Source organism: Rhinatrema bivittatum, chromosome 8 (genome assembly GCF_901001135.1).
Source record: "Rhinatrema bivittatum chromosome 8, aRhiBiv1.1, whole genome shotgun sequence".
Lineage (NCBI taxonomy): Eukaryota > Metazoa > Chordata > Amphibia > Gymnophiona > Rhinatrematidae > Rhinatrema > Rhinatrema bivittatum.
The window spans coordinates 8,797,749-8,869,543 of NC_042622.1; the positions used below are offsets into that span (position 1 = coordinate 8,797,749).

The 71,795-nt window shown below is 48.0% G+C and overlaps 1 protein-coding gene across 2 annotated transcripts; it reads left to right on the forward strand.

Annotated features, from left to right (window-relative positions):
- Positions 1–4,969: 4,969 nt before the first annotated feature.
- On the forward strand, positions 4,970–50,183 carry OPRL1 (opioid related nociceptin receptor 1). 2 transcript variants are annotated; one of them, XM_029613186.1, is made up of 3 exons: positions 4,970–5,154; positions 46,215–46,570; positions 49,660–50,183. In XM_029613186.1, the coding sequence occupies exons 1-3, from the start codon at positions 5,069–5,071 to the stop codon at positions 50,181–50,183; spliced, it is 966 nt and encodes a 321-aa protein (XP_029469046.1). In that variant the 5' UTR covers positions 4,970–5,068. The 2 variants fall into 2 exon arrangements, with proteins under 2 accessions (XP_029469046.1, XP_029469047.1); XM_029613187.1 differs by having other exon boundaries at positions 5,042–5,139.
- Positions 50,184–71,795: the final 21,612 nt, after the last annotated feature.

Sequence of the window (71,795 nt, forward strand, 5' to 3'; positions counted from 1 at the left end):
GGAGGTGGTCCTTCCTGCCATCGGTGGATGTAGCAGTGGGACAAATGAGAATAAAATATTGAGCTTACACACACAGTGGGACACACACAGTGGGACCAGTCAGATTTAGATGTGGAGTTGGCACAGTGTAGGACTGGGTGTTGAGTTGGTACAGAGAGGGAGAGTTCAGGCTTGGGGGTGCAGTTGACATACAGTAGAACAGGTTAGGGATTGGGTGCTGACCTGGTATAGAGTGGGAGAGTTCAGGGTGTGTGTTGGCACAGAAGGGGATAAGTAAGAGGTGGGTATTGGATTGGCACAGAACGGAATGAGTAAGGAGTACATGTTGGGTTGATACAGAATGGGATTGATCAGGGGTGGGTGTTGGATTGGCATAGAGTGGAATGAGTAAGGGGTCAGCACAAGCTAAGATGAGTCAGGTTGGGTGCTTGGTTGGCACACAGTGGACTAGGTTGGGATTGAGTGTTTGTTGTGATGCTGCTCATCCGCGAGCAGATTCTCACCTCCAGCCCGATGCCGCCGGCCCCATGCGTCCTTCATGGCATGGAATGCTGCTGCTGCTACTGCCCCCACTGCTGTCTTCTTGGTGGGCCCAATGATACCACAGGCCTCTCTCCATCTTTGCGGCCGAGGGTTGCCATTGCTGCTCCTGTGCGGCCTGACTGCCGCCCAGCTGATGTTGTCATTCTCATGGTTGGGGAGCCGCCATTACTGCCGCTCTTCACGGCATGGAGTTCCGCTGCTGATTCCATCTTTGGTGCGGCTGGGATGCCAATGGTGCTGCCTCCCCTGTCTGGTGCTGGGCTCCTGCATAGGTGTGCACTCTCCTTCAGATTTAAAGGGCCCATGGTGAGAAAAGTCCCACTGCCTCAGCAATGATGTCACCACCTTGTCCTGCTTTCAGCCCTATAAAAGAGCTTTCCATCAGTTCCTTGGGGCCTTCGCAAGGGAGTTCATGGACATCCATGGTGTGTCTTCCTTCATGCCCTTCTCCTGTTTAGATGGTCTCCATGTTCTTTGTTGGATGTTCCTGTTCCTCTTGTTCCTGTTCCAGCTCTGGTTCCTGGTTTCCTTGTTCCTCGCCGGAGCTCAGTCATGTCACTTGTTCTGTGTTTCTAGTCTCCTGCTGGTTCCTCGTCTAGTCTTCTGAATCTTCATCTCATCGGAGTCTTCAATCAAGTTCCTGATGTTCCTGTCTTTGTTCCAAGGTCAGCCTTCTGGATTCTCCCTCATCTTTCCTCCAGGCGTGCCAGTGTCGTGGTCCATGATCAGCCAGAGGTGGTTGTATAGGGTGCTTCCTAGCACAGGGCCTGTTTCCAAGTCCATCTTCACTGGATCAAGTCCTCAGAGACCATCCTTGTTTGTAGAGTTCCAAGTTCCAAGTCAAGTCTTGAGTTCCTGTTTGTGTTCCAAGTTCTGGGCTCATGGAGCTTGCCCAGCCAGTGGATCTTCATGTTCCTCCTTCCAAGCCTCGTTCCTCATTCCAAGCCTCATTCCTCATTCCAGTTGATTCCTGACTCCTGTCCTCCTCTGAGTCTCAGTTCTGAGCCTGTCTCATTCCCCATGTGGTCCTCAACCAACCTGTGGCAGGTTGTGTAGGATGAGCAGTGGGACAGCATGGTCCATGACCAGCCCATGAGGGGCTGTGTAGGGTGCACTGAGGTGCAGTACACCGGGAAGCTGGACCCTTCCTGTACCTGACTCCCGTCTCAAGTTCCAAGTCTCCTGAGTCTCCGTCTCAAGTTCCAAGTCTTCGAGTCTCCATCTCAAGTTCTAAGTCTTCGTCCGAGTTCCATGTCATGTCGAATACTGTCCTCAGCCTTCAACTGTCCTGACACACAAGCTGTTCCCAAGTGGCAGGTCTGAAAGGGCTATCGAGTAGCCAGAGAGCTACCCCAGAGACCAGCATTGCATTGTTGGGTCTCACTCTGTGCTTACAGGCTCAGTGGAAGTCTGAGTGTACTATGTTCCAAGTTCCATGTTCCAAGCTAAGTGCCTGAATTGCTTGCCTCCCATGGTGCCTTCCTTGGAGTCTTGCCCTGAAGTTGTGCCGTGGTTCAAGGGCTCACTCTTCTTGATGAAATGAACGCATTCCCCGCACTCACAACAGTGTTAAATTGGTACAGCATAGGATGGGTGCTGAGTTGCCATGGAAAGAGATGAGTAAGGAGTGGGTGTTGGGTTGGCATAATGTAGGGGAGTTCAAGGTAGTGTTTTGGATTGGCACACAGTGGAAATGGTTAGGATTAGGTGCTGAGTTGGTATAGATTGACAGAGTAAGGTGGGTTTTGGATTGGTACAGAGTGGAGGGGGTTCAGGGTTGGGTGCTGGGTTGGTGCAGTGGGATAGGTTAAGACTGGGTGCTGAGTTAGTACAGAATGGAGGGGGTTCAGGGTTGGGTGCTGGGTTGGTGCAGTGGGATAGGTTAAGACTGGGTGCTGAGTTAGTACAGAATGGAGGGGGTTCAGGGTTGGGTGCTGGGTTGGTGCAGTGGGATAGGTTAAGACTGGGTGCTGAGTTGGTACAGAATGGAGGAGTTCAGGGTTGGGTGCTGGGTTGGCGCAGTGGAACAGGGTGGGATTTGTTGTGGAACTGGTACAGAGTGGAGGAGTTCATGGTTGGATGCTGGGTTGGTGCAGTGGGATAGGTTAAGACTGGGTGCTGAGTTGGTACAGAGTGGAGGAGTTCAGGGTTGGGTGCTGGGTTGGCGCAGTGGAACAGGGTGGGATTTGGTGTGGAACTGGTACAGAGTGGAGGAGTTCATGGTTGGATGCTGGGTTGGTGCAGTGGGATAGGTTAAGACTGGGTGCTGAGTTGGTTCAGAGTGGAGGAGTTCAGGGTTGGGTGCTGGGTTGGCACAGTGGAACAGGGTGGGATTTGGTGCAGAACTGGTACAGAGTGGAGTTTAGGGTTGGGTGCTGGGTTGGTACAGTGGAATAGATTAGGATTGGGTGCTGAGTTGGTGCAGATTGGCAGAATAGGATGGGACTTGAATTGACACAGCATGGAGGTGTTCAGGGTTGAGTGCTGGCATGGTGAAACAAGCTGGGATCTGGTGCTGAGTTGGTACAGTGTAGGGGAGATTTGGGTTGGGTGCTGGGTTTGCATACAGTGGTACAGGTTGGGATTTGGTGCTGAGCTGATTCAGAAGGGAAGATTTCAGGGTTAGGTGCTGGGTTGGCACAGTGGAACAGGGTGGGATTTGGTGCAGAACTGGTAAGAGTGGAGTTCAAGGTTGGGTGCTGGGTTGGTGCAGTGGGATAGGTTAAGACTGGGTGCTGAGTTGATACAGAGTGGAGGAGTTTAGGGTTGGGTGCTGGGTTGGTGCAGTGGGATAGGTTAAGACTGGGTGCTGAGTTGATACAGAGTGGAGGAGTTCAGGGTTGGGTGCTAGGTTGGCACAGTGGAACAGGGTGGGATTTGGTGCAGAACTGGTACAGAGTGGAGTTTAGGGTTGGATGCTGGGTTGGTGCAGTGGGATAGGTTAAGACTGGGTGCTGAGTTGGTTCAGAGTGGAGGAGTTCAGGGTTGGGTGCTGGGTTGGCACAGTGGAACAGGGTGGGATTTGGTGCAGAACTGGTACAGAGTGGAGTTTAGGGTTGGGTGCTGGGTTGGTACAGTGGAATAGGTTAGGATTGGGTGCTGAGTTGGTGCAGATTGGCAGAATAGGGTGGGACTTGAATTGACGCAACATGGAGGCGTTCAGGGTCGAGTGCTGTCATGGTGAAACAAGCTGGGATTTGGTGCTGAGTTGGTACAGTGTAGGGGAGTTCTGGGTTGGGCGCTGGGTTGACACACAGTGGTACAGGTTGGAATTTGGTACTGAACTGATTCAGAATGAGACGGTTCATGGTTGGGTATTGGGTTCACCCAGAGTGGGAGAGTTCATGATTGCATGTTGGGTTGGCACAGAAAGGAATGAGTTATGAATCAGGGTTGGCTGTTGGGTTGCATAGGTCAATGAATATGGGGTGGGCACAAGCTAAAACAAGTCAGGAGCTGGGTGCTGGATTGGTCCAAAAATGTGACAAAACAGAACATTCTAGTAATGTAAATGAAGCAACAGGCAGACCAAACTTGGGGCTATTTGATGTGCTAATTGTGATCAGGTGAGAGCATCAATAATGCACAATAAAAGCACAGGTAGATTGCCAAAGTTTTTTTGTAAGCATTTTGGCAGTCCTGTTTCTGTAAGTTTGGGATCTGGGTGCTGGTGGCACTTCCTTCCTTCCCAGGTCTGTGGAGCTGTGGCTGCTGTGTGCGTGGAGCAGCAGCGGGCTCTGCAGGAGGTTCGCGAGGGAGCTGCCAGCGGCCCCTCCCTCCCACGGACGTGTGTCTGGCAAGGGGGGGTTTCCTTGCACTTGCACTAGCCCTGGCTCTCCACTCGCTCCGGCAGCTCAGTGCTGGGGGGAAGCCGCTGCCTGCCTGAGGTGAGTTCCACCTTCCTCCTTTTTAACTTTCCGCAGCCGGAGCTGAAGGATGTTAGGGAGGAGGAGAAACCCTGCCTCCGTTTCAGTGCTGCAGGACTGCTGCCCGGGTTTACAGACCGACTGCATGCACGCTGCAGGCTCGTTTGTCTGCTGATAGCTGAAGGTGCACTAGAAAGACAGCATCCGTGCAGTTATTCCGGGTCCTGCATGCTGGATAGATGCAGGCTGTGTGGATGGATAGATGCATAGGGTGCAGATCTCCATGCCAGATCAGATGCAGAGGGCTGTATAGAAGGCACCTGAAATGCAGCAGGCACTGGGCTCTATAGCAGTCACAGACACGGAGTAAGAGATACCATATTTGCTTTGCTCTCCCTAGCCATCTCTCTGCCCTTGCTGGATTGCAGTGCTCAGGATTTCTTGCTGACCTCGACTGCAGCAGAGCCTCTCACTCTTGCTTTGGTTACCTGTCTGCTGCAGATTGCTGCTTCGGGATGGAGCCCGCGCTGCGTGCGTCCCCCGGTGTCGGAGGCTCCTACTGGAGCAGGTGGCTGAATGACTCCTCGCTGCTGAATCTGAGTGTCCTGCCCAGTGGCTGGTTCTATAATGCCACCGCGGACAGCTTCCTGCCCCTGGGCATGAAGGTGACCATCGTGCTGGTGTACCTCGTCGTGTGCGTGCTGGGACTGGTGGGCAACTGTGCCGTCATGTACGTCATTGTCAGGTAAGTTTGCAATGAAATCAATGCAGGGTCCTGGTGACTTATGCACTATGAAGCTAGACTGATAGAGAACCCCCTCAATGTGGCTGAAGCCCCCCTTTAACACCCTTCACCCCTGATAAAAGTGCTGCTCTGTAATATGCAGCACCCAATCCTTGCCCCTCAACACTGCTCTGGTCTAGCTTTGTAGTGAGCCATCACTAGGGGGGGGGGGGGGGAGGGAAGCATTGGGAGGGGGCTTCATCCCTATTTCCTGTCACAGAAGCCTGGGACATCACAGCAGATAAGGGTCCTGCAGTCTCAGTGCAATGCCACGGGCACCAGCTGATCTCTGGCTTCCCCTTTCCTTATTCATAACTAGGGACCCTCTGCTCTTATCCCAGGACTCCAGGACTTTCCTTCCTGACTGTGTCTGTCTCTGGAGGCCACGCTATGCAGATTTTCTGAGTCTCCCCTCCTGCAGCCCTCCAGTGATTGCATAGAGAGATCACTCCTCACCAGTATCCCTGGAAACAGGATCCGTCCCTGCTGCACAGTAATCTGTCGGCAGGCTCCAGGTGAGGAGCAGCCTCGGCTGTCCTGCCTGCTTCCCTCAGCTCCTCAGCGTGCATCTGTCTCTTAGGACCGGGAGCCAGGGGCTCTCCTCCTCAGCACAGAGTGACTGAGTGGGGCCAATGTGGTACAGGCAAAGTATGTCCCAGTGCTAGTGCTTATTAATGCCTCCTGAAGGAAGAGCCTGGGAACAGGAGCCTGCAGTGCCTTGGGTACTGAAGAGGATGGGCACGTGGCTGTAACATTAGCTGGCTTTTCACTCTAGAATGGTTTTAGATTTTGAATCCGGACCTCTGGTAAAAGATGCATTGCCAAGACTGCCAGCCCAACTCTGCAGAGCGTGATCCAGCCCTGATGGGCCATCTCCTGAATCAATGATGGCACGGAGTGAATAAAGACATTAGGGGGCCTTCTGAAGCGGGCAGTGACGACGCCTCTCTTTGGGCCTTGCTAGCAGGAATCCATAAGAAGAAACAGCTCTGCTGGGCCCAGAGCTTGGGGATATGCACTCGGTGATCAGAGACAGGCAGTGAATGACCCGGCTGCTTGCTTTAATCTTGTCAGAGTTGCTTTTAACCGGAATTGAGTAAAGCTGAAGTATTTTTGGAGCACTGGAGAATATTGTTCCTTATAATTTGCCTTTTCACAGACAGCACCGTGGCCACGGCAGGAAAACAAGGGGCTGAATTTCTCATGAGGTAGGCGAAGTGCCTGCCCCGCTTGGCTGGCAGAGGGGCTGATCCTCGGGTGCACAGGCTGCAGGGATTCCCGCACATGCCCAGTCCCGTTCCTTCTGCTTAGCAGTGGAAAACTCGGTGCACAGCTCTCCAGCCCAGCTCAGAGAGATGGGCCCCTCCGCCTTCCCACTGCTGAATGCAGAGTCCGCCAGCCTCTCCCATTCCTAAGGGTTCCCGGGCTGGCAGCCTGCGCACATCAATCTCTTTTCCACTGAAGAGGCAGTAGCCTCTGGGGCATTCTTTATGCCCTGGCAGCGGTATGTAGCACTCTTCTCCCCCGGCGTGCACACACACTTCCAGGATGAAGGTTGCAGACCCTGTGCAGTTTGGATCCGTTTCCTCTGGAGCCTGTTTGCTTGGCTCCCTCCTCTGCCTTGTCACGCTGCTTGGCTATGATCGCCCCTGGCTCCTTCTCCTGTGCCTCGCCCGCGCCTTGCACCGCTCCTCTTGCTTTCTCTTCCCCAGATTAACATTTTGGCATAAAAGTTTAGCTGCCACATTCTGTTTGAGCAGCCCCAATGCCTTTATGAAGACACTGGATGGACCCCACTCCAGAAAACCATCCCACTGCTCCCTGCCTTGCAATAAACTACACTGCCCCCAGGTTATGCTTTATTTAATGCCTCCTTATCTAGGGGTGTGCACTCCGTTCCATGGTTTCACACACTCCAGCACACTCACACACTCCAACACACTCACACACTCCAGCACACTCCAGCACACTCACACACTCCAGCACACTCACACACTCCAACACACTCCAACACACTCACACACACTCCAGCACACTCACACACTCCAACACACTCGCACACTCCAACACACTCACACACTCCAGCACACTCCAACACACTCACACACACTCCAGCACACTCGCACACTCCAGCACACTCACACACTCCAGCACACTCCAACACACTCACACACACTCCAGCACACTCGCACACTCCAGCACACTCACACACTCCAGCACACTCCAACACACTCACACACTCCAGCACACTCCAACACACTCCAGCACACTCGCACACTCCAGCACACTCACACACTCCAGCACACTCGCACACACCAGCACACTCACACACTCCAGCACACTCCAACACACTCACACACACTCCAGCACACTCGCACACTCCAGCACACTCACACACTCCAGCACACTCCAACACACTCCAACACACTCACACACACTCCAGCACACTCGCACACTCCAGCACACTCACACACTCCAGCACACTCGCACACTCCAGCACACTCCAGCACACTCGCACACTCCAGCACACTCACACACTCCAGCACACTCGCACACTCCAGCACACTCACACACTTCAACACACTCACACACTCCAGCACACTCCAACACACTCACACACACACTCCAGCACACTCCAACACACTCACACACTCCAGCACACTCGCACACTCACACACTCCAGCACACTCACACACTCCAACACACTCCAGCACACTCCAGCACACTCACACACTCCAACACACTCACACACTCCAACATACTCACACACTCCAGCACACTCCAGCACACTCACACACTCCAGCTCACTCACACTCACACACTCCAGCACACTCGCACACTCCAACACACTCGCACACTCCAGCACACTCACACACTCCAACATACTCACACACTCCAGCACCCTCCAGCACACTCACACACTCCAGCACACTCACACTCACACACTCCAGCACACTATAACCACGCAAACTCTTAAAGTCATTCATAACATTTCCTCTTTTTCTCCCCAACATTTAAAACACCCTCCATCCCAATATACTATAAAAAACATTCTCTCCTCCCAAAGAAGGAACAGAAAAATAAATCCAAACAAAAGCACCCACTACGCATTTCTGAATTGATATCAGAAACACAAGTGACCTTAATACCACTTACACGTGGTCTTGTTTTGCGTATCAACAGGCAATGGAAAAATATATGGCTCTTGGAGGAAACTATTTTCGATCTGAGTGATTTTGTGACTAAAAGAGTAGGTGTATCATGCCAGCTTTCCACATAGCAAGATCAGGTCTATCCTTCTCCAATAATTTCAACAAGATGCATTGCTTAGCTGCAAGACACCCCAGAATCAACAGCAGCTTATGATATTTACCAAGAAGAGTTGTCCGGCCCTCCCTCATCATTGATGCTGGTTTTTCTGATTTCCAGGAGCCTTTGATTTTATATGGAGTCACACCATCAGATGACCACTGGGCTCCAGGTCATCACCCACCATGACATCAGCAACACTTTTTCTGTTTCCCACTGCCTCGCAGGAGGACTCTGCTACTGATTGCCTGGGGAGTGATCTTCCTACTCCTTGCCGCAGATGGGATTCTCCAGGCAACATCTGGCAGATGAAAGTCTCTGGCCACCAGCAGCAGCTTCCCCTGTACCATCACCTAATTGATAGCACCCACTGAAGCTCTTGTCTAGCTTGTCTTCTCCTGCTGCGATTGGTGGTTCATTTCCCATTTCTAGTGTAAGACCTCTTCCCTTCTCCCTGGTCCCTGCATTTCTGTTGCTTGTAGGATCTTAAACTTCCTGTGTGAAGGCACAGCTTCCCCTTCCTATCACACCTTTCTCATCAGGCCATGGTTATATCCTAATCACGTATGTCAAGGCGCACAAGCACCATGTGCACAATGTGATAGGAAAGTGGTCAGAACACCATATCATTTAGCACTGAATGCAGGACAGCAGCGTTTAGGCAGATAATCACGAGCCAATTAAAAACATTACATCTCTATGCTGATGGACAAGCTTCCACGATCTGCATCTTCCAGTCAGCAGTCGCCTCTGATTATACATCTACTTATTGATTATCTTATTAACCAAGATCATTCTGAACTTTTGAACGCATTTTAATATTTGTTTATGAAGCTATCAGTGTAGCAAACCTTGACAAATCCCCAGAGTATATATATACAAGCCGTTAAGCCCGTTAAAACGGGCTACATTAACATTTTTTTTGGATCATTTCCTTCCCCCTCATTCTCCCTCCCACCTTCCCCCACTCTCTCCTCTCTCCCCTCAGTCCACTCCTCTCTCTCCACCCCTCCCTCCTCCCCTCAGTCACTCCTCCCTCCCCCCTCCCCTCAGTCACTCCCCCCTCCTCCCTCCCTCAGTCACTCCTATCTCCCCCTCCCCCAGTCACTCCCCTCCGTCACTCCCCCCTCCTCCCCTCAGTCACTCCTCCCTCCCCCCTCCCCTCAGTTACTCCTCTCTCCCCCTCCCCTCAGTTACTCTCCTCCTCCCCTCAGTTACTCCTCTCTCCCCCCTCCCCTCAGTTACTCCTCTCTCCCCCCTCCCTCCTCCCCTGAGTCACTCCTCTCTCCCCCCTCCCTCCTCCCCTGAGTCACTCCTCCCTCCTCCCCTGAGTCACTCCTCCCTCCCCCTCCCCTCAGTCACTCCTCCCTCCCCCCTCCCCTCAGTTACTCCTCTCTCCCCCCTCCCCTCAGTCACTCCTCCCCTCAGTAGATCTCCGGGGTGTTCCTTCCGTCCGTCCCTCCCTCGCGCACATGCCGCTGCCGCTCCTGCTCTTCGGGCCGGTGCCACCGCCGCCGCCACCGCTCTTTGGGCCGCCGCCGCCGCTCCTGCCGCTCCTGGTCTTCGGGCCGCCGCTGCCGCCACTCCGGGTCTTCGGGCCGCCGCTCCTGCCGCTCCGGGTCTTCGGGCCGCCGCTCCTGCCGCTCCTGGTCTTCGGGCCGCCGCTCCTGGTCTGCCGCCGCTCCAGCTCTTCGGGCCGGTGCCACCGCCGCTCCTACAGCGCCATTTTTATTTTTAAGAGGCACACTGTGACCGACGTGCTCGCATGTGCGGTAGAGCTGCTCTCTACTGCGCATTTGCGGCACGTCGGTCAACCTTCATTTATTAGGTTGATATATATATATATCTATAGACCTAGTAAGCTTTGTGACGACAGGTAACTGGGCTTCGGAAGGTGCTGCTCTGTCCAGATGTCTTTGATTTCTTTGGTGTAACTTTCTGTCCTCAGCCCACCTTAGCTTGAAGAGCAGTTGACTTTGTGATCTGGGATTCCCTGGCGCACTCTCCTCCTGTGGGTTTTTATGTACCTCGCTTTTTGTGCTTTATGTGTAAGCGGGTTATACATGAATAAATGAAATGAAACGATCTGCTGTGAGGTGGGAATGCTGCTGGTGTAGAAGTGCTTCTCCCATGCACCTCAGCATGCACATTGCTGGGTACCGTTCGGATCTGAATAAAAGATCAGCATCATCCACTCACACCTCATGGCTCTTAGCAAGCAAGAAGCCCCCTTGCCTCCTTCACATCAGAAGATGCAGACTCTGGGCCCTTGGGGCTTCGTACTTTTGTACTCCACATAGAAGTTATCAAACATAAATAAGGCGGTAGCTTTTACTTGGACTAAGCATACATTTTTCGCATCACTTACATTTCCATATTTTTTCTTTTTTTAATTACTAATTTTTATTTCTCTGCCTTCAAGTGGAGTAAGACGGCAGGCGCACTCCTTTAATTAATGCTCCTGTTTACATCACTTCTGTACTTTTCGATATTCCATGCCAATTAGAGGAGAAGATGAAATGGCCGTGCTGTAGTGACTGCACTTGAGTCTTTATAAAGAATCCTAACCCTGGCTCAATAGACCCTCTGACTCTCAGCTACTCTGCTTCTTGTTTGACCCTCAGGGCCTCTTGTCCCGTGGCAGCTCACACGGGGCTTTATTTAATTAGATCAATGCTTCCCTCCCCCCTGTCTTCAGATGATGACTTTGCTTGGTTTTATTTCCATCCTCATTTAAGTGTTCGTGATGCCTTGAGGCTGGATATGCAGTCCTCGGTGGCAGGATGGGCAGACCAATAAGAACGGGCCTTTAACGTGCATTGCTGAGCCCAGCGGGTGCTATGTACTAACAGCGCGCGTCAACATGCGTTATCCGGCGAAGAGGCCTCGCCCACACCCACCCTAGGACCATTCCTGCGCTGATTGGGGGAGATCATTTCCTATTTCAAACCCAGGCCGGGGGTGGGCAACAAAAGAGAAGACCCCCACTTTTCTGGTGTCCCCTGAAGGGGGCAGCAGAGAGTAAAAAAAAGCACCACCTAGGGCCCTTTGTGGGCCACTGATCCTAGGATGAAGCCAGGGCCATGCACCCAGCACGCAGGCCTGTGAAATGGGAAATAACAAGAAGAAGATGGAAGCCGCTCCGTTTCCCTGCAGGGGGCATCGTGGGAGCTGTGGCTGGGAAGAGCGCGTGCCTGAATGTGGAGAAGAAGATTTAATAAGTGGGTGAAAGAGTCCAGGGCGCTAGGGGAGGGGGGGGGGGTACCCCCGAGACTTTGGGGGGGGGGGGGGGGGAGGGACCCCCCTTATGACCGGGGGGGGGGGGGGGGATCTTCGGGGCCACCCTCCCTTGCTCAAGGCGACCCCATTAGGAGGGGACTCAGTCTTTGGATAATTGTGAATGAAGGCTCCTGGTCCCACATCCCAGCTCTGGGGAGCCCGGAGAAATCAGGGGGGAGGACCTGCTGAGTCAAAAAATGAAAACTAAGCAGGAAAACAAAACCCTGCCGCCCCCACTCCTATGCAATAACCACAAAACTATAGGGAAACAGCAAACCCCGCCTCCCTCTGGCCCCGCCGCGCCCCTGCGGAAGGAAAGGCGCGCGACTGAGTTGGCTTTGACTTGGATGGTAAATGTGCGCAGCGGCGCGCGCGGGAAGCTGCGTCAGTGCCGCGCTTCCAGAGGGACCCGCTGGTCGCCTCTGCCTTTCCCGGGCTCCCAGCTCCGCACAGCGTGCAGGAAGGCCGGGACTGGGCTGCCCGAAATGCTTTCAGGTAAAAATACTTAGCAGTTGCAGAGCAGCACGGCAGGGAAATGATCCACGTGAAATCGCGTGACCCTCTCAGGAGGGCAGGCGCACACGAGGGTCCTAGAGCCAATCCTCTTTCTCCCACTCTGACACAGCCCAGGGGCCCCAGAACGAGGGGTCACTAAATCCTCCAGGACCCAAGATGGCTGGGATAAATCTTGATTTGTTGCCAGGGGTGTGTGTGTGTGTATGTGTGTCTGTATGTATGTGTCTGTGTATATGTGTGTATATGTGTGTGTATGTATGTCTCTGTGTATATGTGTGTATATGTGTCTGTATGTATGTGTCTGTGTATATGTGCCTGTGTATATGTGTGTGTATGTGTGTCTGTATGTATGTGTCTCTGTGTATATGTGTGTATATGTGTCTCTATGTATGTCTCTGTGTATATGTGTGTATATGTGTCTGTATGTATGTGTCTGTGTATATGTGCCTGTGTATATGTGTGTGTATGTGTGTCTGTATGTATGTGTCTCTGTATATGTGTGTATATTTGTGTGTATGTATGTGTCTGTGTATATGTGTGTGTATGTGTATGTGTGTCTGTATGTATGTGTCTGTGTATATATGTGTGTGTATGTATGTGTCTGTGTATATGTGTGTATGTGTGTCTGTATGTATGTGTCTGTGTATATATGTGTGTGTATGTATGTGTCTGTGTATATGTGTGTGTATGTGTGTGTATGTATGTGTGTCTGTGTGTATATGTGTGTATATGTGTGTCTGTATGTGTGTGTGTGTATGTGTGTATATGTGTGTGTATGTATGTCTCTGTGTATATGTGTGTATATGTGTCTGTATGTATGTGTCTGTGTATATGTGTGTGTATGTGTGTCTGTATGCATGTGTCTGTGTATATGTGTGTGTATGTATGTGTCTGTGTATATGTGTGTATGTGTGTCTGTGTATATGTGTGTGTATGTGTGTGTATGTATGTGTCTGTGTATATGTGTGTGTATGTGTGTGTGTATGTAAGTGTCTGTGTATATGTGTGTATATGTGTGTGTATGTATGTGTCTGTGTGTATATGTGTGTGTATGTGTGTCTGTATGTATGTGTCTGGGTATATGTGTGTGTATGTATGTGTCTGTGTGTATATGTGTGTGTATGTGTGTCTGTATGTATGTGTCTGTGTGTATGTGTGTGTGTATATGTGTCTGTATGTATGTGTGTCTGTGTGTATATGTGTGTCTGTATGTGTGTGTGTGTGTATGTGTGTGTGAGTGTGTGTGTCTGTGTGTATATGTGTGTGTGTGTGTGTGTATGTGTGTCTGTATGTATGTGTGTGTGTGTGTGTAACAGGTCTATCTTCACTTGAAAGGATATGAATGCCATAAAAGACTGTGGAGGCTCAGACTGAGTGTCCCAAATTATATATTTACTGTCAGTGTTCTTAAACGTTAGCAATGGCACGTTCACAACAGTCCTGGCTCAATACAGTTCTCCAATTTATCTGTGCAAGTGCTTCTCAGTATTAGGCAGGGAAACTCTCACTCTCTAAGGTTCCCAGTTGGTCATAACGCCTCTGTATCGCTCCATGGTGAGACCGCACCTTGAATACTGTGTACAATTCTGGTCGCCGCATCTCAAAAAAGATATAATTGCGATGGAGAAGGTACAGAGAAGGGCAACCAAAATGATAAGGGGAATGGAACAACTCCCCTATGAGGAAAGACTGAAGAGGTTAGGGCTTTTCAGCTTGGAGAAGAGATGGCTGAGGGGGGATATGATAGAGGTGTTTAAGATCATGAGAGGTCTAGAACGAGTAGATGTGAATCGGTTATTTACTCTTTCGGATAATAGAAAGACTAGGAGGCACTCCATGAAGTTAGCATGGGGCACATTTAAGACTAATCAGAGAAAATTATTTTTCACTCAACGCACAATTAAACTCTGGAATTTGTTGCCAGAGGATGTGGTTAGTGCAGTTAGTGTAGCTGGGTTCAAAAAAGGTTGGATAAGTTCTTGGAGGAGAAGTCCATTAACGGCTATTAATCAATTTTACTTAGGGAATAGCCACTTCTATTAATTGCTTCAGTAGCATGGGATCTTCTTAGTGTTTGGGTACTTGCCAGGTTCTTATGGCCTGGATTGGCCTCTGTTGGAAACAGGATGCTGGGCTTGATGGACCCTTGGTCTGACCCAATATGGCATGTTCTTATGTTCTTATGTTCTTATGGTCAGGGAATCCATATCTGTGACGAAAAACTCTTTCCAAAAATACTGATTTCAAAAAGGATTTCAGTCTATGCACAGACTCCCACAGTGTCTCTCCCAGGCTGGGTGCCCTCAGAATAACATTTTAGATCTTATTCACAGTTCTCCTCTTCAGTGCTCTGAACAGGATTTTTCTTAGGCAAAGGCCGGTAGCAGGGAAGAAAGCTGTCGCCTCTTCAAGCAGAAAGGCTGGCCACAAGCTTCCTCCTGGGAACTTAGGGAAACATCTTCACGCAGAGGTAGAAATATCTGGAATCCTCCTGCAGCAGGGCAGCATTTGGGATCTTCCCCACCTCCTGATCTAACCTAACAGCTGGGTACCCCGAGTGCCCCCCAGCCAGGGCCACAAGGGCTCTCACAGGAGAAAACCCCAAAAGTAGATCCGGCACTGATCCCCTTCCCACTGAGGTATCGGCCCAGGCTGTGAAACCCAGTACCCAAGCAGGGGAACAACTCCCGAAAAACACTCCTCTCTCTTACCCAAAATGCCCTCCTAGCAATGCTGCAGCCTGCTTGTATAAGGGGGAGGGGGGGGGGCTGTTCAGAATTGGAGCCCCCATCCTAGCTCACAGGGTTCAATGCTAGGGCCCCGTTGTGGTGATCCTGAAGAGTCGTCTCATTAATGCAGTTAGACCCGCGCTGATTGTTCTGCATGGGGTTTTTTGGCAAACACAGCAAACACCAGTGGCAGTGCGGGATGTAATAACAGCCACATATGCTAATTAGATACATGCATAAAATCTGCATATAGTAAACACAATGCAGGCAGTAATGCGCCCGGAAGGCCCTCTATAATATATCGCACAGACCCACACGGCCATCCATCGGCGTGTGAACACCTGCGATTACGTCTCGGGGCGAAAGCCTTTCCTTTTTGGAAAAAAATGAATAAATTAGTGGTCTGCAATTCAACGTGAAGGCGGGCAGAGCAATATCTAAACCCTTCATAATCAGACTGAGTGTGAAATGCAGATCGGCAATTCTGCCTTCGCTCTACCAGTTCCGCCCGCCTGACCCGCAAAAGCATCAAAAAACCGATCCCCACACCGGCATTTTCACTTAACTCCTGCCCTGTCCCAGGCGCTAAAAACCCGCACTAACCCAATCTCCCTGTATTGCCCATGATTAGATAATGGCCTCCTTTGCATGCCATTAACATGCATTCACGCAGAACAAGCCACGGGTTGGTAAATGGCTTTACATGCACGTTTTGTCCCAGGTAGAAACCTTCATCACATACGCATCTAGGGTTTGCGCAAGCGCGCACGTTACACGTTGAAACCCGCGGCAGCATTACCACCGCTTATTACATCGGCCCCTTAAGTGAGGAACAGTGCATAAGTTGCGTTGGTAAGAGCAAGATGGAAAGAGTGACTACCCACACACCGCATTCAAAAGCAAATACCGAAATAATTCCTCTTCTGGTGTACGAGAGGGTTCAGCCGGCTGCAGGGCAGGACTGAGGCATTGGTGAGCCGCTCTGGATCATGAAGCATGCGAGCACCTAGCTGAGCTGGAGACCTTCGAGTAATCGTGGCCCCCAGGGAGGATCGGGAGGCAAAGATCCTCTCTCCTTCTGCTGAAATCAGCCTCCGACAAGCAAGGCAGCTCCCAGTGGAGAAAGGGAGAGGCGAGTGCGGGATAAAGCCCAGCTGCCTTGGTCTTCACTTCCCCGGCCCATGCCAGTGTCCCCCGCTCTCTGCTTGTCTGGAACAAAGAGGACCTTCTAGCACCCCTAGAACCTCAATCAGATACCAAGGGAATAGATCCGTAGACGTAGATGTTGCGATTTTAGGAAAATTAGCTAAATCTTAAATCCTCACGGTTTCAGTACAACCACACGGATTTATTTATTATTTGAACCCTTTGCCTGCCTTTACCAGACTGGGCTCGAGGTAGATTACAATCAAATTTGCGGTTAAATTCTTGCGACATTTGTTGCTCAGTTCACAATAAATATAGAGAAACATGAAAGGGAGGCACAAAAAATGTGATTAGTCAAGTGGTGGAAGGGGGGGTCTCTGTTGCTGTCTTTGCCCCAGGTTTTGAATGGAATTTAGGGAAAGGCCTGGCTGAATAACTAAGCCTTAACTCTTTCACGGAAGGTAAGGTAGGACAGCTCAAGGCATAGGGATGGAGCGATCTTAGTTCCATACGTTTGGGATATTGCAGCCGAATGTGCGAAGTCTGATACAAATTGATCTGACGTACGCTGGGGGAGGAGGGGGGAGCGTGGTTGTGTGTGTGGGGGAGGGAGGGAGGGAGGGGTGTAATGGGATTGCTTGGCCTAAGTCTGTATTCAGAAGGCAGGCCACACTGAACTCAGCGTTCTCCCAGTCACCCGCGCATCTCGTTTCTGCACAACAAGTGTGGGAAAAGAAGAGGTAAACAGCAAATGCACAGGCTCAGTGCTGAGGGAGTAGTCGCAAGAGAAAGTTGTTTTCTCACCTTGAACCATGTTTAGGGAAATTGCATGTGCCTCTCAAAACATATTTTCAGAAGTGCAGGTCACAGAGGGTATAAAGTGAGACATGGGAGGGAGAGGGGCAGAGAAAGATAATCCCAAACCTAAGAACATAAGCACATGAGAATATAAGAAATGCCATACTGGGTCAGACCAAGGGTCCATCAAGCCCAGCATCCTGTTTCCAACAGAGGCCAATCCAGGCCACAAGAACCTGGCAATTACCCAAACATTAGATACATTTCAAGCTACCATTGCTTATTAATTACCTTCATAGCAGTTTATGGATTTTTCCTCTAGGAACTTATTCAAACCTTTTTTAAATCCAGTTACACTAACTGCTGTAACCACATCTTCTGGCAATGAATTCCAGAGCTTAAATATGCATTGAATGAAAAAGAATTTTCTTCTATTTGTTTTAAATGTGCTACTTGCTAACTTCATGGAGCACCCCCTGGTCCTTCTATTATCTGAAAGAGTAAATAACCAATTTACATGGGTTATTTACGCTTTTAGGGGGAGGAGGAATAGCCTAGTGGTTAGAGCAGGGGGGGCTATGAACCAGGAGACCAGGGTTCGAGTCCTGCTGTCGCTCCTTGTGACCTTGGGCAAGTCACTTTACCCTCCATTGCCTCAGGTACAAACTTAGATCGTAAGCCCTCTGGGGATTGGGAAATACCTACAGTACCTGAATGTAAACCGATGTGGTATCTCAGATACTTGTTCAAGTCCTTTCATGATTTTAAACATTTCTATCATATCCCCCCTCAGCTGTGTCTTCTCCAAGCTGAAAAGTCCTAACCTCTTTAGTCTTTCCTCATAGGGGAGTTGTTCCATTCCCCTTATCATTTTGGTCGCCCTTCTCTGTACCTTCTCAATCGCAATTATATCTTTTTTGAGATGCGGCGACCAGAACTGTACACAGTATTCAAGGTGTGGTCTCACCATGGAGCGATACAGAGGCATTATGACATTTTCCGTTTTATTCACCATTCCCTTCCTAATAATTCCTAACATTGTTTGCTTTTTTGACTGCTGCAGCACACTGAGCCGACTATTTCAATGTGTTATCCACTATGAATCCTAAATCGTTTTCCTGGGTGGTAGCTCCTAATATGGAACCTAACATTGTGTAATTATAGCAAGGGTTATTTTTCCCTATATGTAACACCTTGCACTTGTCCACATTAAATTTCATCTGCCATTTGGATTCCCAATCTTCCAGTCTCACAAGGTCTTCCTGCAATTTATCACAATCTGCTTGTGATTTAACCACTATGAATAATTTTGTGTCATCCGAAAATGTGATCACCTCACTCATTATGCCCCTTCAGCTGCTGTATTAATTAATTAATTAAGAAAACTATTTGTACTATATTATTTGCCGCTATGGTCTATGCTAATCTGTATGTTTCCTTTGTTGTGGTGCTTTCGGGAGTGTAACTTAGCATTAGTAATAAAACCCTGCTTATCCTGGCATCTACAGTTGTGTTGCTTCAGTGTGTGAGTGTGAGTGTGACGTGAAGTGCCTTGTGGAGCAGTTCCAGTCAGGAAGGGAGCCTGTGGTGCTGGCTTTGTTTGTGTTTTGGGTAGCGGGAACTATGAGGGATGGGTCTGGGGCAGTGCATCTTGCCAGGGGAGCTGACTGGGGGATACGCCACACCCTCAGAGTGAACCAGGGGGTGCAGCTAGGAAGGGGGAGCCATTCGGCAGGAATGCTCTTCTCTTGCGGGACTGTGGCAGAGCAGAAGCTTGGACCCCCTGTTGTTTCACACCTGAAGACAAAGCGTAGGGGCCGATGCAATAAATAAGCACGGAAAGCGCCCGCTTTCTTAATGCACCCCCAGGTGCCCCCCTTGGTGGCGCCATGCAATATTTAAAATAGGGGGTCATGTTAGCAAGGAGGCGCTAGGGATTCCTTGCTAATGAGAACCCGATCGTCCTCGGCGGTTAGGAAAACTGACGCCGAGTGTATCCTTAATGCCGCAGAGCCGCACGGCCAGGGGGTGCAGGAAACGGACGCTTGTCATTCGAGCATCCGTTTCCTGCACCCGACTGACAGTGGGTTGTTTTTTTTAACTTTATTTAATTTTGTTTTTCCTCCTACTTAATATTGCAACGATATTAAGTAGCAGGCAGTACAGAAAAGCCTGCTCCAGGCAGGCGTTAATTGCTGAGCGCTAAATGTGCATCCGAGACACACATTTGTTTTTTTTAGCATTGACAGTGAATAGCTAATAGCGCTATTAGACTCATTCCGCGTGGGACATGTGTTGAATAGACGCTAATCCCCTTATTGAATAAGGGGATTAGCGTCTATTTTTTGTGTGTCTTAAGGAGCGAATACAAAAAAAACTAACTAAAACCCCCACCTTCTTGAGCCCCCCAAGACTTGCCAAAAGTCCCTGGTGGTCCAGTGGGGGTCCGGGAGCGATCTCCTGCACTTGGCCTGTCGGCTGCCAGTATTCAAAATGGCACCGATAGCCTTTGACCCTACTATGTCACAGGGGCTATCGGTGCCATTGGTCAGCCCCTGTTCACATGGTAGGTGGAATGGATGGCTGGCACCATCTTGTGCTCCTACCATGTGACAGGGGCCGACCAATGGCACCGATAGCCCCTGTGACATAGTAGGGTCAAAGGCTATCAGGTCACAGAGGAGTGCTGTCAGAACCAGGTCATAGAGGAGTGCTGTCAGAACCAGGTCACAGAAGAGTGCTATCAGAACCAGGTCACAGAGGAGTGCTGTCAGAACCTATTAAGGATGTGCAGAAGGAAAAGATACGTTGCTATTCGGTATTCATTGCGCCAGGACCCAAATCCATTGCATCCGTTTTCATAGAGGGAACCCCGATTCGTCCATTAGTTGCATTCGGTATTCGTTTTCCATTAAAGTTGGAAAAACAAAAAAAAAACCCCCATCCCAACCCTTTAAATTTAATTAACTACAACCCCCCCCCTCCTGACCCCCCCCCCCAAGACTTGCCAGAAGTCCCTGGTGGTCCAGTGGTGGTCGGGGAGCGATTTCCTGCACTCGGGCTGTTGGCTGCCAGTATTCAAAATGGCACTGATAGCCTTTGACCCTACTATGTCACAGGGGCTATCGGTGCCATTGGTCGGCCCCTGTCACATGGTAGGAGCACAAGATGGTGCCAGCCATCCATTCCACCTACCATGTGAACAGGGGCTGACCAATGGCACCGATAGCCCCTGTGACATAGTAGGGTCAAAGGCTATCGGTGCCATTTTGAATACTGGCAGCCGACGGGCCAAGTGCAGGAGATCGCTCCCGGACCCCCACTGGACCACCAGGGACTTTTGGCAAGTCTTGGGGGGCTCAAGAAGGTGGGGGTTTTAGTTAGTTTTTTTTGTATTCGCTCCTTAAGACACACAAAAAATTTGGTAATGATATGTTGCATTCGTGGGGGTTTGCCATGCGTTTCGCGGACCCACGAATGCAACAAAAAGGGACCTATCCATTGCGGATTGCGCCTACGTTCAAAACGAATGCACATCCCTAGCGCCTATACAACCCATGTCCAACTGTAGGTTATACAGTGTGCTCGCTCAGCCCCATCGAGTTTAGAGTTGTATCCTGCATCTGACCAGGAGACATTGCAATAATTTTAAGACTGCCTTTATGTGGCAATCTTAAGATTCTAGCATGATCCTTCCTTAAAGAATCATGCAGCTCTGGCACAGTGGAGACAGTCTCCATTTTGGGAAACCTTTCTTCAGTGTCTTCAACTAAAGTCATTTTAGACAGGAAATCTTGATTCGAGAACTTAATCTCAACCATACAAGCTCTTCAGTATGAATAACAGCTTGCCACAGAGTGTACATCATTATTTATTTGGGGGGCTGGATTTACAAGAGGAAGACTCCTCTTCTTGAAAAGAATAGGCAAGAAATCTGGTAGTAAGCGAATATAATAAACAGCTTTAGCCCCCATAGTATGGCCTGAATATAAGGATGCTGTTACCTCTCCTTGTGATAGCATTCTTCTATGACCTGGCTCTGATAGCACTCCTCTATGACCTGGTTCTGGCAGCACTCCTCTGTGACCTGGTTCTGATACCACTCTTCTGTGACCTGGTTCTGATAGACTCCTCTGTGACCTGGTTCTGATAGCACTCCTCTATGACCTGGTTCTGACAGCACTCTTCTGTGACCTGGCTCTGATAGAACTCCTCTGTGACCTGGTTCTGATAGAACTCCTCTGTGACCTGGTTCTGATAGCACTCATCTATGACTTTGTTCTGACAGCACTCTTCTGTGACCTGGCTCTGATAGAATTCCTCTATGACCTGGTTCTGATAGCACTCCTCTATGACCTGGTTCTGACAGCACTCTTCTGTGACCTGGCTCTAATAGAATTCCTCTGTGACCTGGTTCTGATAGCACTCCTCTATGACGTGGTTCTGACAGCACTCTTCTGTGACCTGGCTCTGATAGAATTCCTCTATGACCTGGTTCTGATAGCACTCCTCTATGACCTGGTTCTGACAGCACTCTTCTGTGACCTGGCTCTGATAGAACTCCTCTATGACCTGGTTCTGATAGAATTCCTCTGTGACCTGGTTCTGATAGAATTCCTCTGTGATCTGGTTCTGATATCACTCATCTATGACCTGGTTCTGACAGCACTCTTCTGTGACCTGGCTCTGATAGAACTCCTCTATGACCTGGTTCTGATAGAACTCCTCTGTGACCTGGTTCTGATAGCACTCATCTATGACCTGGTTCTGACAGCACTCTTCTGTGACCTGGTTCTGATAGAACTCCTCTATGACCTGGTTCTGACAGCACTCCTCTATGACCTGGTTCTGATAGCACTCCTCTATGACCTGGTTCTGATAGAACTCCTCTGTGACCTAGTTCTGATAGCACTCATCTATGACCTGGTTCTGACAGCACTCCTCTATGACCTGGTTCTGATAGAACTCCTCTGTGACCTGGTTCTGATAGCACTCCTCTATGACCTGGTTCTGACAGCAATCCTCTATGACCTGGTTCTGATAGCACTCCTCTATGACCTGGTTCTGACAGCACTCCTCTGTGACCTGGTTCTGATAGCACTCCTCTGTGACCTGGTTCTGATACCACTCTTCTGTGACCTGGCTCTGATAGAACTCCTCTATGACCTGGTTCTGATAGCACTCCTCTATGACCTGGTTCTGATACCACTCCTCTGAGACCTGGTTCTGATACCACTCCTCTGTGACCTGGTTCTGATAGCACTCCTCTGAGACCTGGTTCTGAGAGAACTCTTCTGTGATCTGGTTCTGATAGCACTCCTCTGTGACCTGGTTCTGATAGCACTCCTCTGTGACCTGGTTCTGACAGCACTCTTCTGTGACCTGGTTCTGATACCACTCCTCTGTGACCTGGTTCTGACAGCACTCCTCTGTGACCTGGTTCTGATAGCACTCTTCTGTGACCTGGTTCTGACAGCACTCCTCTATGACCTGGTTCTGACAGCACTCCTCTGTGACCTGGTTCTGATAGCACTCCTCTGTGACCTGGTTCTGATAGACTCCTCTGTGACCTGGTTCTGATAGCACTCCTCTATGACCTGGTTCTGATAGCACTCCTCTGTGACCTGGTTCTGACAGCACTCTTCTGTGACCTGGTTCTGATAGCACTCCTCTGTGACTTGGTTCTGATAGACTCCTCTATGACCTGGTTCTGATAGCACTCCTCTATGACCTGGTTCTGACAGCACTCTTCTGTGACCTGGTTCTGATAGCACTCCTCTGTGACCTGGTTCTGATAGACTCCTCTATGACCTGGTTCTGACAGCACTCCTCTGTGACCTGGTTCTGATAGCACTCCTCTGTGACCTGGTTCTGATAGACTCCTCTGTGACCTGGTTCTGATAGCACTCCTCTATGACCTGGTTCTGATAGCACTCCTCTGTGACCTGGTTCTGACAGCACTCTTCTGTGACCTGGTTCTGATAGCACTCCTCTGTGACTTGGTTCTGATAGACTCCTCTATGACCTGGTTCTGATAGCACTCCTCTATGACCTGGTTCTGACAGCACTCTTCTGTGACCTGGTTCTGATAGCACTCCTCTGTGACCTGGTTCTGACAGCACTCTTCTGTGACCTGGTTCTGATAGCACTCCTCTGTGACCTGGTTCTGATAGACTCCTCTATGACCTGGTTCTGATAGCACTCCTCTATGACCTGGTTCTGACAGCACTCCTCTATGACCTGGTTCTGATAGAACTCCTCTATGAGCTGGTTCTGATAGCACTCCTCTATGACCTGGTTCTGACAGCACTCTTCTGTGACCTGGTTCTGATAGAACTCCTCTGTGACCTGGTTCTGATAGCATTTCTGTATGGCTCGGTTCTGATAGCCCATGGCCCACTTCAATCAATGCAGGTACTTTCCAGGGAATCACTGTCTGGGTGGAGCTTGCGGGGAAGGGGAATACCTAACTGGCCCAGGAAGGAATAAGAGGCCCCAAGGAACGAAGGAACCTGGAGAAAGCCCAGGCTGCGAGACTGTGCGGATCCTTCTTTGTTTATGAGGTGTGCAGAGCTGTTTCTTTGTTTTGTTCCTTATTAATACAAGTGCATGGAAAAGCAGGCAGAGGCCAGCCCGTGTCTGTCCTCTGGCCATTCTGACTGGTCAGTGCTTCCCTACTGCCCTCATAGAAACCAGCGGCATGGACACTCCTGCCTCAGCCATTGCACCTGAAGGTCTAGGGGGAGCTGGTAGGTAGGAAGGTTTCCTGCTCTCTCGCTTACCCACAGACTGAAGAATTAATCAAGAGGAGTCCTTGAGAGGAGGCTAGGGGCATTTCGACTGCTGCAGCCATCGTGACAGATGCCGAGCAAGTGACAGTCTGCTGCTGACCTGCACTGAGGCTCTCCTGTGCCTGTGTCAGCTATGGAAAGGACGCCAGGGGAGACAATAATGGGTCTTAGCCGTGACCCCGATTTCCAGCTGCAGGTGGTGATATTAGAAGCAAGCCCTGAGCCGCAGAGCCACAGGCTCAGTAATAACTCCGCGGTGAGACAGGAGGGCTGGACCCTTGGCTTTACTGCGCTAAAATATCATCTCCGAGCTTCTCTCAAGATGGCAATAGCTCCTGAAGTGCCTCTGTTCTCTTTCCTTTTGGTGTTGATTAGGCTCACGGCTGGAAATTAATTTCCTGTTGGCTTTCTTTGTTAAACAAGAGCTGCAGTGCAGGTCTGGCCCACGGAAATCATCCTGGCATGGCGGGAGAGATGGACCCACTCTGGCGCTATCCCGGCCGGGTGTCCATGGTCCTGCCGGTGGGAATTAGCTGTTCCTGACGGCTCATCCCTGTCACTTACTCTGCCTGATCTTCTGCATCCACCAGCTCTGCAGTTTTGTTTACATTTTATTATTATTATTTTTTTTTGGCTTTGAAAATTGCTCTTTAAAGAATTTGCCGCTAGCTTTAATTAAATTTCCATCTTGGAAATCTGAAATTTTAGGTAATGAATTGCTCTCTGATTGCTTTTCTTTAGAAGCAGTTGGGCTGGGGAATTGGACGCTGCAGGGGGTGCAGAGGGAGGGGGAGCTCTGCCTGTGTCAGCTCCACACCAGAAGAGGTGGCGCTTCCCGTGAATTTTTAAACCCTGCAACATAGGATGGACTCGAGTGGGGGCCTCCGAGGATCCAGGTTACGTCCCCTTCTCTTCAATGCTCCCCTCACTACCCTCATTCAGAAATTACAGTTTCAGACCTTCTTTTTGTGCGGATGATATCCAGATTATCGCTTTTGTTAAGACAGATGCCTCCTTTTCTCCTGCAGATTTTAACAACTGAACCAAAAACTTAAAGTGAATCCTTCCAAATCCGAAACTTTGTGGGTTTATCATCGGGATTGTAATCAGTTTGTCCCTCTGTCCATGCTTGGTAGAGTGGTGGATGCCTGGAATGCCCTTCCAGAGGAGGTGGTGAAGACGAAAACAGTGAAAGATTTCAAAGGGGCGTGGGATAAACACTGTGGGTCCCTAAAGGCTCGAGGATGGGAATGAAGGAAAGAGAGCATGGGGGTAACCTGCTGGTGCAGCGGTTACTGCCTTTAGCAGAAGGCATGGAGATTGCTATTGCAATCCTTAACCAATAAGCCTTGATGATTTTGATGCAATTCCAATATTGCTCTCCACTTCAACGGCAGGAGGAAAAGGGGAATTGGATTCGGATCCTCACCAATGAGGTCCCCGACTTTTATGGTCTGGGAAACTGATGCACAGACATAAGGAAAAAACACAGGGCTGCTTCCTCGGACAAGTCCCTAAGCAAAGCACATCAAGCAGCACTATCTGAATGTTCAGGAAGTCTCATCACTCAGTAAAATGTATTTATTTATTTGTAGATTTATTTATCACCTATCTACAATTCTAGGTGATTTACAATAAACATACATAGTCCAAATTGTTGCTAGCAGAAACATTTTCTGGGTTATCATAAGGCTTGGGCATAACTGCATGGAGCAGCAGTTCCTACATAAGAACATAAGAACTTGCCATGCTGGGTCAGACCAAAGGTCCATGAAGCCCAGCATCCTGTTTCCAACAGAGGCCAAACCAGGCCACAAGAACCTGGCAAGTACCCAAACACCAAGAAGATCCTATGCTACTGATGCAATTAATAGCAGTGGCTATTTCCTAAGTAAACGTGATTAATAGCAGTTAATGGACTTCTCCTCCAAGAACTTATCCAAACCTTTTTTGAACCCAGCTACACTAAGGGGTAGATTTTCTAAATTTGTGCGAGCGCGTACTTTTGTTGGCGCACCAGGCGCAAACAAGAGTACGCAGGATTTCAATAGATACGCACGTATCCATTAAAATCCTGGATCGGCGCACGCAAGGCTGCCGATTTTGGGCAGCCTGCCCGCGCAGAGCCACGCAGCCTGCCTCCGTTCCCTCCAAGGCCGCTCCGAAAGGCCCTCCAAGGCCGCTCCGAAATCAGAGCGGCCTTGGAGGGAACTTTCTTTCGCCCTCCCCTCACCTTCCCCTCCCTTCCCCTACCTAACCACCCCCCCCCCCCCCGGCCCTATCTAACCCCCCCCCCCACCTTTATCCATGGATTTACGCCCTCTGGCGGCAGATGTAAATCTGCGCGCGCCAGCGGGCTGCTGGCGCGCCAAGACCCGACCCGGGGGCTGTTCCGGATGGCGCAGCCACGCCCCCGGAACGCCCCCGGGCTGAAAGCAAGCCCATGGCACCGCCCCCGAAACGTCGCATCATGCGCGACATGCCCCCAAAACGCCACGTCACTCCGGGCACGCCCCCCGACACACCCCTTCATGCAAGCCCCAGGACTTACACGCGTCCTGAGGCTTGCGCGCGCCGCCAAGCCTATGCAAAATAGGCTCGGCGCGCGCAGGGGGGGGGTTGGGGTAGGTTTTCGGGGGGTATGCGTGTATCCTACGTGCGTACCCCTTTGAAAATCTACCCCTAACTGCACTAACCACATCCTCTGGCAACAAATTCCAGAGCTTTATTGTGCGTTGAGTGAAAAAGAACTTTCTCCGATTAGTCTTAAATGTGCTACTTGCTAACTTCATGGAGTGCCCCCTAGTCCTTCTATTATCCGAAAGAGTAAATAACCGATTCACATCTACCCATTCTAGACCTCTCATGATTTTAAACACCTCTATCATATCCCCCCTCAGCCGTCTCTTCTCCAAGCTGAAAAGCCCTAACCTCTTCAGCCTTTCCTCATAGGGGAGCTGTTCCATCCCCTTTATCATTTTGGTTGCCCTTCTCTGTACCTTCTCCTGCATGGCACAGCAGATACTACAATAAGAAGGACCATTTTGGTCCTTTTCGGCCATCATTTTTATTTCTCTTTGTTTCTCTTCCTCTTCCTCTTGAGAATGCTGTAACTACTCTCAGCGTCCTACCCAACTCGAAACTTTCTGTGACATCTTACATCTCTAAAATTGTTCTAAAACCTTTTTTTTTTCCTTTACTACATTTGTCAATTGTGTCCATTTCTGAAGCCTTTCAATTTGAAATCTTTACTCATGCATTTGTCATCTCCAAGATACTGCAGGTTATTACAATTTGCTTCTCCTTGGTCTCCCTCAACACCAGCATCAAACGCTTCCAGTTCTTGCAGAATATGGCTGCCAACGTTATTTATGGCAAAATCAGATCAAGTATCTCCATTTCTCCGGCCCATACATTGGTTTCTCATTGCATAGTGAATCAGATTTAAAAATCTCTGTTTAACTCTTCAAGCAGTTCACTCTGGCTTCCCTTTATATCTGTCTCTCCCTATCATGCACCTTATGCACTCGTCAAGAGGGACTCCGTCACCTTCCTCCCCCCTCTCTTATTACTAGGGAATCATCTTTTGCTTATCAGGACCCCCCATCTCTGGAATAACCTTCCCGCTGACATTTGAGCAGAATTAATTTTTTTTAAAATTTGGAAAGCAGTCATAAAATGTTTATGAACCAGGCTTAAGATTATTAAGAACATGTAAGGCAGCTCCGTCAATGTCGAAATTTCTATCTTTGCCCAGTTTTTGTCTTTTTCCTTTCTGTGTTTACATTTATTGTATTATAAGTTTGAGTTTATTGTAAACCACCTGGATAAATTGCTTTCAAAGGTGGTATATTAAATTCAAGGAATACTACCACTACTAATAACATCAGGTTAATACAAGGAAAGATGGGGATGTTTAGAAGTAGCGATGTACACTTATTATAAACAAAATAAGAAACTGCAGCATTCTCATTTTCTATTTTGTTTCATTTCATGCTCATAATGAAATGACTGAAAAAATAACAAAATTGAATTGGTTTTCATTATTTGGTTTGAATACCAAAAAAAAAAAAAAGTAACCCATGGGACCTTGCCCGGGCGCAGAATTGATGCTTTGGCCTACGCAAAGGCTACAAATCAAAACAGGGGCTGCCCCCTAATCTCAAGCGAGACACCACGGTCATGGACTAGGCTCAGGCCCTATGCCAGGGATATAGCCCAGATCCAAACAAAGGCCAAAGCACCAAATATTGTGCCGGGGCTGTGAACCTTCCCGGACCCCTTACCTTGTCCAACATGGATCCAACACCATGCCTGGGCCTGGAGTTGAGGATAGGTCCTGACACCTGGGACTAGGCCCAGTCCCAGAGGATGCAGCCCAGGTCTTGTATGTTGACATCCACTTATTTCCTCTTCAAGAGGAGGAAGGTAACGGAGTAACTTAACTCTGATGTGTACCCAGCGAACAATGTCATTTTGAAGAAGATGGAGGAAGGAGTCGAAGTGCAAAGCCTGGGTCTAGGCAAGTGGTGCCGAGAAATAAGACTCCCTCCAAAGAGAAGATAAAGGGAAGAGCTCCCTATTCCTAAGGGATGGAGATAAAGGGAAGAGCTCCCTATTCCTAAGGGAAGGAGATAAAGGGATGAGCTCCCTATTCCTAAGGAAGGAGATAAAGGGAGGAGCTCCCTATTCCTAAGGAAGGAGATAAAGGGATGAGCTCCCTATTCCTAAGGGATGGAGATAAAGGGAGGAGCTCCCTATTCCTAAGGAAGGAGATAAAGGGAAGAGCTCCCTATTCCTGAGGGAAGGAGATAAAGGGATGAGCTCCCTATTCCTAAGGGATGGAGATAAAGGGAGGAGCTCCCTATTCCTAAGGAAGGAGATAAAGGGAAGAGCTCCCTATTCCTAAGGGAAGGAGATAAAGGGATGAGCTCCCTATTCCTAAGGGATGGAGATAAAGGGAAGAGCTCCCTATTCCTAAGGGAAGGAGATAAAGGGAAGAGCTCCCTATTCCTAAGGGAAGGAGATAAAGGGATGAGCTCCCTATTCCTAAGGGAAGGAGATAAAGGGAAGAGCTCCCTATTCCTAAGGGATGGAGATAAAGGGAGGAGCTCCCTATTCCTAAGGAAGGAGATAAAGGGAGGAGCTCCCTATTCCTAAGGAAGGAGATAAAGGGAAGAGCTCCCTATTCCTAAGGGATGGAGATAAAGGGAAGAGCTCCCTATTCCTAAGGGAAGGAGATAAAGGGAAGAGCTCCCTATTCCTAAGGAAGGAGATAAAGGGAAGAGCTCCCTATTCCTAAGGGATGGAGATAAAGGGAAGAGCTCCCTATTCCTAAGGAAGGAGATAAAGGGAGGAGCTCCCTATTCCTAAGGGAAGGAGATAAAGGGATGAGCTCCCTATTCCTAAGGGAAGGGATAAAGGGAAGACCTCCCTATTCCTAAGGGATGAAGATAAAGGGAAGAGCTCCCTATTCCTAAGGGAAGGAGATAAAGGGAGGAGCTCCCTATTCCTAAGGGATGGAGATAAAGGGAAGAGCTCCCTATTCCTAAGGGAAGGAGATAAAGGGAAGAGCTCCCTATTCCTAAGGAAGGAGATAAAGGGAAGAGCTCCCTATTCCTAAGGGATGGAGATAAAGGGAAGAGCTCCCTATTCCTAAGGAAGGAGATAAAGGGAGGAGCTCCCTATTCCTAAGGAAGGAGATAAAGGGAAGAGCTCCCTATTCCTAAGGGAAGGAGATAAAGGGAGGAGCTCCCTATTCCTAAGGAAGGAGATAAAGGGAAGAGCTCCCTATTCCTAAGGGATGGAGATAAAGGGAAGAGCTCCCTATTCCTAAGGGATGGAGATAAAGGGAGGAGCTCCCTATTCCTAAGGGATGGAGATAAAGGGAGGAGCTCCCTATTCCTAAGGAAGGAGATAAAGGGAAGAGCTCCCTATTCCTAAGGAAGGAGATAAAGGGAAGAGCTCCCTATTCCTAAGGGAAGGAGATAAAGGGAGGAGCTCCCTATTCCTAAGGGATGGAGATAAAGGGAAGAGCTCCCTATTCCTGAGGGAAGGAGGTAAAGGGAAGAGCTCCCTATTCCTAAGGGAAGGAGAAAGGGAAGAGCTCCCTATTCCTAAGGGAAGGAGATAAAGGGAAGAGCTCCCTATTCCTAAGGGAAGGAGAAAGGGAAGAGCTCCCTATTCCTAAGGGAAGGAGATAAAGGGAAGAGCTCCCTATTCCTGAGGGAAGGAGATAAAGGGAGGAGCTCCCTATTCCTAAGGGAAGGAGATAAAGGGAGGAGCTCCCTATTCCTAAGGAAGGAGATAAAGGGAAGAGCTCCCTATTCCTAAGGAAGGAGATAAAGGGAAGAGCTCCCTATTCCTAAGGGATGGAGATAAAGGGAAGAGCTCCCTATTCCTAAGGGAAGGAGATAAAGGGAGGAGCTCCCTATTCCTAAGGGAAGGAGATAAAGGGAAGAGCTCCCTATTCCTAAGGGAAGGAGGTAAAGGGAAGAGCTCCCTATTCCTAAGGAAGGAGATAAAGGGAGGAGCTCCCTATTCCTGAGGGAAGGAGATAAAGGGAAGAGCTCCCTATTCCTAAAGGAAGGAGATAAAGGGAAGAGCTCCCTATTCCTGAGGGAAGGAGATAAAGGGAAGAGGGGATGTGGTTAGAGGATACAGAGTAACTGAGAGTTACATTTCAGTTCTCTTGTCTTACTCTTCTCCATGATTTGAGTTGTATGTGATGTGTGGGGAACGTGCCTGCTGATATTTGCCGAATTGGGGAGGTGGGGTCTTGTGTTGGGTTGAGAAGGACAGAGCAGCCATCTTGCACCTTTTCTTTGCATTGGGAATGGAAGGGAAATTAATGGGAGTTTCCTTACTTGTTCTTTCTGGGGATTCTTTTCTTTTTTTTTTTTTTTTTAGAAATTTCCACGCTGGGTCAGACCAAGGGTCCATCAAGCCCAGCATCCTGTTTCCAGCAGATGGCAAACCAGGCCACAAGATCCTGGCAAGTTCCCAAACACTAAGTCTATTCCATGTTACCATTGCTAGTAATAGCGGTGATTATTATCTAAGTCAACTTAATTAATAGCAGGTAATGGACTTCTCCTCCAAGAACTTATCCAATCCTTTTTTGAACCCAGCTATACTAACTGCACTAACCATATCCTCTGGCAACAAATTCCAGAGCTTTATTGTGCGTTGAGTGAAAAAGAATTTTCTCCGATTAGTCTTAAATGTGCTACTTGCTAACTTCATGGAATGCCCCCTAGTCCTTCTATTATTTGAAAGAGTAAATAACCGATTCACATCTACTCGTTCAAGACCTCTCATGATCTTAAAGACCTCTATCATATCCCCCCCTCAGCCGTCTCTTCTCCAAGCTGAACAGCCCTAACCTCTTTAGTCTTTCCTCATAGGGCAGATGTTCCATCCCCTTTATCATTTTGGTTGCCCTTCTCTGTACCTTCTTCATCACAACTGTATCTTTTTTGAGATACGGCAACCAGAATTGAACACAGTATTCAAGGTGCGGTCGTACCATTGAGCGATACAGAGGCATTATGACATTTTCCGTTTTATTAACCATTCCCTTCCTAATAAGAACATAAGAACATAAGAAAATGCCATACTGGGTCAGACTAAGAGTCCATCAAGCCCAGCATCCTGTTTCCAACAGTGGCCAATCCAGGCCATAAGAACCTGGCAAGTACCCAAAAACTAAGTCTATTCCATGTAACCATTGCTAATGGCAGTGGCTATTCTCTAAGTGAACTTAATAGCAGGTAATGGACTTCTCCTCCAAGAACTTATCCAATCCTTTTTTAAACACAGCTATACTAACTGCACGAACCACATTCTCTGGCAACAAATTCCAGAGTTTAATTGTGCGTTGAGTAAAAAAGAACTTTCTCCGATTAGTTTTAAATGTGCCCCATGCTAACTTCATGGAGTGTCCCCTAGTCTTTCTACTATCCGAAAGAGTAAATAACCGATTCACATCTACCCGTTCTAGACCTCTCATGATTTTAAACACCTCTATCATATCCCCCCTCAGTCGTCTCTTCTCCAAGCTGAAAAGTCCTAACCTCTTTAGTCTTTCCTCATAGGGGAGTTGTTCCATTCCCCTTATCATTTTGGTAGCCCTTCTCTGTACCTTCTCCATCGCAATTATATCTTTTTTGAGATGCGGCGACCAGAATTGTACACAGTATTCAAGGTGCGGTCTCACCATGGAGCGATACAGAGGCATTATGACATTTTCCGTTTTATAATTCCTTACATTCTGTTTGCTTTTTTGACTGCTGCAGCACACTGAGCCAACGATTTTAAAGTATTATCCAATATGATGCCTAGATCTTTTTCCTGGGTGGTAGCTCCTAATATGGAACCTAACATTGTGTAACTACAGCAAGGGTTATTTTTCCCTATATGTAACACCTTGCACTTGTCCACATTAAATTTCATCTGCCATTTGGATGCCCAATCTTCCAGTCTTGCAAGGTCCTCCGGTAATGTATCACAATCCGCTTGTGATTGAACTACTCTGAATAATTTTGTATCATCCGCAAATTTGATGACTTCACTCGTCGTATTCCTTTCCAGATCATTTATATATATATTGAAAAGCACAGGTCCAAGTACAGATCCCTGAGGCACTCCACTGTTTACCCTTTTCCACTGAGAAATTGACCATTTAATCCTACTCTCTGTTTCCTGTCCTTTAACCAGTTTGTAATCCATGAAAGGACATCGCCTCCTATCCCATTACTTTTTAGTTTTCTTAGAAGCCTCTCATGAGGGACTTTGTCAAACGCCTTCTGAAAATCCAAGTATACTACATCTACAGGTTCACCTTTATCCACATGTTTATTAACCCCTTCAAAAAAATGAAGCAGATTTGTTAGGCAAGACTTTCCTTGGGTAAATCCATGTTGACTGTTTTCCATTAAATCATGTCTTTCTACATACTCTACGATTTTGATCTTGAGAATAGTTTGCACTATTTTTACCGGTACTGAAGTCAGACTCACTGGTCTATAGTTACCCAGATCACCCATGGAACCTTTTCTAAATATTGGGGTTACACTGGCCACCTTCCAGTCTTCAGATACAATGGATGATTTTAATGATAGGTTACAAATTTTTACTAATAGATCAGAAATTTCATTTTCTAGTTCCTTCAGTACCCTAGGATGCATACCATCCGGTCCAGGTGATTTGCTACTCTTTAGTTTGTCAATCTCGCCTACTTCATCTTCCAGGTTCACAGTGATTTCGTTCAGTTCGTCTGACTCATCACCCCTGAAAACCATCTCCGGAACTGGTATCTCCCCAACATCCTCATTAGTAAACCCGGAGGCAAAGAATTCAATTAGTCTTTCTGCAATGGCCTTATCTTCCCTACGAGCCCCTTTAACCCCTCAGTCATCTAATGGTCCAACCGACTCCCTCACAGGTTTCTTGCTTTGGATATATTTTAAAAAGTTTTTATTATGAGTTTTTGCCTCTATGGCCAACTTCATTTCAAATTCTCTCTTCGCCTGTCTTATCAATGTTTTACACTTAACTTGACAATGCTTATGTTTTATCCTATTTTCTTCAGATGGATCCTTCTTCCAATTTTTGAAGGATGTTTTTTTGGCTAAAATAGCCTCTTTCACCTCACCTTTTAACCATGATGTTTTGCCTTCCTTCCACCTTTCTTAATGTGTGGAATACATATGGACTGCACCTCTAGGATTGTATTTTTAAACAATGTCCATGCCTGTTGAACATTTTTAACCTTTGCAACTGCACCTTTCAGTTTTTTTCTAACTATTTTCCTCATTTTATCAAAGTTTCTCAGGCTCTCTTTGGCTCTTGCATTTATTCCTAGTAGGGGCTGACTTGTTTTCTTCAGTCGGCTCACAGTGCTGCCCAAGGCAGAGGATTTGTGTTGTAGGGGCTGCTGAGGCTGGCTGCCACCTTTCTTCTCTGTCAGCAGCAGAGCGGGCAAGCCCTGTGCCAGAGCATCCGCTCAGTAGCAGTTCCTGAATCTGCATTCAGGGTCTGGCACGTCTGCTGCAGTGTTGCTGCTGAGGACACTGCAGGGAAAATGCAGGCACAGTAAATGGCTTTTAGTTTGCATGGTTAATTTCTGCTCTCTAAGGTCTGAGGCTCTCTGCTCATCCATTCTTGCATATCTTCAAACCCTGATTACTGAGGAATCTGTACTGGTAAATGCTCAGTAGGGCTGTAGATGCGTCCGCTAAACTCTCCCTCTCCTCATCCAGCTCTCTGTCTTTCCAAGATTTGCATCTATTGCTCTGTCTCTCATAAGAAGAGGAATTGGTTGCTTTTAATGCAGTCTGTGGAACACACTTTTATTCAAACAAGAATCAAATGCACTTGTGGAACACTTGTACGGCCATCTCTGGGGTGGAAATTCATGAGCACTGCAAGGAAGGAATCTTTTGATGGGAAGATTACTTCTCTTTAATTACAAATTAAAGAGCTGTCCAAAATGATAAAGGGAATGCATCAGCTCCCCTATGAGGAAAGACTAAAGAGGTTAGGACTTTTCAGCTTGGAGAAGAGACGGCTGAGGGGGGGATATGATAGAGGTGTTTAAAATCATGAGAGGTCTAGAACGGGTAGATGTGAATCTGTTATTTACCCTTTCAGATAATAGAAAGACTAGGGGGCACTCCATGAAGTTAGCAAGTAGCACATTTAAAACTAATTGGAGAAAACTCTTATTCACTCAATGCACAATTAAGCTCTGGAATTTGTTGCCAGGGGATGTGGTTAATGCATTTAGTGTAGCTGGGTTCAAAAAAGGTTTGGATAAGTTCTTGGAGGAGATGTTCATTAACTGCTGTTAATCAAGTTGACTTAAGGAATGGCCTCTGCTATTACTGGCATCAGTAGCATGGGATCTTCTTGGTGTTTGAATACTTGCCAGGTTCTTATGGCCTGTATTGGCCACTGTTGGAAACAGGATGCTGGGCTTGATGGACCCTTGGTCTGAGCCAGTATGGCAATTTCTTATGTTCTTATGTTCTTAATTACAGGTTGGTAAACTGAGGTACATGGAGATAAAGTGACTCACTTATGGTCATAGAGGCGGAGCTGGAATTAGAACCAACTCCTAGGTAGATAAAATAGATGTTACTTACCAATTAGTGCTGCACAATGTTGCTCAATGGTGGAAGAGAGCGCCAGGGGGCGCTCCCCAGCATGGGACAAGTGAGGTGCCCCTGTGAGAGGACAAGTCCAAGTCTGGGAAGGACATAGGAGACGTGATGAAGAATCATACTTGAAGACCAAGGGTTCATCTGGGGGTAGAAGACGAGGACTCAGACGAAGAAGGAAGAGCACATGCAAGGAGCCCCAAACCGGGAGAGGGTCCAGAGAGCAGAGTCAGGTTCAGGATAAAAACAAGGACCCGGGGGCTTGCACTGCAGAGAGGGTCAGAGACAAGTAGGTTCCTCTGCAACAATCACAGCAATCCCACCAAACGCCTTACACACCCAGCAAGGGTGGTCGCGGACCACTCGACCACTGCGCACCCTACTCACTGGGCTGGTCGCGGACCACGCAGGGATGGGACGGTGGAGCCACACGAGACATCAAGTGGACACAGACATCATGGAACTGGAACTTGGAGATGCCGGGCTGGAGCAGAGGACAGGATGTTCAGGAGAGAACTTACTCCTTGCAAAGGCAACTTGGAATTGACATCAAGAGCCTTTTGTAGCCCGGAGAGCACTACCCCCAGGGAGGAGTCTGAGAGGGCCACACCTGCACTGTGACTTCAAAGGAGGAAGAGAGCCGCGGGCCTGCCCCCAAGGAGGAGCAGGAACAGGAAGTCAGGACCCTGGATGGTGGCAATGCAGGGCAGTGAGGGGAGGAGCCGGAGCAGGCCTCATGCAGGTCCCACATGGGAGCGACAGCGTCCAGGCCTCAGGAAGGCCTCCAGCCGCGGCCACACCGCCGCGGAAGGAACCGGGGACAAGGCCCCTCCCCCCGAAGGGTTCAGATAGCGTTGGCGGCCTCCTGCCATCTTGGGAAGGCAGCCGGACCACGGGGGTTCCCGGCATCGGGGGAGCAGCCACGCAAGGTCCCGGTTTCATCGGCCTCTGGGCCGCACAGGTAAGCACCTCCTGTGGCACAACAATTCTGCAAGAACATCAGAATAGAAGTCCTCACAATTGGGAGCCCAGCCGGTGAAGATTTGTTCATAGCTTCTGGAAGCGTTTAATCGATTGTACTGAGCATGTGCAATCCATCCCACAGGGCTCCTTCAGTTCTTAAAACAGGTAAAATATGCATGAGATCCAACTCCAAGGGGAGGTGGGTGGTTTTTGGAGGACTAACATCCTGCTGTCCTTGGAGAACACCTGTTACAGGTAAGCAACTTTTGCTTTATCTGAAGACAAGCAGCATGGTAGTCCTCACAGGTGGGGAATTCCTCTCAACAGGCTGCCTCCAATGAAAAAAGAGGAAAATCATTCAGAAATGCAGTGCAAATAGGAAACGTGCTTTTGGTGGCAATAAACTATTTTATCATTTTGTTTTTTTTTAACCTGGAGACAATAATAAAGGTAACAGGCCCTAATGGTGATGGGGTTGGATTTTAAACTTTAACGGGCAGATTTTAAAAGCCCTGCTCGCGTAAATCCGCCCAGATTTATGCGAGCAGGGCCCTCGTGCGCCGGCGGCCTATTTTGCATAGGCCGCCGGCGCGCACAGAGCCCCGAGACGCGCGTAAGTCCCGGGGTTTTTTGAAGGGGGCGTGCCGGGGGCGTGTCGGGGAGGCGGGCCCAAATGACACGGCGTTTCGGGGACGGGACCGGGGGCATGGCGCCGGCCCAGGGGCGTGGTCGAGGCCTCCGGACCAGCCCCCGGGTTGGATGACGGCGCGCCAGCAGTCCGCTGGCGCGCGTAGATTTACGTCTGCTTCTAGCAGGCGTAAATCTAGGGACAAAGGTAAGGGGGGGGGGTTTAGATAGGGCCGGGGGGGGGGGGTTAGGTAGGGGAAGGGAGGGGGAAGGTGAGGGGAGGGCGAAAGAAAGTTCCCTCCGAGGTCGCTCCGATTTCGGAGCGGCCTCGGAGGGAACGGAGGCAGGCTGCGTGGCTCAGCTCACGCAGCCTGCCCAAAATCGGCAGCCTTGCGCGCGTCGATCCAGGATTTTATAAGATACGCGCAGTTATGCGCGTATCTTATAAAATCCAGCGTACTTTTGTTTGCGCCTGCTGCGCGAACAAAAGTACGCGATCGCACTTTTTTTAAAAATCTACCCCTAAATACACTTACAGGGGATCTGTAAGGAAGTGATGAGAATTATAATGTTAAATTAATTGGATGGATGGGCAGATTGGATGGGCCATGTGGTCTTTTCCTGCCCTCATGTTTCTATTCTAAGGAAGTGATGGGAATTATAAAGCTAAATTAATTGGATGGATGGGCAGACTGGATGGGCAATGTGGTCTTTTCCTGCCCTCATGTTTCTATTCTAAGGAAGTGATGGGAATTATAAAGCTAAATTAATTGGATGGATGGGCAGACTGGATGGGCCATGAGGTCTTTTCCTGCCCTCATGTTTCTATGTTTCTATTCTAAGGAAGTGATGGGAATTATAAAGCTAAATTAATTGGATGGATGGGCAGACTGGATGGGCCATGTGGTCTTTTCCTGCCGTCATGTTTCTATGTTTCTATTCTAAGGAAGTGATGGGAATTATAAAGCTAAATTAATTGGATGGATGGGCAGACTGGATGGGCCATGTGGTCTTTTCCTGCCGTCATGTTTCTATGTTTCTATTCTAAGGAAGTGATGGGAATTATAAAGCTAAATTAATTGGATGGATGGGCAGACTGGATGGGCCATGCGGTCTTTTCCTGCCGTCATGTTTCTATGTTTCTATTCTAAGGAAGTGATGGGAATTATAAAGCTAAATTAATTGGATGGATGGGCAGACTGGATGGGCCATGTGGTCTTTTCCTGCCGTCATGTTTCTATGTTTCTATTCTAAGGAAGTGATGGGAATTATAAAGCTAAATTAATTGGATGGATGGGCAGACTGGATGGGCCATGTGGTCTTTTCCTGCCGTCATGTTTCTATGTTTCTATTCTAAAGAAGTGATGGGAATTATAAAGCTAAATTAATTGGATGGATGGGCAGACTGGATGGACCATGTGGTCTTTTCCTGCCATCATGTTTCTATTCTAAGGAAGTGATGGGAATTATAAAGCTAAATTAATTGGGTGGATGGGCAGACTGGATGGGCCATGCGGTCTTTTCCTGCCATCATGTTTCTATGTTTCTATTCTAAGGAAGTGATGGGAATTATAAAGCTAAATTTTCCTGAAGTAGAGCATAAAGGGAAGTGTAACATCAGCGCCTGTGATTTGAGATATGGCCTCTGGGACTGCTGACACAGAGAAGGGGGTATTCCACATTCTCATCTCTGTCTCCTGCAGGGTTTTGTTGATGGGCACTGCCACAATCTACTTGGGTAAATCAGAAACTGAAGGATGGCAAGCAGTTTTGCCCTGAACACTCCCTCCATTTGTAAATTAAATGGCATGGGCTCTACCATTCCCCCCCTCCCCGATACACTGGACATTGACACCAGTGTGGTGGTCCTCGATGGCAATGCTGATGGCTCTCCAGGAATCAGCATTAGAACCCTTCTCCCAGGTCCCAGATAAGCTTCCTGCAGTGCTTGGATCTCCTGTTTGCAAAGCTACTGATGAGATCAAACACAGGAGCATGCAGCCCTGCAATCCTATGTTGTAAATCCCCCTTGCAAACTGCCAATGTTAGGAACAAGCGAGTCACATCTTTCTGGAATAATCGAGGGAGATCGGTAGCTGGCATTTGGGGCTTTGGAGGCTGTTGTGATGCAGTGGTGAGCTGCCCTCTCTATGGGAATGCTTTGGGGGATTTACACTTGCAGCCAAAATCTCCCTGCTCCCTGCATCACTTACCAACGCAGACAAATGCTGAATCTTCTTGGTCGTGCCTGATGCCCAACGTTAGAACACCTCGATGCTGGTACTGATGAAGTGGACTCCTTCTTTAGATGATGGTTTCTCTCTCTAGTCTCTATGGATGCTCAATGTTGATGGAGATCCTTGATGCTCATGCACTGCCAGCACTTGGTGCAGCCCCTGGGCCCTTTGATGCTGTGACCGACGCTTCCAATTCTGATCCTACAGGCTGGATTTGCCTTTCCCAAAGAGCTTCTTCATCAGCTCCAGGTGGGAGCAACATCCTCTGGGAGTCACCTTCCTAATGGTGAAAAACACCTAGATGTCATGGTCATTATCCAGGTAGAGCACACTCCTATCACACTCCCCTGGAATGGGGATCTATGATAGACATGATGCATCTGCACCAAGGGCACTTGGTGAAGCCACTGGCTCTCTTGTTTTTTGGAGGCATCAGCTGAAAAATTAAGAAGGTAAAAACCAAACAACTCGATTTTAACAACAACTGACCAATATCGCTTGATACACCAATGCCAAAAGCACACAGTGGTTGTTGAAAAATGTAAGAAAACTCAAACATGCATGAAAAATCTACTTTCTTGAATCTGGGAGCCTTTTGAACATGGTATATTATGTTTGGTTTCTTGTGTAGAGATCTTATTAGACCTCTATCAGTAGTAAGGTGGAATAGTCCATGATTGTAGGAGAACAAGGGCTGAGGGCAGGTGAACCAAGAGACCCCACTATGAAAAAAATCACACGAACATTAGACCCTGTGTGAAAACTAAAACTAAAGGGGCCATGGCAATGTCTGAGATGTGGGATGGCACGCACGTGCTCAGCAAAGCATGCTAGAAGCTTCCAGAAAATCTTAGACTCTTTCAGATGACATCAGTTCACATCCTGCTCATCCTCAAAGAATGTGAGTTTCCAATGGACCCCCAATACCAATCCACAGGAGAACCAAATATGGCCAAGGTATCGGTGGAAGGAAAGCCAACAGCACAGAGTGCAGTGTCTGACTGCCCTCCAAACTCCTTCAAAGAACATTTGCTAAGCTCCTTCTTAAATACACAATTCCATCGAGCAATATAGTACTGTCGGACTTTTTTTTGGCCCTTCCAGACAAGTCAGAAATGGCTGCAGAAGTACTTCCTACCCCCTCCAACATCTCTCCTCTTTCTCATGCCCACAAACAAGCCAGCTCTTGGGAAACTTCTTGCTCCAAGATTTCTTGCTTCACTCTCTGCTATTTTCCTCACAGCTGCAGTTCTGCCCCTGGCCCTCTCAGATTTACCCACACCGGGTCCGTGGAGGCTTTTGGCTCTTTCTGTCTACCTTAGGTGTTCACAGGTCAGCATTTTACACTTTGCTGTTCTGATTTTGAATACAATTACAGGTTGCTTGTTTTTTTTTAAATAAAGAAAATTGAGCTACTGCTCTCTTTAAACTACTGAATAAAAAATGTTTGTAAAGCTTCAGAAAAGAGGCGACAACAAAGGAATGTGCTCATTTTATATAAAAAAACAAAGTTTTCATGTATGAGAATGGAACAAAGATGCACAGCTGGGAAGTAAAAGTGTAAATTACAGCTCTGAGGTTTCCTGCACTGAATTCAGGAAAATAAACTTGTCATTCAAGCTAATTATTTTCTTTCTGTAATTTTAAAATATCTAAAACAAACACATTTTGCATTTAATTAGGGCTGTTGAACCTCCACCAATTTTTTTTAAAGCTGGGGGGAGAATGAGAGAGATGGAGAAACTGATTTATGATACATTCACAGTTGTGTGCAAATGTTTAGCCACCTCTGGTCAAATTGTATGTTTCAGTGAATCCAGGCGAACAGAAGCTCGCACATCTCTACATGCTACAAAGTTAAACACACAACCAACTAGGTACACAATAAATGAAGGACAAATTAACTTTCTCTCATATAAATAAATTCACCCAAAACTGAGGGAGAATGAGAAATATAGAGCAACAATAATTTACAAAGTTTTTTACAAATTCAATTGTCAATAATTTAAATAAAATATGAGCATATATGATCAGATAATAAAAATATGTAAATAGAATCCTATTAATACTATGCTAGAAGTACCTTCCCCAATATCTCTCTATGTAAAAACCACACAATAAACCCACATGCACACATACTCACTCACACCAAACCAATCCCCTGTACGAAAGATAAATACAAAAAATGAATAAACAATGAAAAGTACAGAAGAGTACAGAAAAGGAAGAAGATCGGCAAGGGTTCCCCAAAAAATTGCAATTATAATGTCCTCATCCAGTTCTTGAAATAGTAAGAGTGAATGGTACCGATGGCACCAGTTCAGTCGTGACGTGTCCATTTCACGACGTCTTCCTTCCTCGTTCTCATACTGCACAATCCATCTTCTCTAATGCTCCTGGCAAAGAATTATTCGTCTCACCCTCAAACATCAGGGCTTCTTCAGGGGAAATTTAAAGCATACCCAAACTCCTTCACTGATGTAACTGTCCCAACTTAAACATTGCTATATACTTTGTTTTATTATTGTCCATCTGTTAAAATCAGCAAATAAATAGTAATTCTGTATTAAGCATTGCAGAAAGATATGTTGAAGTTTCTACCATGTACAGGTTGTGTCAGCTTCTTCCCACTTAGAGATTCATTGAAATATTCACAAGGACCTTCATTTTCAGTTTTTATTTTATTTTCCGGGCAATTTATCCATATGTATTATAAGAACAAAAATTATATTTACCCAGAAAATCAGCAAGTTATTTTTCCACTAACTGCTCTAGTGTTTGCTCTTGTTTTAAACACTGAATAATTCCTGGGAAAAATAAAATAAACGCTGAATGCAAAGGTTGGTAAACATTCAGCTTGAGCAGGGGTGCCTAAACGTTTCCAGACAGCGGTGTATGTGGGTCCCTTTGTCACTGACCCCCCAGGATTTAACCTGTGAGGCGCGTGCTGGGCAGTCCCCGAGGGCTCGCGCAGACTGAGACCTCGTGCTCGCTCAGCTCTAGGACGATTCGTCTTAGATGATTGTAGCAAATCCCCCTGCTTCCTTTGGGTTTCTTCTAATGCAAATCTCACCCTTACCGGCAAGAGCAGGCACCGCTACTCTCCTGGGTGTATAATTTATTCTAGTGCTGCTTTGCCTGCACACACAGCAGGACAGGAGGGCAAGGAGGAGATAACTTTTTACTTGGGTTGCCTTGATGGATTCTGAGCTTGCTCCTTGCTGGAATTCTCCGACCCATAGATTAAATTTGGAAGTGCAGTGCGGAATCCCAGTGCTGGTGCTAGCGGTACTGATCAGCCATTTCTGCCTCTAGCGGTGTTACTAGAAGGAGAGAGAATGGCATTAAAACAAAGAGACCATTCATCACTGCAATAGCAACAAATCGCCCAGCAATGGCTTCTCCCACTGCTCAGCCCTTTCAGAGTAAATGACGTTACAGCCAGGACAGCTCCTTGCGCTAGCGGCAGGGACCCAGCCTCTCACTGCCTCTGGGTCGCACCCGAAGCTGCAAGTCCGGATGGCCTTGGGGAAAGTGCACAGGCTTTGTCAGTGCTGGGGATGGGACGGGGAATCCTTCAGGCAGCCCTGCCTGCACGCTGAGTCGTCATTTGCTTTTTCTCTCTCTGTTCCCCAGGAGCCACAATGAATTTATGCCCCAGTCAATCATTTCTGAAGGAGCCGCACTATTAACAAAGCTGTTGTGAAAAGCTATAGAGGCTTAGTTAGTTCTGTGAGAGCTTGATCGGTTCCTGCCTTTATTACACAGGGGGACTCAATCACTATCCTTATTATACAGGAGAGCTCAGTCTCTGCCCTTATTATAGGAGGGGAGCTCAGTCACTGTCCCTTTTTATACAAGGGGACTCAATCCCTGTCCTTATTATAAAGGGGGAGCTCAGTCTCTGCCCTTATTATACAGAGAGAGTCAGTCCTTGCCTTTATTATAGCAGTGGGAGTTCAATTCTTGTCCTTATTATACAAGGAAAGATCAGTGTCTACCCTTATTATACAGAGAGACCTCAGTCCTTGCCTATATTATAGCAGTGGGAGCTCAGTCCCTGTCCTTATTATACAGGAGGAGCTCAGTCCCTGTCCTTATTATTCAGAGATCTCAGTCCTTGCCTATATAATAGCAGTGGGAGTTGAATCACTGTCTTTGTTATACAGGGGGAGGTCAGTTTCTGCCCTTTTTATACAGAGAGACCTCAATCCTTGCCTATATTATAGCAGCAGGAGCTCAATCCCTTTCCTTATTATACACATGGATTCAATCGTTGTCCTTATTTTACAGAGAGACCTCAGACCTTGCCTATATCATAGCAGTGGGAGCTCAGTCCCTATCCTTATTATACAGGGGGTCTAAATTGCTGTCCTTATTATACAGTAGGCGCTCAGTCCCTGTCCTTATTATACAGGAGGACTCAATTGCGGTCCTTATTATACAGGGGGAGTTCAGTCCCTGTCTTTATTATACAGAGACTTCAGTCCTTGTCTATAGTATAGCAGTGGGAGCTCGATTCCTGTCCTTATTATACAGGGGGATCTCAGCCTCTGTTCCTTATTATACAGAGAGAACTCAGTCCTTGCCTATATTACAGTGGGTTCTCAGTCCCTGCTGTTATTACACAGGGGGAGCTCAGTCCCTGTCCTTATTATACAGGAGGACTCAATTGCTGTCCTTATTATACAGGGGGAGTTCAGTCCCTGTCTTTATTATACAGAGAGACTTCAGTCCTTGTCTATAGTATAGCAGTGGGAGCTCAATTCCTGTCCTTATTATACAGGGGGATCTCAGCCTCTGTTCATTGTTATACAGAGAGAACTCAGTCCTTGCCTATATTACAGTGGGTTCTCAGTCCCTGCCCTTATTACACAGGGGGAGCTCAGCCCCTGTCCTTATTATACAAGGGGAGCTCAGTCCCTGTCCTTATTATACAGATAGACCTGACTCCTTGACTTAAACAATGAACCATCTGATACAGGTCTTTACTGGAAACTCAGCAGATCTCTGAGAACCCGGCCAGCTTCTCCCCTAGCATTGACCTAGCTGACCTTATGTGTATCGGCCATAGATAAGACCTAATGCCGTGACGAAGACATGGACATAAGAACATAAGAAAATGCCATACTGGGTCAGACCAAGGGTAAATCAAGCCCAGCATCCTGTTTCCAACAGTGACATCCAGGATGTGGTTAGTGCAGTTAGTATAGCTGTGTTTAACAAAGGATTGGATAAGTTCTTGGAGGAGAAGTCCATTACCTGCTATTAAGTTCACTTAGAGAATAGCCACTGCCATTAGCAATGGTGGTAACATGGAATAGACTTAGTTTTTGGGTACTTGCCAGGTTCTTATGGCCTGGATTGGCCACTGTTGGAAACAGGATGCTGGGCTTGATGGACCCTTGGTCTGACCCAGTATGGCCTGTTCTTATGTTCTTAAATTGGTTATTTACTCTCTCAGATAATAGAAGGACCAGGGGGCACTCCATGACGTTAACATGTAGCTCATTTAAAACAAACTGAATAAAATTCGTTTCCATTCAGTTAAGCTCTGGAATTCATTGCCAGAGGATGTGGTTACAGCAGTTAGTGTAACTGGGTTTAAAAAAGGTTTGGATAAGTTCCTAGAGGAAAAATCCATAAACTGCTGTGAAGGTAATTAATAAGCAATAGTAGCTTGAGATCTATCTAATGTTTGGGTAATTGCCAGGTTCTTATGGCCTGGTTTGGCCTCTGTTGGAAACAGGATGCTGGGCTTGATGGACCCTCGGTCTGACCCAGTATGGCATGTTCTTATGTCCCCGAGCCTCCGCCAGTCAGACCAGCGGCTCGTGGGAGCCCTGCAGAGACGCCAGCGCTGGGGCTGAGCTGATATTCCCGAGAGGAGGCGCTGTGCCCCCCCCGCGTGGCAGGCAGTGCGTGGGACTCGATCATGGGGGGTCCTGTGTCTGGGAGCGCCCGCGACGGCAGGGGAGGACCTCCCCCTCCCCCTCGGATGTGACTTATCTGCAGCCTCCGCCGGCACCGTCCTGATTGCCGTGGGCCCAGATCAGTGATTTAGTGCTGAACGTTTGCTCCTTATTTATTTATTTATTTATTTATTTTTAATTTTTATATACCGGGATTCCTGTATGCAATACAAATCAATCCGGTTTACAAGTAACGAAAAGGTTGCCCTGGTCTGGGGGATTAGACCGGGGTTATTTTACATGTAAATGTACTTGTAAATGTAGCTCAGCTCTTGTGAAAGGGAAAGGGGGCAGCAGAGAAAAGCAGGTTCAGGGTTTCCTCTCTGCAGGCACCGCACACCCAGCTTGATTTATTAGGAAAGAATGAAATCGGATCCTGCAGTTTCTCTCCGAGTAGCAGATTTCGTGTGATTTTCGGAGGCCCGGGCATGGGCTTACTGCTCGTCCTGGCGGGAGGAGGGGGTTGAAACACTTTCCAGCACACGCAATGCAAACATTGCTTCAGGTTTAGCTATGAAAAGCTCTTGGGGTTTTCGGTGGGGAAACTGTGGCAGGAAGTGGATGGCCTCAGACACTTCAGTGGGAATAATGCAGCCTGTAAGAGCCTCTTTCAAGCTCTCCATCTCTTTCCCCTACCTTCTGTGTCTTATTATCTCGCCTCTCTGTTAAACCTGCTGCACACTGTGTTTAATCATTCACTTGCCGTTTCAGTGCAGTGTTTGCAATTATTACTTGATAATGTTCTTACCTAATTCTCTCGCTTGCAGTCCATGCATTATGGATGGAGACCTTCCTGGATCCTGCTATTTCTCTATTTCAAAGCAGGAATGTGCAGTGTCCGCTCACAGGTCCATCAATGAGCGGAAAGACAAGAAGAGCAGTGGCATGAGTTAGACTAGGGCTGTGTCCATTTCCTGAAGACTTCTGGTCATGCAGCCAGCTCCTGAGGCAGAGTGACGTCTGTCCTTAGGCGTCTATGCTCCGAGTCTAGCTCTACTGATAAATTTTGAATATCCCTCAACATTTATCAGATAATAGAAAGACTAGGGGGCACACAATGAAGTTAGCATGTAGCACATTTAAAACTAATCGGAGAAAATTATTTTCACTCAACGCACAATTAAACTCTGGAATTTGTTGCCAGGGGATGTGGTTAGTGTAGCTGGGTTCAAAAAAGGTTTGGATAAGATCTTGGAGGAGAAGTCCATTAACTGCTATTAATTAAGTTTACTGAGGGAATAGCCTCTGCTATTACTAGCATCAGTAGCATGGGATATCCTTAGTTTTTGAGTACTTGCCAGGTACTTATGGCCTGGATTGGCCACTGTTGGAAACAGGATGCTGGGCTTGATGGACCCTTGGTCTGACCCAGTATGACATGTTCTTATGTTCTTATGAGTCTGCCTGCATTTGTAAATGTTGAGTACCCATGCACTGTGGTGATCTCGAATGATAGAGGTAAGAATATAACGATCGTGAATGTCTCTTTCAGATATACAAAGATGAAGACAGCCACAAACATTTATATCTTTAACTTGGCTCTGGCAGACGCCCTGGTGCTCATCACCCTGCCGTTCCAGGGCACAGACACTTTCCTGGGCTTCTGGCCCTTTGGTAATGCCCTGTGTAAGATCGCCATCGCCATTGATTACTACAACATGTTCACCAGCACCTTCACTCTGACCATGATGAGTGTGGATCGCTACATTGCCATTTGCCACCCCGTGAAAGCCCTGGACATCCGCACGCCTCACAAAGCCAAGATTATCAATGTCTGCATCTGGGCCCTGGCTTCGCTCTTCGGCGTGCCCGTCATGGTGATGGGATCGGCAGAGATGGAGAATAACGGTGAGATGTGGATGAATGACGGAGAGAGCCTGCCACTCATAGGGCTGGCGATGATCTCAGCCTTCAGGTTCTCACTCCCATGATACATTTCACTTCTGGCACCCTCAGAAATAAGAGTGAATTAGAAACACCAACAACAAAAAAAATGTCATTAAACCCATCTTTCCATCGTTTAACGATTGCCCTAACAAATTTTCATGAGCAAAATTGGTAAAATCCTTATCACAGGGTAAATTGGGAACTGAGGAGCTGAAGCATTTCCTCCCCCCACTCCTTAGTACATCTGGCCCTAAGGGGAGACATTGTGGAGTTTGTAACCCCTGCTTTGCTATGACTGCGTGTGGTTCAGACCCAGCGCTTCCTAGCCCTGGGCCTCAGGCTATGTCTGGGGTATTGGGTAATAACACTTTTTCTCCTCCCATGTCCCTTTGGAGGCTGTGATTTTGAACAGGTACCAGAAAAGTCAGTCCCGGGGGTATCTGCATGCCTAACACGGGGGTGCACCCTTAAACATGTGCCTTCAGCTTGCTCTCAGTGTCGCATGCCTGCCCCGTCTCTGCCCCAGACCTTGCGAGGAGCAGCCGAGTGTCCTGGGGCTCTCTGAAGGTCTGCACACCACTCTGCTCCTCACCGTCGGCAGCAGGGGGAAGGCTTTGGAGGGACGGGAGCACGCTGGTGAGTGAGCGGTGGGGGGGGGGGGGGGGGGCGCTCTCCAGATTGTGTGATGATGAATTCAGTGTCTGAGCAGGAGAAAAAAAATGCACACGAGAAGGTGCTGAAGCTGGCAGCTCGCTTGAAAGGAATATACTTCTAAATCTGTCAGTTTTAGATGATTGAAGGACCTCGCTCGCCTCATTCTACAACACTTTGCCTGCTCTGTCTTGTAAGGACATTTCCTCTGAGTTGTTTGCAAAGGCCTGTCCTGAGCATGTGGAGCCTGGGGGCACGGGACATTGCAGCTGGGCAGCCTGTGGATTGCTGGGGAACAGAAATCCTTTACTGCCAGAGCGACCGAGCTTGGCCCATCAGGTACACCAAGGGAAGAGGCCCTTGGGATCCTGATTTTAAGATATTTTGGCCACTGGAAAAGAACTGGAGAAACATTTTGAAAGTTTGATGTCTGAACTGAAAGCAAAGGGCTGCAGAGTTAAAGAGAGACGGCAGTGCCTCAGAGAGCCATCATACTTTCTTACTACGGTGCTGGGTAATACCCTGTCCTGCTCCCAGCACTCCTCCTGCTCAGCGGGTTTCACTCATGCGCACCCCACACTACTAGTGTTTGAGATTTGAATCTTACTACTTAAATCTGGAGTCCCTAGCACTGAGAGCTTAGAGGCAGTGGTGTATCAGCTGGGGTGGGGGGAGGCCCCGGGTGCCAGGCTGGAGGGGGCACCAAGGGGGCCTATTTTCTCTTTTATTCAGGGTATATTGGGAACTTTCTTTCCTGAAAACTCCAGGCCCTGCTACAGAAGCAGGCCCGGATGAAATCGCCACGGGGCTGCATGCCTAAGGAAGTAGAGCAGGGCACCCAGGGCTTCCGGTGGCTACTCGGCAGCGAGGAAGGATAAGCCAGCAGTGGCAAAATAAAAGGTCTGGCACTCTAACCCACCCGCCTGCTGAGATCAAAAAGACGCCACGGGCCACACATCTCAACCGCTGGCTGCCACCACAAAATAAAGAGGTCACGTGGCTGCTAGTGCAACCCAATCCGCCGGTGTCCTGAGTTAGGAGGGGGCTGCCGGACCCCCTTCCCTCTCAGATTCCATGAGAGGCAGTGGACCAAGTGAGAGGAAGGAATGTAAACAATGGCAGGGGTGGAAGGGAAATAGAACAAAAAAGTCACTTACAAGGGACAAGAGTAACAGATAAGTATGGGGAAAAAAAAGTGAAAGCTTGCTGGGCAGACTGGATGGACCATTTGGTCTTTTTCTGCCATCATTTCTATGTTTCTATATAAGTGTGTGTATGAGAGAGGGAGCTTGTATATATATGTGAGAGCCTGTTTGTATGAGAGAAAAGAAGCCTGTGAATGTGTACATGAGAGAGAGGGAGACTGTGCATGTGTATGAGAGAGGGAGTATATGAGTGAGAGCGTGTGTGCATGAGAGAGAGATAGCATGTGTGTATGTGTGAGAGCATGTGTATATGAGAGAAAGGAAGCCTGTGAATATGAATATGAGGGACAGGGAGCATTTGTGTAAGCATGTGTACATGAGAGAGAGTGAGTGTGTGCATGTGTATGAGAGAGGGAGTTTTATGTATATGTGTGAGAGCCTGTGTGTATGAGAGAGAGATAGCTGTGTGTATGTGTGAGAGCACGTGTATAAGAGAGAAAGGAAGCCTGTGAATATGTGTATGAGGGACAGGAGCATTTGTGTAAGCATGTGTACATGAGAGAGAGAGAGAGAGCAGTGCATGTATATTAGAGAGGGAGTTTGTATGTATACGTGTGAGAGCCTGTGTGTATGAGAGAGAGATAGTGTGTGTGTATGTCTGAGGTCTGGGAGGGGAGAGGGGCTGGGGAGCACCACTGCTGGGGTCTGGGAGAGGAGAGAGGCTGGGGAGCACCACTGCTGAGGTCTGGGAGGGGAGAGGGGCTGGGGAGCACCACTGCTGGAGTCTGGGAGGGGAGAGGGGCTGGGGTTTGGCTTTTCTCTCCATATTTCTCTTTCTGACTGTGGCCAGTTGGTCTGTGTTTGGTAGGGGGCAGGCAGTGTGTGCTGTAACGTGTGCAGGTCGGGGGAAAAAGGACACATTGGCAATGGCTTTTCCTTTTTCTTCTCCTGATGGTCAGAACCTAAGTGAAAACATTGGAAATGTTGTAAGACTTTATGAATGTCACACGCCAGCCCCTGTTCTGTAAGAGAGAATGTGCTCGTTTGCCTGCAGTGTCGGCAGCCTGGCTGCCCTCAGACCGGCGGCTCATCTCTCTCTCTTCTGGGGGTTGTATTAGTGAGCCAGGAGGGCACAGGGGAGGCAGCACAAGTGCATTGGCCCCCATGTCCCGGGGACCCTGACTGCCCCTCTGCTGTGCGCTTTCCAGGCCAGGTTTGCACTCTGACCTTACACAGCTTTGTCTTTCTTTCCAGAGATTGAGTGCTTAGTGCAGATCCCCGTGCCGGAGGACTACTGGGACCCCGTATTTGGCATCTGCGTCTTTCTCTTCTCCTTCGTCATTCCTGTTCTGATCATCACCGTCTGCTACAGTCTGATGATCCGGCGCCTGAAGAACGTGCGCCTCCTGTCGGGCTCCAGGGAGAAGGACCGCAACCTGCGCCGCATCACCCGCCTGGTCCTGGTGGTGGTGGCCGTCTTCATCGTCTGCTGGACGCCCATCCAGATCTTTGTGCTGGTGCAGTGCCTGGGGGCGAAGCCCGACAGTGAGCTCAAGGTGGTCATCTTGCACTTCTGCATTGCCCTGGGCTACGCCAACAGCAGCCTGAACCCTGTACTCTACGCCTTCCTGGACGAGAATTTCAAGGCCTGCTTCAAAAAGTTCTGCTTCCCCTCTGCCTTCAAAACGGAGCTGCAGATGTCCAACCGCATGTGCAGCATCGCCAAGGACGTGGCCTACGCCTGCAAGACCTCCGAGGGCACCAATAATCCGGCATGACTAGGCATGGAGCTGCCCATGGCAGGCGCCAGCCTGCAGAGCCCCACCAGTCCCCATGCAGAGCTCACGCAGATCACGGCTCTCTGAAGCCAGCGCAGAGCTCCGGGCACGGCGTCTGATCAGATAAAAGGCATTGGGAGATAGCACGGATGCCTATCAAAGGACCAACGAAGGAATAAGGAGGAATGATATTCTTAACTGGACGGGATTTGGGGCTCGCCAAAGACGAGCGATGGACAGTGTAGAGTTAAGCACAGAGGAAATCTAAAGAAAGGGACCCTGAGAATTGCTGCGTCAGGTCAGATCTATCTCATGGTCTTTTACTGCAGCCAAAGGAGGAGATAGCCCTGAATGGCCGCAGTTGTGCCTGCCTGCCCTGGCATCTCTCCTACTACAAACAAAACTCGGTGGCTGGCAGAGTGGGCTCTTGCCTGTAAGCAGGGGAAGGGAGACATTGCTCAAAGCCACTCAACAGCCATCTTGAAAGAAACTTTCACTCTCCTCTAAGGGAGCCGAACAGAACCGCGTGCGCCTCGGGCCTGCTTTCTCTTCCAGGTGTCTGGGTGCGGAGTACATAGGGGCTCCTGGAAATGCAGGCCTTGGTTGATGCCTGTCACTCCGTGCATTCATGGACAGGAAGGGTCAGCACAGTCACAGAGAGATACCGGTGCCCCCTCCCCCCATGGCTTTTGCATGGTGCTGAGTCTGAGGTGTTGAACGTTGCAGTAACTTTGCATCGTAAAGTGCCAGGAAGCAGTCAGCCAATCACTTTGCTAGGCTGGCTGGCTGCCACGCCCTCTACCTCTTATTTTGCATAGAGCACCACCCAGGGCAGTACAATCCTTTGTGCAGCTGTCTGTAAATGTTTTAAAAAGTCGTTTGGAGAGCTGCTATAAATGTGCGAGTTAGTGATGGAGTGCGCACTCTTTTTCTGGTGCCTCTTATGCCATCATGGGGTTCCCTAGCACCTGCTTGGGGTAGAGAGTAACTCTCTTACCTTGTCTCTGCATCAGTCTGGCAGCCCTGCCCCCCAAGCTGATGTGAGCTGACAATAACTGCTACCAGCGGTTCCCAACCTTTTCTGTGTCGTGGCGCTCCTGGCATTGGGCTCACCGTATCCTGGCGCACCTGCACCTCCCCTATCCCCCATCCCCCATCCCCCTGGCATCGTCACCTTTTTGATTCTCCCTTCTCTCTTCCCCCATCTCCCACCCCTCACATCATCACCACCTTTCCCCCCTCTCTTCTCTCTCTCTTTTCACTCCACTGCAGTCCTCATCTTCTCTCCACCACCCTTGGCAACATCACCTTCTCTTCCCTTGCTTCTTCACCACCTCTGCTATCATCACCTTCTCTTCCCTTCCTTCTTCACCACCTCTGCTATCATCACCTTCTCTTCCCTTCCTTCTGACCCCCTCTGCTATCATCACCTTCTCTTCCCTTCCTTCTCACCACCTCTGCTATCATCACCTTCTCTTCCCTGCTTCTTCACCACCTCTGCTATCATCACCTTCTCTTCCCTTCCTTCTTCACCACCTCTTGACCTATGATCACCTTCCTCTTCCCTTCCTTCTTCACACCACCTCTTCTAATCATCAACCTTCTCTTCCTCCTTGCTTCTTGCAATTCACCAACCTCTGCTATCATCACCTTCTCTTCCTCCTTCCGTCTTCCACCACCTCTTGCCTATCATCACCTTCTCTTCCCTTCCTTCTTCCACACCTCTGCTATCATCACCTTCTCTTCCTTCCTTCTTCCGTCTTCATCACCACCTCTGTCTGTCTATCATCACCTTCTCGTCACCTCTTTCCCTTCTTTCACAACCACCTCTTCTAATCATCACCTTCTCTTTCCCTTCCTTCTTCACCACCTCTTCTATCATCACCTTCTCTTCCCTTCCTTCTTCACCACCTCTGCTATCATCACCTTCTCTTCCCTTCCTTCTTCACCACCTCTGCTATCATCACCTTCTCTTCCCTTCCTTCTTCACCACCTCTGCTATCATCACCTTCTCTTCCCTTCCTTCTTCACCACCTCTTCTATCATCACCTTCTCTTCCCTTCCTTCTTCACCACCTCTTCTATCATCACCTTCTCTTCCCTTGCTTCTTCACCACCTCTGCTATCATCACCTTCTCTTCCCTTCCTTCTTCACCACCTCTGCTATCATCACCTTCTCTTCCCTCACCCACTGGTATTGTCACCTCCCCCCTTCTCTCTCACTGCCCCCTCTCTGCATCATCACCATCACCTTCCCCTCCCTGTTCTCTCCCTCCACCATCATGGCATCACCTCTATCACCTTTTCTCTCCTACCCTCTCACTCCACTCCACCCTCCCCCACCTTCCCCTTCCTACCCTCTCCTCTCCTTGGCATCAATACTTTCTCTTCTCTTCCTTCTCCCCCACCCCCAGCTTCCTTGCAGACTCCGCTGCCCCTTCCAGCAGCTCTTACCCGCTGCTGCTTCTCTCTCCTCTGCCTGTTTCCCTCTGTAATGGGAACCGCATGGGGCGGGCAGGACTTGTGAGACTGCAGGGTCCCCCATGCAGAGGGGAAAGCAGAGGCAGGGGCAGATCTGCGCTTCTCTCCGACTCCCCCTGCTGGGGACAAAGAGAGACTGAAGACTGCCCCGGCACACCAGCGCTACAGCCACGGGCGGCTCACCGGCTGGGAAACGCTGCGTCAGACCCTTTCCTCCCATGTTGGAAAATCCAGGCATGTGGACGTGTGAGACCCAATTGTACTAAACTGAACTTTAGTGAAAACCAGAACAGAAAGGCAGAATAAAGAAAAAGCAAGGTGGAGAGACCTGAAGAGCAGGACCCCAGGCAGCGCTGCACCAATAAATCTGACCTGCCTTACACTCCCCAGGCTGTGGGGCTGCAGTACCAGCAATGGCCACAAGGTATCAGTGCAATGCAATGGTTCCCAACCTCAGCCGGGATCCTCTGGCTGAAATCTTTGAGAGTTTTAAAAGTTCTGAAATTCATTTTTCTAAGTGCATGTGAGCTTTGAAAGCTCCCCGTTCTCCAGTACCGCTCTGTGTCTCTGAAGAGGGAGGTCTCGGCCTGGAGAAAAAGACAGTGCACATCCTTCTCAAGGTTTCTTTCTTCTCACATGGCCTCTTGTCTGTCTCTGACCTTCTCTGTCTCGCCTACGCTGTCAGGCCGATGCAATACCACGCATCCATAACCCCTATGCAATAAGGGGATTGGCGCGTCCAAAACGCACATCCAAACAGTGCATAGCCAATAGCACTCATCCCATGTAAATGCCATGTGGATGAGCCCCCCGGTGTAAAAAATAAATGTGCGCCCGATTTTTATTCTCAAAAATTAACGCCAGCCCCGGAGCTGCTATTAAGTCTTGAGAGGCCCCAAAAGTTAACAGCAAAGCAGAAAATACTGTATTGCCGGCAGCCAGGTTAGGAAAAGGGATGCTCAATCGAACGAACATTCATTTTCCTAACCCATGGCTGTGCACAGGTTAGGAAAACGGACGCTCGTAAAATCGAGCATCCGTTTTCCTAAATCCACACACAGCCACTTCTCCTGGGCGCCCTCTGCCGAGAAGGCACCAGGGATGCACAATTTCCCCAGCTCCTCCTTTTAAATCCAGTAGCTCATTTGCCTATTGTATCGCGTGCCCAGGAGAGGATGATGGGTGCGCGTTAGAAAACCCTGCTCTCAATCATTGGCGCCCATTTTTTGCACACGAATATTGCATCGGCCTGTTTGTCAGTTTCCTTTTGTGTTACTTGTTGATGAATTCTTTCTTACTCAACAGAAATAAGAGTATGGAGAGTGCGATAACATCTTTGTGTGAAGAGCAAGTCCATCCAGTCCCCTGAATCCTGTGCATACCTAGAAACAAAACAGAATATAAATCAGAAAACTAAATAAAGGTCACTTCTAAGCTTTGCTATGAATTAAACCACAGGGGAAGGGAGTGGGATTGAGCAGGGTCTGCCATCACCCCACAGGGGCAGAACTTAAGGTGGGAGTGAGTAGTACTTGTCAGCACCCCTATGGGGGCAGGGAGTGTAAATGGAAAGACATGTCAGTACCACAATGAGGAAGGGAATGGGAGTGAGTAGGAACTGTTAACATCCCACAGCGGCAGGGAGTGCACAGGACCTGACAGTACCCCATAAGAGAAGGGAGTTGGAGTGCATAGAACCTTTCATTATCCACATATGTTGTTAATAAATGTGTTGGGAAGGTAAAAAAACAGGCACAACACAAATAATACTTCCAGGGAAGTGTGGCTGAGCTGGAAGGAAAGCAGAAGGTGAAAGGAAAGGACTTTAGTGTAGCATAGGAGCTAAGGAAAAGAGCCAGACACACTGCATCTGATGAAAATACTGAGCCACGTCATGTACGCTGAGAAATTCCCAGAGTTACACACATGCATGCTGAGAAATCCCCAGAACTACACCCATGCACACAGAAATTCCACCATATGTGCATGCACACTGTGACACTCCAGAGCTACAGGCATGCACACTGAGAAATTCCAGAACTACATGCATGAACACTGAGAAATTCCAGAGCTACACACATGCACACTGAGAAATTCCAACATATGTACATGCACACTGAGAAATTCCCAGAGCTACATGCATATATGCTGAGAAATTCCAGAGCTATGTGGATGCACACTGAGCTATTCCCAGAGCTACGTGCATAAACACTGAGAAATTCCAAAGCTACAGGCATGCACACTGAGAAATTCCAAGACTACATGTATGTATGCTGAGAAATTCAAGAACTATATTATGAATGCACACTGAGGAATTCCCAGAGCTACACACATGTATGTTACAAAATTCCAGAGCTACATGCATGCACATTAAGAAATTCCCAGAGCTACACGCATATATGCTGAGAAATTCCAGAGCTATGTAGATGTACACTGAGATATTCCCAGAGCTATGTGCAAGCAAACAGAAAAATTTCCAGAGCTTTGCACATGCACACTGAGAAATTCCCAGAGCTACATGCATGCTTGCTGAGAAATTCCCAGAGCTACACACATGCACACTGAGAAATTCCACCATATGTGCATGCACACTGTGACACTCCAGAGCTACAGGCATGCACACTGAGAAATTCCAGAACTACATGCATGTATGCTGAGAAATTCCAGAGCTATATGCATGCACATTGAGAAATTCCAGAACTACATGCATGTATGCTGAGAATTCCAGAGCTACATGCATGCACACTGAGAAATTTCAGAACTACATGCATGTATGCTGAGAATTCCAGAGCTACATGAATGCACACTGAGAAATTCCAGAACTACATGCATGTATGCTGAGAAATTCCAGAGCTATATGCATGCACACTGAGAAATTCTAGAACTACATGCATGTATGCTGAGAAATTCCCTGAGCTACACACATGCTTGCTAAGAAATTCCCAGAGCTACATGCAAGCACAGTGAGAAATTCCAGAGCTACCTGCATGCACCTTGAGATATCCCTAAAGCTACGCACATGAACACTGAGAAATTCCAGAGCTACATGCATGCAAATGCAAGAATTTCCGGAGTTGTGCATGGACAGATGTACATGAACATATCTCTAAGAAACTCACACACGCAGAATAATGTGGGGAGGGAAAGTTACTCAGCGGGCCTCCTCAGCAGAACTATGAGGACATTCTGAGTCATGAGACAACAGGAGGTGGTGGTAGATGGAGTTGCCAAGAGTCGGGGTAAGTTGAGTTTCTCAGGGATCAGTCCTGTGGCTGAATCTGTTCAATGCTTTGAAAAACAATAATGCAGAATTGCTGGTAGGGAGAGCTTGTTTTTCTGCAAATGATTCAGAGATGTGTGACAGACTGAACACTCCAGATAGAGTAGAAAACGGAATGACCTGAGAAAGTTCGGGGTGTGCTGAAGACTTTGGTACTAAAATTAAATGCAAAAGAGGGCAGGATCCTGCATCTGAAGTGCAGAAATCCATGAGAGCAGCACAGGATGGGGATAGATTGGGAGGAGTGGTGAAAGGTAGGAGACAGTGAGATCTGAAGTGATAGTGTCTGATGACCTTAAGGTTGCAAAACAAGAGCCACCCAGAGGGATGATGGTGTAGGAAGAAACAAAGCCAGTAGAAAAAAGGAAGTGATGATAGTGCCTTTATACCGATCATCTGGGGTATTCTATCCAGTTCAGGAGGCCACATCTCCAAAAGGATATAGTCAGAGTAGAAGCAGAATGTGTTCCATTAGCTCCATGACTTGAGACTCGAGGACCTAAATATGCACAGCCCAGAGGAAAGGGGAGAAAGGGGGATCTGAGAAATACATTCACGTTCTTGAAAGATTTAAATAATGCACAAGAAAGCAACATGTTTGCATTGTTTTTTAGAAGAAGAGGTTCAAGAATAACATCAGGAAATATTTCTTCAAAGAAAGGATAGCGCATGCATGGGACAGTCCGCAAAAGAAGTAAACCTTTTTCAGAGAAAAGAGGAGTCCAGAGTAAGAGTTCCCAATATGGAGCTCCAAGGGGGACCGCTCAGGAGCGACATCAGGAAATATTTATTCATTTAGGGAACAGCCTCCCAAACAGTGCCAGAGTCGAGGAAAGCCTGGGATAAGCACAGAGGATGCCCAGTTGTAAAGATGTGAAAGACAAAGCAGAGATCAACTGTGGTTTCTGGCGTTCCTTCAGGAAAGAGATGGTCCTTAGGGCCTCCTTCCTCTGCCATCAGATTGCCTTCTCAATTTTGTAGCCCGCTTCCCTCTGGTTGAATTTTATCTTGGTTCAACCAATTACATCCCACCCTATCTATGAGTTTTGATGCTCCCATGCTGTGCTCCAACCGGTCTTGGTAGCGTTTGATGTGCCCAGAGCAAAGTTACTTAGGAGAAAGTGGCTCTGACAGGTCCTGCACTGCCCGCATGTTATTCCCATTCAAGTCGGAACCAGAAGTCATTAAGTATATGTCATGGGGCCAGTAAGAGATTTTAATAAAAGCACAGGAGAAGAATGCAAAGTGGCATTTAATGCACTGCTGTATTCTGCTTCCCCAAATGAAGCACACTCATTGAGTACTGGACACAAAGCGCACATGGCAGGAGTCTGGTATCCTTTGTAAATGTCACTTTAATATTCACTTGTGCATTTCTTTGATTCACTTCCCTGCATCTCTGGGGATCAGACATGTGTGAATAGAGTCACAAATTATATCTCACCTCTGATTGTCTTATCTAATGTGTGATGTCTTTCATGACATCCTAAGGAATAGGGATCAGTCCAGTTCTAGCTGTTATAATTTCTGACCTTTGCTGGTATTGCAGATTTAGGCACAGGCAACATAGGCAACTGCATCAAATATGTAGGCTTGCATTAGAGCCATGTGCTGGCACAGTTTCAAAGGGGCATAGCCAAGCTCTCTGCCTGTGGGTGCAAAAGCTTAAATGCAGCCCTGAATAGATGCAGGTGGCATGTTAGTATTTGCTATATTTAGGTTTTGCATTTTACACAAAGGGAAGGCTTTAAATTTACTGACAGTTAAGAAAATGAAAAAAAAAAAGAAAAGATTTAATGTTGGTAAAAACATTATGAGCCATAACAGATCCATGTCTCTGGTGCCATTTGCTCAGAATTTGTGAGGCTGCTGTATTTGGCCATCTGAGGCTATGGCTAACAATGTGAAATGGTGAATCTCAGTATAGTTCCAGCTTTACACAAAATGACAACTGTATCCTTAAAAATCTGGCAGATTGTCAGCAAAAAGCATGGCTGGCAACTTTGGTTCTCATGCACCAGGAATAGCGGAGTCATCATCCATCACAGGCTCAGCCCGGATTTAAGTGCTGGAAAGGGTTCGAGGGTGGTGCTGCAATACAAGGTGATTTAAGACATTCAGAAGACAGCGCTCCCTCTGAGGTCTGAGCCTGCTCTGCAACATCTCATCTTACGCAGTCACAAACCAGATCTCTTCCGAAAGCCACAAGCTTTGCCTCTTTTCTAAATGTGCTAAGTGTAGGTAGAAATCCCACTGCTGGGTGCTGTGCAGGGCTCAGATGTGTGTAATAAAAGCTATTGCTCAGTAAACATGCCTCAGCCTCTTTCTTATTCCTCTTGAAGACTCTAGGCACTTCAAACTTGATTAACTTTGCACCTAATAGTAAAGGGCAGGAAGTCGGTACATAAGCTACAAGATCCACACGTTTCCTTCTTGAAATTCTCTGTTATTTATTTGTTTAAAAAATATGTATTCTATCTCATTGTTGTTCTAGGTGGTTACAATGAAAACATCAATCATTAACCAACAAGAAATAGTATTACAATGAATATATGAAGCTATTTTATATGACAGAAAGACTAATTCAATAACAACTTGGACAATACATTAAAATTGTATCGTACAATCTTTTTTTACTATATGTCCCTATAATCAGGCATTAAGAAAGCTTTAAAAGGCATTGCCAGGTTCTTCTTTAACTTTGCTAAATTGCTCTTACTCTTAAGTTCCAGGGATTGTCCATCCCAGAGTGTGAGCCTTGTTTTCTGCATTCCAGGTAAGAGGTAAGGGTTTAGATGTTGCTAGTACATTCTGCTTAGCTTGCTACAAATCCTGAATAATAAGAGAGACAGGGAGAGAGAGAGAGAGAATGTTGTTTCCCATAGACACAGAATGGGAGAAAAGTCTTAGTAAATCTGTACCAGAGGCAACAGAGGGTAAAGGGGCTTGCCCAAGGTCACAAGAAGCAGCAGTGAGATTTGAATGCTGGTTTGGTTTCCCTGGTTCAACGCCTGCTCTCTAGCAACTAGGCTACTTCTTCCTAGTTTTGGAAGTAAAGAATCCTTTCTGCAGATAACTAGATCTATTTTGAAGGGTTAGAAGTTAAATATAAAATAGATTCTACATAATAATCGACATAATAATAGGTAGTGTTTGTTGCTTCTGGGAACATGAAAGGCTGCAGTACCAGCAATGGCCACAAGGTATCAGTGCAATGCAATGGTCTGTAGACCTCTGGTGGTTCAGGAGGCCATCCCAGGGAGTCCTCCGGAAAGTAAAAAGATAGCGTTATCACAAGAATGCTCTCTGTGCAGGCAGGGAGATCAGTGACAGGAACAGTAGCAGTCTGCACAGGCCAGGAGAAGTGGCAGTAGTGATGGGAACTGCAGTACGTGGCAAGAGTAGGATGCATATCCAGCAAGAGTAGGGATGCATATCCAGCATGGCTCTCTGCTTCAACGGCATGGGAGAAAGACTGATACATCACGCATTTCCAGCATAGCTCTCTGCTTCAACAGCAAGGGAAAAGAAAAACTGATGCTTCACACATATCCAGCATAGCTTCAACGGCAGGGGAGAAGAAAAAAGGATTCACACTCACAAAGCGGGGAGTAGCTGGCTTGTTACGGCGGTTACTACCCCAAACCAAATGTGCCTGATACTTCACTTTCGATGCATATCCAGCATGGCTCTCTGCTTCAACGGCATGGGAGAAAGACTGATACATCACGCATTTCCAGCATAGCTCTCTGCTTCACCGGCAGGGGAGAAGAAAAACTGATACTTCACACATATCCAGCATAGCTCTCTGCTTCAATGGCAGGGGAGAAGAAAAACTGATACTTCACGCATATCCAGCATAGCTCTCTGCTTCAACGGCAGGGGAGAAAAAAAACTGATACTTCACGCATATCCAGCATAGCTCCCTGCTTCAACGGCAGGGGAGAAGAAAAACAACCAATAAGGGCTGTATAACATAGTCTGGGTAAAACAAATAAGCATGGGTGTAGCTTGCTTATTGCGGCGGTTACTACCCCTACTACCCCTAACTAATCAAGCTAGATATTTCACTTGGATGCAGCTCCATCACTGCTCTCTACATTAATGGTGGGGGTGGAAGGGAAATAGAACCAAGAGCTAAGAGAAACAGATAAGTATGAGAGAAAAAATGTGTGAAGCTTGCTGGGCAGACTGGATGGGCCGTTTGGTCTTCTTCTGCCGTTATTTCTATGTTTCTATGAGCAGAATCAATGGTTTCCACATTGTGCTGGAAGACAGTGGTGCTCTGACAATAAGATAAGGTGATAGAGTGGGAAAGTGAGTGAGAAACTGGTGGAGATGGATTTCAGGGGAGAGAGACTGGTGGAGATGGACTGGTGGGGGTGGGGGAGAGTCTGGTGGAAATGGGCTGGAGGAAGAGAGTGATATATGGACTTGGGAGATAAAGAGATTACAACATGGGGGATCAGAAGGACTAGAGAGAGAGAGAGAGAGGCTGATAGGGATGGACTTAGGGAGGGAGATACTGTAGAGATGGGCTTGGGGAGAAAGAGATTGCAGAGGAAGCAGCATGAGGGACAAGAAGGAGTAGGGGGAAGAGCCTGGGGAAGTGGAGTGGAGGGATTAGAGAAGACACACTGGTAGGGTTGGGCAAGGGAAGAGAGAGATTGCAGGAGGAGCAGCCTGGGGGAGTAGAGGGAAATGTCAAAAGACACTTCAGTCAGGGGGGACATTGCAAGACATTGGCGGAGAAGCACTTTAGTGTTGCAAGGGGTGCATCAGATAGATTTTAGGGGAACAACGAGAGTGGGTACTGGAGAGGGAGCAGTGCCAGACACTGCAGCAAGTTAGACATCCTGTATTTAAAGATGTAATGTTGTAGTAGGGAGGGGAACGTGTATATGGTGCAATTTTTAATTTTTGCTGTTCACTGCCTTAGACAAGTTTCTGTTATCTGGTAAGGTGATGTATAAGAGAAATAAGTGAAAAGAAATAAAATATGACAGGAAATAGAAGGATAAAATCTGAAGACTGGCGCGGTCCATGCTGAACTGCATTTTCAGCACCATGGAGAGCTCTCAATGAGGCGATCATAACGCTAGCCAAGGGCTTCCAATCTCCTGAGCCAGAGCCGCTGCACCAACAGTAATACACCGAGCTTTAGGGACAACCCTTCGGACACACATTCTTACCCATGGGTGAGTAGGTCATGACATTTAACCTTTGATGTCAAATTGAAGATGTACCCACCAAACTTCACCATATTTACATTTCCCAAGGCAACTCTTTAAGCGTTTCAGCCTGAATGCTAGCCATCCATTTGTGAGCCAGGCATGAAGAAAGCAAATGTGCTTTGTTATACTCTGCTTTATATAGATTTTTTTACTGCACGATGATTGAATTATGATTGTATGTGAAACATGCGCAGATGGACAGTAGCCCGGGGTTGAAGCCTTGATGACTGGGGCTACTCCTCACAATATATGCACACACACTTTTTTGAATACTATTGAAAGGCCCATGAAGTCCACATTCCAGGTATAGGTTGGACAGTTATAAAATTAGCTTTTGATCTCAAATTGAAAATAGTTTCCACTGCTGCTCCTTGTGATTTTGGGCAAGCCACCTCACCCTCCATTGCTTCAGGTACAAACCCAGATTGTGAGCCCTCTGGGGATTGGGAAGAACCTACAGTACTTGAGTGTAATCTGCTTTGAAATGGTTGAAAGGCAGAATATTAAAACAAATTTAAATCTAAATCAATCTAAGATGGAAAGGCTGTAGCTCCAGATGCCTCCTCTGTAAGGAACAATTTACAAGACCAATTCATTCACTGTGTGAACGTCCTGAAATTTCACTTGAGTGGCCCAAATTCATATAAAGAGGGCAGTGTTCAAAGCCTTTTATTTAGGTAAACAGCAATTTACTCAGGCTGAAAAGCATTCCTTCTTTGCCTAGTTAAAAGCATGCGGGGCCTCCACAGTCTGCTTGTTTGTAGTGTGGGATGTTTAGGGCAGTGAATGAGAAAGGATGTTTGCAGTAATAGCAGGTACTGCCCGGGTACTTTCTCTCCAGCAACGAGCAACAAAATACATGCAGTCAAAGGCCACTTGAACTGTGCTACTAGACAAGCTAAAATGACCTCCAGAGTGAGCTCAGACCTGGGACTTTGTCTTCTGCAATAATCTGTTTTGCAGTTCTGTGCATGTGTCAGAGTTCAGGAGTGAATTATGCTGTTGTGTGTATGTGGTTCATTCTGGGGGTTTCAGGTTTTTTTTCTTCATTTTGCTTATCTATTTATTTTTATTACTTTTTGGGTCTGCAGTTTACAAAGTCTGAGTACAAAATGAAAATAAACATGAATTGTGTTGGTATTTTTTTTTTTTCATTTTGTTGCATTTTTCATTTAAAAGGAAAGCACGCTGCTCGAGAAATGTGATTACGGATCATGAGCTACAGGCAGTGGCACAGCTGGTTAAAGCTTACAGCATATATGCACGCTACTGATAAGGCTGGGCACTTCAAGCATTGAAAATTTAGAGCAATTTATGTTCCCATTACATTTACAATTAGATTGTGAAACTGACAGAATTAAAGTGATGTGTCCATGAAATTAACCTACATAGCCCAGCAACATTTCAGTGCTGCCCTCGTGTACTAAGCTTTTTTTTTTTTCCCTCAAAGACTCTGAGCAGCCGATGCAATGAGATGCACGCTGAACCCAGGCACTCATATTGAGCACCCGTTTTCCTAGTGCGCGTGCAGCTACATCCCCTGGGTGCCTGATGCAGTGTTTAAAATGTAAAAGGGCGCACTAGGGGAGAATTGAGCATCCGCAGTGCTCAGTTGCATCGGGTACTCACCAGTGCAATGGGTGCTCAATACCAGCAATGCATTTTTATCCCACTTCCTCAGGCTAATTTTTCTGTTATTTTGCTGAGGTTGCTAAAGTGTCTTATATTAAGCGCCCCTTGCTATGGGCATCTACATTGTGCAGTCATAAGAACATTTTTTTTAAATCAAGCCAATATAATTTATTTTTCCCTACTGTAAGCAATCAATTAAAGTGTCACAAAGGTTCTAAGGACACACTCATCATGACACAGGGGACCATATATTTTTTTTTTATTTCTCATGAGCCCTTGACTTGAGGATTGGCTTTACTCTACTTCCAGGGCTGGAGTTAAATTTGCTGTATTAAAAAGGGTGTGTTGGGCACCCAGCAATTTTCTGCCTCGGGGGTAATAGCTAATATTTTCATCTACATGGAATTTATTTGTGATGGGCGCTATCAGCTAATGCGTTTATTTGGATGCACGTTTTGGACGCACTAATCTCCTTACTGCGTTGGGTGCTAGTCTAGTGCATCCAAAACGTGCGCCAACCATGCATAAACCCATGTACTAGGCTGAACCCACTTTATCGCATCATCCTAGAAGGGGAGAAGAGCCTTAGTAAATCAGACCCTGAAAGAGTAGTTTTTCTCCATTGGACCACAGTAGAAGAACGAAGGAGAGAGTGGTGAATGCCTGGAATGCCCTTCCAGAGGAGGTGGTGAAAACCAAAACAGTAAAAGAATTCAAAAGGGCATGGGATAAGCACTGTGGATCCTAAAGGCTAGAGGATGGGAATGAAGGAAAGAGTGCATGGTAGGGGTGTGCATTTGTTTTCGCCGTATTGGCGATCCGCAACGTATATTACACTGTTCGTAGTATTCATGGGGAAGCGAAATGTATCGCGATTCCCCACGAATATACGAATCTTCCCCGAATTATACGGCTGCCTAAATAAAAATTTAAACAAACCCCCCCCACCCTCCTGAACCCCTCCAAGACTTACCAAAACTCCCTGGTGGTCCAGCGGGGAGTCCGGAACCATCCCCTGCACTCTCACACCCTCGGTACCGGTTTCATCATGGCGCCGATAGCCTTTGTCACAGGGGCTACCGGTGCTATTGGTCAGCCCCTGTCACATGGCCATCAGTGCCATCTTGTGCTCCTACCATGTGACAGGGGCTGACCAATGGCACCGGTAGCCCTTGTGACATAGTATGGGCAAAGGCTATCGGTGCCATTTTGAGTACTGGCATCAGACGGCCGGAGTGCAGGAGGTCGCTCCGGTACCCCTGTTGGACCCCCAGGGACTTTTGGCCAGCTTGGGGGGCCTCCTGACCCCCACAAGACTTGCCAAAAGTCCAGCGGGGGTCCGGGAGCGACCTCCTGCACGCCGTCCGTCCGATGCCAGTACTCAAAATGGCGCCGATCGCCTTTGCCCTCACTATGTGATCGCCTTTGCCCTCACTATGTCACAGGGGCCAACCGTCGGTACCTGTGACATAGTGAGGACAAAGGTGATCAGCGCCATTTTGAGTACTGGCATCGGACGGCCGGCGTGCAGGAGGTCGCTCCCGGACCCCCGCTGGACTTTTGGCAAATCTTGTGGGGGTCAGGAGGCCCCCCCAAGCTGGCCAAAAGTCCCTGGGGGTCCAACGGGGGTCCTGGAGCGACCTCCTGCACGCCGGCCGTCCGGTGCCAGTACTCAAAATGGCGCCGATAGCCTTTGCCCATACTATGTCACAGGGGCTACCGGTGCCATTGGTCAGCCCCTGTCACATGGTAGGAGCAGAAGATGGCGCCGATGACCATGTGACAGGCGATGACCAATAGCACCGGTAGCCCCTGTGACAAAGGCTATCGGCGCCATGATGAAACTGGTACCGAGGGTATGAGAGTGCAGGGGATGGTTCCGGACTCCCCGCTGGACCACCAGGGAGTTTTGGTAAGTCTTGGGGGGGGGGGTCAGGAGGGTGGGGGATTGTAGTTAATTTTAATTTTAGCTGGGACACAAATAGAAATCGCCATATTAACGCATCGGGGCGCCATACGGCCGAATGCAATGTATCTGCTCCCTACGAATCCGAATCACGAATGCAACGTATGGCGTCGCCATAAGGCCGAATGCAACGTATCTGCTCTCGATGAATCCGAATCACGAATGCAACGTATGGTGTCCCTCTGCACATCCCTAGTGCATGGGGGTAACTTGATGGTGCGGTGGTTACTGCCCTTGATACTGTTGATACAACTCCATCATTGCTTTCTGCTTCAACATCAGGGGGATAAGGGGAATTGGATTTGTTCAGCAACCGAGGGTCCTGGGTTTTACGGTCTGGGGAAACAAGTATGGGGGTAACTTGCCGATGCGGCGGTTACTTCCCCTAACCAATAAAACTGATACTTTGATGCAACTCAAACATTTTGCTCTCTGCTTCAGCTGCAAGGCGTACAAGGGAACGGGATTCAACAGCAACCAATGAGGACCCTGACTTTTATGGTCCGGGAAACAGAGAAACTTGGGGTAACCTACATGCACAGCAGATACTACCACAAGCTTACTGGGCAGACTGGATGGACCATTTGGCCCTTTTCTGACATCATATCTATGTATCTATGTTTCTAAATGTTTCTATGTTTTGGTTACAGCTTTGTATATATCAGGATATTCTCTGTCACAGGGTCCCACTCCAGCAGGATCTACTGAATTAACAGTGCTGTCAAAGACCTTTCAAGAGGCCAACAGCCCCTGGTCTTTATGCTGTAAGAACATGGAAAAGTCCAGGATCATGTACCAGACAGAAAAAAGGTGTGAAACGTGTGAGCTGCAGCACCTCCTGGTGGTTACTGCAGAGCTTGCACACTTTTACCTCAAGCCTGGAAAGGGAAGGGAAGCAGAATCTAGGAGGAAGGAAATGAACATTTCCAGTGGAGCAATTGTATTTCGGGAGCTAGAGGGAGGAGGTGGAATTTGTTTTCTGGGCAAAGGACGTATTAGGAGGAGAGTGGGAGAGTGTGAGGAGAGGGGTTAGGGCTGCCGCACTCCCCATGAGAAGCGCCAGAGTCCATGCAGTAGGAAAAGCTTTTGAAACCTCTGTGAGTGTCACAGCAACAAAACGTTTTGGCGTTGCTGCTCAGTCGGGGGTTTGCATGGCCAAATGTTTGTTTCATGTCCTCTTTGTTCTTTTGGTGCTGTTTTGTCGTTTGTTTCATTAAATTTGGGGTTATAGTGCGTGCTGAGTGGTTGGGGAGGGAGGGTAATTCAGATATTTTGCTTTAATCTGTGAGGCAGTCTCCTCAGGCTCGCTAGCAAGAATGTGGGAGGGGGAGGATGTAGCAGGGAGTAATATTGTGCTTTTTATTTCTTTTCTAGGAGACCATTTGTAGTTATTCTCTGTATATGATATTAGGGTGCGCATTGGGTGTGGGACTGCATAGATTGAATTACAATTAATAAAGCTGAAAAACATACAAAATGAAAATGTTTGATTTCATTTGTTTGAGAATGTTACAAAGTGAAGTATCACATCTGTTATGCCTGTTGGTCGCAGACGGCTGCCACCGCGAGTACTCACAGCTTGTTCTTCTTTCCTACCCACCCCGGGTCTCCTCGTTGCACGGGGCTCTCTGCATCGCGCCGTTCCGCGGGCCTCCTCGCAGAGGCATGGACGCCATTACTTCCGGCTCAGATGTTGGGTCCTCCTAGGCGCGTGCGTCACACGTCCCGCCTTTGAAGCCACTTCGGCGGGAACCTCGGGGGCGTTCCCTGTTGATGATGTCATCGGACTCCGGTATTTAGCTCCTGCTTCGCCCCCAGCAAGCCGACTTGGCAACAGGTTCCGTGCGAGCCCTACACCTGCCTTGTTCCTGAGACTCCGCTCCTGCTTGTATCGTGGCACCCGCTCCTCGGGGGTCAGTGTGCACTCTACGGGGACCTGTTCCCTGGCCTACCCCGCTCCTCGGGCTGGCCCCGCGCCTCTTAGGTTCCATCTGGCTTCCTGCTCTACCTCGGCTCTCCTTGGGAACTTCTGCAGCGACTTGTGAGTTCTCAGCCGGCCTTCCCCGCTCCTCGGGGTTGCGCCGTATCCTTCAAAGACTGTTTGCACCTTCCCGCTCCTCGGGCCGCACTCACCTAGTCCAAGACTACCCTGAGCTTCCCCCACTCCTCGGGGCTTGCTCCTTGTGATTCTACAATCGACAGCTGTCCCGCTCCACGGGCCTGTTTCTCCATTACTCAGCCAGCTACCCTCCTATCTCCAGGGTACATGAGCTACTGGACTTGGGCTTGGGCTCTCCGCCCCAGGAGGTTCGCCTACACTCTCTCTCGATGCCCACTGTGTTGTGGCTCAGCCCCTCGGGCTGCACCATCGGAGAATATCCTGCTTGGCTGCCCATCATCCCGAGATCTGCCTGGTGCCCTCTCTCTTCAGTCTCTCCAAGTGCCATCTACAGACTGCTACCCTACGGGGGTCTCTGGGGCTCTCCCCTCGATTGTGCACAGAGCTCCCCTACACTCCAGCACCTCGCCTGCCGACGGTGCGGACCTGTGGGGCTCCACCTCGGACCAAGGGTCCACATACACTCAAATCACACCAACATCATTTCTTTATTTTACCAGTTTCTAGTCTGTCATTTCCAGTTTGTTCAAAACAGATTACAAAAAACATAGATACTGATAAACTTAACAATACATAAAATAGTGAAACATTTGAAACATTTACATATCTATGTTTAAACTAAATCTGATAAACTTGGTTGAACAAGAATGCTTTTCCTTTCTTTCAAAATTCAAATTATTCGGTTCATTGCAAACATCGTAGGTGAAAGAATTACACAGGTGAGGTGGAAGTAGAGAAAATGACCGATTCCTTGTTTCCTGCAACCTCAAGTGAAAGAATGAAGGATCCACTAATAACTTCTGATTCTGAGATCCTAGAGTCTGCAATGAAATATATTATGTTAGCCTAGCTTTCACACAAAAATATTCTTTATAAAGAGTTTTACGAGTCACTGATGTAGTCATGTAATTTTACAAACGTCACTACTGCTACTGTCTTACAGCATTGGTGAGGCAGCCTGAGGGCTTGGTGAGATGTTAGTGCTCAGGGACTGAGGGCTTGGTGAGATGTTAGTGCTCAGGATTGAGGGCTTGGTGAGATGTTAGTGCTCAGGGACTGAGGGCTTGGTGAGATGTTAGTGCTCAGGGACTGAGGGCTTGGTGAGATGTTAGTGCTCAGGATTGAGGGCTTGGTGAGATGTTAGTGCTCAGGGACTGAGGGCTTGGTGAGATGTTAGTGCTCAGGGACTGAGGGCTTGGTGAGATGTTAGTGCTCAGGGACTGAGGGCTTGGTGAGATGTTAGTGCTCAGGATTGAGGGCTTGGTGAGATGTTAGTGCTCAGGTACTGAGGGCTTGGTAAGATGTTAGTGCTCAGGGACTGAGGGCTTGGTGAGATGTTAGTGCTCAGGGACTGAGGGCTTGGTGAGATGTTAGTGCTCAGGGACTGAGGGCTTGGAGAGATGTTAGTGCTCAGGACTGAGGGATTGGTGAGATGTTAGTGCTCAGGGAGTGAGAGCTTGGAGAGATGTTAGTGCTCAGGTACTGAGGGCTTGGTGAGATGTTAGTGCTCAGGGACTGAGGGCTTGGTGAGATGTTAGTGCTCAGGGGCTGAGGGCTTGGTGAGATGTTAGTGCTCAGGGACTGAGGGCTTGGAGAGATGTTAGTGCTCAGGGACTGAGGGCTTGGTGAGATATTAATGCTGAGGACTGAGGGCTTGGTGAGATGTCAGTGCTCAGGACTGAGGGTTTGGTGAGATGTTAGTGCTCAGGGACTGAGGGCTTGGTGAGATGTTAGTGCTCAGGGCCTGAGGGCTTGGTGAGATGTTAGTGCTCAGGGACTGAGGGCTTGGTGAGATTTTAGGGCTCAGGACTGAGGGCTTGGTGAGATGTTAGTGCTCAGGACTGAGGGCTTGGAGAGATGTTAGTGCTCAGGGACTGAGGGCTTGGTGAGATATTAATGCTGAGGACTGAGGGCTTGGAGAGATGTTAGTGCTCAGGGACTGAGGGCTTGGTGAGATGTTAGTGCTCAGGGACTGAGGGCTTGGTGAGATGTTAGTGCTCAGGGACTGAGGGCTTGGTGAGATGTTAGTGCTCAGGGACTGAGGGCTTGGAGAGATGTTAGTGCTCAGGACTGAGGGCTTGGTGAGATGTTAGTGCTCAGGGAGTGAGAGCTTGGTGAGATGTTAGTGCTCAGGTACTGAGGGCTTGGTGAGATGTTAGTGCTCAGGGACTGAGGGCTTGGTGAGATGTTAGTGCTCAGGGGCTGAGGGCTTGGTGAGATGTTAGTGCTCAGGACTGAGGGCTTGGAGAGATGTTAGTTCTCAGGGACTGAGGGCTTGGTGAGATATTAATGCTGAGGACTGAGGGCTTGGTGAGATGTCAGTGCTCAGGACTGAGGGTTTGGTGAGATGTTAGTGCTCAGGGACTGAGGGCTTGGTGAGATGTTAGTGCTCAGGGGCTGAGGGCTTGGTGAGATGTTAGGGCTCAGGGACTGAGGGCTTGGTGAGATTTTAGGGCTCAGGACTGAGGGCTTGGTGAGATGTTAGTGCTCAGGACTGAGGGCTTGGTGAGATGTTAGTGCTCAGGGGCTGAGGGCTTGGTGAGATGTTAGTGCTCAGGACTGAGGGCTTGGAGAGATGTTAGTGCTCAGGGACTGAGGGCTTGGTGAGATATTAATGCTGAGGACTGAGGGCTTGGTGAGATGTTAGTGCTCAGGACTGAGGGCTTGGTGAGATGTTAGTGCTCAGGGACTGAGGGCTTGGTGAGATGTCAGTGCTCAGGACTGAGGGTTTGGTGAGATGTTAGTGCTCAGGGACTGAGGGCTTGGTGAGATGTTAGTGCTCAGGGACTGAGGGCTTGGTGAGATATTAATGCTGAGGACTGAGGGCTTGGTGAGATGTTAGTGCTCAGGACTGAGGGCTTGGTGAGATGTCAGTGCTCAGGACTGAGGGTTTGGTGAGATGTTAGTGCTCAGGGACTGAGGGCTTGGTGAGATGTTAGTGCTCAGGGACTGAGGGCTTGGTGAGATTTTAGTGCTCAGGGACTGAGGGCTTGGTGAGATGTTAGTGCTCAGGGGCTGAGGGCTTGGTGAGATGTTAGGGCTCAGGGACTGAGGGCTTGGTGAGATTTTAGGGCTCAGGACTGAGGGCTTGGTGAGATGTTAGTGCTCAGGACTGAGGGCTTGGTGAGATGTTAGTGCTCAGGGGCTGAGGGCTTGGTGAGATGTTAGTGCTCAGGACTGAGGGCTTGGAGAGATGTTAGTGCTCAGGGACTGAGGGCTTGGTGAGATATTAATGCTGAGGACTGAGGGCTTGGTGAGATGTTAGTGCTCAGGACTGAGGGCTTGGTGAGATGTTAGTGCTCAGGGACTGAGGGCTTGGTGAGATGTCAGTGCTCAGGACTGAGGGTTTGGTGAGATGTTAGTGCTCAGGGACTGAGGGCTTGGTGAGATGTTAGTGCTCAGGGACTGAGGGCTTGGTGAGATATTAATGCTGAGGACTGAGGGCTTGGTGAGATGTCAGTGCTCAGGACTGAGGGCTTGGTGAGATGTCAGTGCTCAGGACTGAGGGTTTGGTGAGATGTTAGTGCTCAGGGACTGAGGGCTTGGTGAGATGTTAGTGCTCAGGGAGTGAGGGCTTGGTGAGATGTTAGTGCTCAGGGACTGAGGGCTTGGTGAGATGTTAGTGCTCAGGGACTGAGGGCTTGGTGAGATGTTAGTGCTCAGGACTGAGGGCTTGGTGAGATATTAGTGCTCAGGGACTGTGAGTTTGGTGAGGCAATAATGCTCAGAAATCAGTTACCCTCCCATTTTGGCTTCTACAGGGCTGTATTTTATCTTCCTTACTTTTCAGCCTATTTCTTTCTCTCTTGGCAATCATTAGGCAGGATTCTGACCTGCTTTCTATGCAGATGATATTCAAGTCACAGATTTTTTTTTTAAAGACAAAATGTTCCCTTGATCTTACTTCACTAAATTTTTCTCTTGATCAAGTGACTTCCTGGTTACTATCTTTTAATCTTTAAGTTATTCCAACGAAGTCTGAAGTGCTCTGATTTAGCTCTAGATCAAACGTCCTGTTATTATTGGCAGTCCTGTCCCTCTCAAACCCATTGCTACTGCTTCAGGCACGCAGCTCAAATCACAATTATCTTTGACGCCTTATATTTCTACCTTGGTAGAAATGTCTTATTCATCATCTGTACCCACTGCTTCTCCCTCAAGACTTGAAACTTTTAGTTCATGTTTTTGTAATTTCCAAATTGGATTATTGCAACTCTCTTTTACTTGGGATCCCAAATGCCCACTTAAAATGCCTGCAACTACTTCAGAATACTGCTGCTATGGTCATATATGGATGTGGAACATGTGATCATATTTCTCTTATTTTACAACAATTGCATTGGCTCCCTATCACTTATAGGATCCGATTTAAGATCCTTTGTCCTACATTCCATGTCTTGTCATCTGGTCATCCACTCTCTCTGTCCAAAATGTTGCTTTCTTCTTCTCCTGCTCAAGCTCTTCATTCAGCACAGGCTGGCAGCGGCTCTGCCCATTCCATCACCCTCAGTTACCCATCCGGATTCCACTAATCCTCATCCAGCTGTCAGGTTCCTCACCAGGATATTCATTTACAAACTGATTATCCAAAATTTAGGAAAGCAGTGGAAGTATGTTTTTTCATTAGGCCAATTGTCATGATCAATGCTGTCGGATGCAACATTTTCGCCTTATATTCAGGCTCATTTAATGTTAACTTTTACCAATGGAAGCAGCTTTTTCTCAGGTTTATCATTTATCAATCTATCAAACCAAAGTTTTTTGTTTTTATGTTATTGTTACCAGTTGATTTTATTCTTGTATTTATTATTTGATTATGAATGTGTTTTCATTGTACTATCACCTGGATAACATTTTTTACGGACAAAATATACAATTTTAATAAATTAAAATTAGTTTCA

Bases quoted from the DNA above. Each gene is read 5' to 3' on its own strand.
- OPRL1 (XM_029613186.1), top strand. From the start codon at position 5,069: ATGAAGGTGACCATCGTGCTGGTGTACCTCGTCGTGTGCGTGCTGGGA. The intron at 5,155-46,214 runs GTAAGTTTGCAA...TGTCTCTTTCAG, and splicing joins GTCATGTACGTCATTGTCAG to ATATACAAAGATGAAGACAG. The intron at 46,571-49,659 runs GTGAGATGTGGA...CTTTCTTTCCAG, and splicing joins GGCAGAGATGGAGAATAACG to AGATTGAGTGCTTAGTGCAG.